We start from the raw sequence: 72,089 nt of genomic DNA on the forward strand, positions 1-72,089 counted from the left end.
GGATGGTACAAATATGTATTCATAATCTGAATAAATAAATACAACAAGGTCGCAAATAGTAAAGTGGCACAAAAACGGTATTGCAATGCTTGAAAATGAGGCCTAGGGTCCGTACTTTCGCTAGTGCAATCTCTCAACAGTGCTAATATAATTGGATCATATAACCAACCCTCAAAGTGCGATGAAGAATCACTCCAAAGTTCGTATCTAGCGGAGAACATAAGAAGAAATCATTTGTAGGGTATGAAAACACCTCAAAGCTATTCTTTTCGATCAATCTATCCTAGAGTTCGTACTAAAATAACACCAAATAATTTCAGATTCATAATACTCAATCCAACACAAAGAACTTCAAAGAGTGCCCCAAGAATTCTACTGGAGAAACAAAAGGCGAGAACGTGCATCAACCCCTATGCATATATTACCCCAATGTCACCTTGTGAATCCACGAGTTGAGTGCCAAAACACATATCAAGTGAATCAATATGATTCCCCATTGTCACCACAAGTATCCATATGCAAGACATATATCAAGTGCTCTCAAATCCATAAAAGTATTCAATCTGATAACAATGAAATCTCAAAAGGAAAAACTCAATTCATCACAACAAAATAGAGAGGGGAAAACTCCATATGATCTGACTATATTAACAAAGCTCGCGATACATCAAGATCATGACATCTCAAGAACACGAGAGAGAGAGAGAGAGATTAAACACATAGCTACTGGTACAAATCCTCAGCCCCGAGGGTGGACTACTCCCTCATCATTGTGGTGGCCGCCGGGATGATGAAGAAGGCCACCGAAGATGATTCCCCCCTCTGGCAGGGTGCTGGAAAGGGGTCTAGATTCGTTTTCGGTGGCTACAGAGGCCTGCGGTGGCGGAACTTCTGATCTAGGTTAACCCCGAGGGATTTTGGAACATTTGGGAATTTATAGGGTAAAGAGGGGGTGTGGGAGGCCACCGAGGTGGGCACAACCCACCTGGGCGTGCCTGGGCCCTAGGCGCGTGCTTGTGGGTTGTGCCCCCCTCAAGGCTCCCCCAGGTGATGCTCTGGCTCATTGGTGGTCTTCTGGTCCATAAATATCCACAAACATTTTCGTGGTGTTTGGACTCCGTTTGATATTGATTTCCTGCGATGTAAAAAACATGCAAAAAAAACAACAACTGACACTTGGCACTATGTCAATAGGTTAGTACCAAAAATGATATAAAATGACTATAAATGATTATAAAACATCCAAGAATGATAATATAACAACATGGAACAATAAAAAATTATAGATACATTGGAGACTTACCAGTCACTTGTGTAATTGTATGCTTAATTTGGTTTTGCAATGTTTTCTTTTTAAGTATATATGTTGATGCTCTGTAGATAGAGAAAATCACATCGCACATAGACTAAACAATGGAACCTGTCGGTGATGATTTCATTAACCGCTGACAATTGTATACCAGCAAATGTTTGCTCACAACACACACAACTTGTTAACAGGAATCGTCTGTGTTGTTATCGGTCTTCCCACACGTTTCTGATTACAAACATGTTTGTCGCGTATCACACACATCTTGTTAAGTTGAACCATTTCTGTTCTCTTGGCTCAACACAAATAGTTCATCCGATTGAACTGTATGCAGTATATCGCACACACCGTGATCTGGCTGACAGTTTCTTTTGTGTTGCCTAATCACAAATAGTTCATCCGAGTGAACCGTATGTTGTATATCGCACACACCTTCATCTGGCTGCCCATTTCTTTTGTTCCTCCTCATCGCAAACAATTAATTGAACTGAACCATATGCCTGATGTTGCTTCAAGCTACGTTGGTATTTCCCCAAAGATGAAGGGATGATGCAGCACAACGGCGGTAGGTATTTCCCTCAGATATGAAACCAAGGTTATCGAACCAGTAGGAGAACTAAGCAACACAACATAAACAGGCCCTGCACACAGATAACAAATCCGCGCAACCCGACATGTTAAAGGGGTAGTCAATCCCTTTCGGGTAACGGTGCCAGAAATTAGTGCGTGACGGGAAAAATGTTATAATGGATTGGATAAATAGATCGCCAATAAAATAAAGTGTAGCAAGATATTTTTGGGGTTTTGGATTAATAATTTGAAAATAAAAGCAAATAAAAATAGATCGCAAAGGCAAATAATACGAGAAAGAAGACCTGGGGGTCGTAGGTTTCACTAGTGGCTTCTCTCGAGAAAAATAGCAAAGCGGTGGGTGAACAAATTACTTTTGGGCAATTGATAGAACTTCAAATAATTATGATGATATCCAGGCAATGATCATTATATAGGCATTACATCCAAGATTAGTAGACCGACTCCTGCATGCATCTACTACTATTACTCCACACATCGACTACTATCCTGCATGCATCTAGTGTATTAAGTTCATGGAGAAATGGAGTAATGCAATAAGAACAATCACATGATGTAGACAAGATCTATCTATGTAGAGATAGACCCCATCGTTTTATCCTTAGTAGAAACGATACATACGTGTTGTTTCCCTTTCTATCACTGGGATGAAGCACTGTAAGATCGAACCCACTACAAAGCACCTCTTCCCATTGCAAGATAAATAGATCAAGTTGGCCAAACAAAACCCAAATATCAGAGAAGAAATATGAGGCTATAAGCAATCATGCATAAAAGAGATCAAAGAAACTCAAATACTTTCATGGATATAAAAAGATAGATCTGATCATAAACTCAAAGTTCATCGGATCCCAACAAACACATCACAAAAGAGTTACATCATATGGATCTCCAAGAGACCATTGCATTGAGAATCAAGAGAGAGAGAGATGAAGCCATCTAGCTACTAACTACGGACCCGAAGGTCTACAAAGAACTAATCACGCATCATCGGAGAGGCACCAGTGGAGGTGGTGAACCCCATCCGAGATGGTGTCTAGATTGGATCTGGTGGTTCTAGACTCTGCGGCGGCTGGATGAATATTTCGTCGACTCCCCTAGGGTTCTGTAAATATTGGGGTATTAATAGAGCAAAGAGGTGGTCCGAGGGGCACCCGAGGTGGGCACAACCCTCCAGGGCGCGCCTGGGCCTCCTGGCACGCCCTAGTGGGTTGTCCCCTCCTTGGGACTCCCATAGGTGCAACCAGGGCACAACATGTTCCTTCTAGTCCATAAAAATCTCCGTAAAGTTTTATGGCATTTGGACTCTGTCTGATATTGATTTTCTGCGATGTAAAAAACACGAAAAAAACAGGAACTGGCACATGGCACTATGTCAATAGGTTAGTACCCAAAAATGATATAAATTGACTATAAAACATCCAATATTGATAATATAATAGCATGGAACAATCAAAAATTATAGATACGTTGGAGACCTATCAATGCCCTACATCGCACACGCAACTAAAATCTGAACCGTGTTTGATGCATCCGTCATCGCAAATGTTTTGCACCTTTTTATGGGTTTTTTACACCACCGTTTGCGATTATTGGATCGCACAAAGTTTCGTCAAAGGGTCTCTAATCATAGTGTCGCGTTAGCAGCATCCTGCAGTAGTGATAGTAATGAATCTAGAAGCTGACAAAGATAAAATTGTTTTATAATGCTTGACTTGTTACAAAAATGTTTTATGATCAAATTATCTATGAATATAGTTTGAGTCTTTTCTAAACTCTTTTATGCATGATTAAGATATCTTTGTATTTCTCTTCGAACTATCGGTTTGGTTTGGCCAACTAGATTGGTTTTTCTTGCAATGGGAGAGGTGCTTAGTTTTGGGTTCAATCTTGCGGTGTCCTCTCCCAGTGACAAAAGGAGCAGTGAGGCACGTATTTTATTTGAAAGTGTGTTATATCGACTAGAGGGGGTGAATAGGCGATTTTTACAAATTCGTCACAGAAGAATTTCTACTTGAGGAATTTGCTAAGTGACGAACTTGTAACGCCCACGATGCGGCTATAACTCCCACGTGTCGAAGCACGACTTAGAGGCATAACCACATTGTAAGCAATGTCGCAAGTGGGGTAATCTTCACACAATCCATGTAATGAATAAGGGAAAAAGATACATAGTTGGCTTACACTCGCCATGTCACACAATAGCATAAATATCATTACATTCATCTAGATACAATCAAGGTCCGACTACGGAACCAAAATAAAGAACAACCCCAAATGCGACCAAGTCCCCAATCACCCCAACTAGGCACCACTACTGATCGTCTGGAAAAGAAACATAGTATCATCCCGAGTCCTCATCGAACTCCCACTTGAGCTCAGTCAAATCTCCTGGAGCGGTATCATCGGTCCCTGCATCTGGTTTTGGCAGTAATCTGTGAGTCACGGGGACTCAGCAATCTCACACCCTCGTGATCAAAACTATTTAAGCTTATAGGTAGGGAAAAAGGTATGAGGTGGAGCTGCAGCAAGCACTAGCATATATGGTGGCTAACATATGCAAATGAGAGCGAGAAGAGAAGGCAAAGGCACGATCGATGAACTATGATCAAAAAGTGATCCTAGAACAACCTACGTTCAAGCATAACACGAGACCGTGTTCTCTTCCCGGACTCCGCCGAAAAGAGACCATCACGGCCACACACTAAGTTGATTCATTTTCATTAAGTTAAGGTTAAGGTTATCTACAACCAGACATTAACAAATTCCCATCTGCCCATAATCGCGGGCACGGCTTTCGAAAGTTCAAATCCCTGCAGGGGTGTCCCAACTTAGCCCATCACAAGCTCTCACGGTCAATGAAGGATATTCCTTCTCCCAAGACGATCCGATCAGACTCGGAATCCCGGTTACAAGACATCTCGACAATGGTAAAACTAAACCAGCAAAGCCAACCGAATGTGCCGACAAATCCCGATAGGATCTGCACATATCTCGTTCTTAGGGCACACCGGATTGTCCAAGGTTCTGGTAGGCCAGCCCAGAGTTGCCCCTGGTGGCCACCGGCAACTGACAGGTTGGACCAACACTCAGAGGAGCACCGGCCTGGGGGTTTAAAATAAAGATGACCCTTGAGTCCGCGGAACCGGAGGGAAAAAGAGGCTAGGTGGCGAATGGTAAAACCAATGTTGGGCATTGCTGGAAGAGTTTTATTCAAGGCAAACTGTCAAGGGGTTCCCATTATAACCCAACCGTGTAAGGAACGCAAAATCAAGGAACATAACACCGGTACGACGGAAACTAGGGCGGCAAGAGTGGAACAAAACACCAGGCATAAGGCCGAGTCTTCCACCCTTTACCAAGTATATAGATGCATTAAAGTAGATCAAGATATAATGATGATATCCCAACAATAAACATGTTCCAATAAGGAACAAACTCCAATCTTCACCTGCAACTAGCAACGCTATAAGAGGGGCTGAGCAAAGCGCTAACATAGCCAAACAATGGTTTGCTAGGACAAGGTGGGTTAGAGGTTTGACATGGTAATTGGGAGGCATTATAAGCAAGTGGTAGGTATCATAGCATAGGCATAGCAATAGAGAGAGCATCTAGCAAGCAAAGATAGAAGTGATTTCGAGGGTATGGTCATCTTGCCTGCAAAGTTCTCCGAGTTGACGTTAGCTTGATCCTCGTAAGCATACTCAACGGGCTCCTCAATCACGTACTCGTCTCCTGGCTCTACCCAAAGCAAGAACACAATCAAAGGGAGTCACAATCAACCACGTGCAATGCACAAGCAACATGATGCAAAACATGTCATGATATGCGGGATGTGATATGCGATGCATATGCATGTTTCGGAAAGGAATGATTGAACCTGGTCTCAACTTGGAAAACCAAGAGTGCCACTAGAAAGATGAGTTGATTTCGGTCGAAATCGATATAAAGATCACCGGAATCGGATGCACGGTTTGCAAATGGCAAGCAAAACAAACATGGCACCGATCTGCGATTAACATCACGAGGCCATCTAAATGCATCAAGAACAACATGCTACAGCACTCTAACATAGAAACAAAATACATGGCAGGGATCCACTCAAGATGCTTGACAAAAGACGAACACTGAGCTACGGCTAATTCACTCAATGGCAGGTTCAAACAAGCATGGCAAAAGTGCAAAAGATATCATGTTACAGACTTAGTGAAAATAACATATCAGGAATTTAACATCAGGAAGCAATGTTTAGAGCAAGATAACAACATGCTACAGGTACATATCATGGAAAAGCAAAGCATGGCATGAAGCTACTCAAAGCATACAACAAAAGTCTCTTACTGACCATAAGCCAAAAGGGATCAGAAAATACAATGGCAACCATGTGAACAAAGCAATTATCGTTAATAGATTCAGTCTTAGAAGAAAACTGGAACATGGCAAAACAGATATCAAGTAGGCATGTTTACGAGCTCGATGCACTCACCATGAGATTGCATCGGATAGATCTTCAAGAACATCGAGGAGAACATGGTATTGAGAATCAAAGAGAGAGAAGAAGCCATCTAGCTAATAGCTATGGGCCCGTAGGTCTGTGGTAAACTACTCATGCTTCATTGTAAGGGCAATAGAGTTGATGTAGATGCCCTTCGTGATTGAGTCCCCCTCCAGCAGGATGCCGAAAAAGGCCCCAAGATGGGATCTTGTAGGAATAGAAGGTTTCGGCAGTGGAAAAGTGTTTTCGTGGATGCCTCTGGTGGTTCTGGAATATATGTGAATATATAGGAGGAAGAGCTAGGTCAGTGGAGTCTCGAGGGGCCCACAAAGTAGCCCCCCCCCCCCCCGAGGGCGTGCCCTCCACCCTTGCCTCCGCCTTGTGGCTCTACTTGCTTGGACTCCAAGTCCCCTGGCTGTCTTCTGGTCCAAGAAAAATCATCATGAAGTTTCATTCTATTTGGAATCCGTTTAGTATTCCTTTCCTATGAATCTCAAAAACAAGCAAAAAACAGAAATTGGCACTAGACTCTAGGTTAATAGGTTAGTCCCAAATATAATATAAAATAGTACATTAATGCATATAAAACATCCAAAACAGACAATATAATAGCACGGAACAATCAAAAATTATAGATACATTGGAGACGTATCAAGCATCCCCAAGCTTAATTCATGCGCGTCCTCGAGTAGGTAAATGATAAAAACTGAATTTTTGATGTGGAATGCTACCTAACATATTTATCCATGTAATTTTCTTTATTGTGGCATGAATGTTCAGATCCATAAGATTCAAAACAAAAGTTTAATATTGACATAAAAATGATAATACTTCAAGCATACTAATAAAGCAATCATGTCTCCTCAAAATAACATGGACAAAGAAAGTTATCCCTACAAAATCATATAGTCTGGCTATGCTCCATCTTCATCACACGAAGTATTCAAATCATGCACAACCCCGATGACAAGCCAAGCAATTGTTTCATACTTTTGATGTTCTCAAACCATTTCAACTTTCACGCAATACATGAGCATGAGCCATGGACATAGCACTATAGGTGGAATAGAATATGGTAGTTGTGGAGATGACAAAAAAGGAGATAGTCTCACATCAACTAGGCATATCAGCAGGCTATGGATATGCCCATCAATAGATATCAATGTGAGTGAGTAGGGATTGCCATGCAACGGATGCACTAGAGCTATAAGTGTATGAAAGCTCAAAAAGAAACTAAGTGGGTGTGCATCCTACTTGCTTGCTCACTAAGACCTAGGGCAATTTTAGGAAGCCCATCATTGGAATATACAAGCCAAGTTCTATAATGAAAAGTTCCCACTGGTCACTACTGCAAGATGCTGCTGACGCGACACTACGATCAGAGACCCTTTGACGAAACTGTGTGCGATGCATTAATCGCAAATGGTGATGTAAAAAACCATCAAAAAAGATGAAAAACATTTGCGATGAATGATACATCAAACACGGTTCATATTTTAGTTGTGTGTGTGATGAGGGGCATCCGGTTGATCTGTACGAACTATTTGCGATGAGACGGAACAACATAAACGGGCGGCAAGATCAAGGTGTGTGCGATATACGGCATATAGTTCACTCCGATAAACCATTTGCGATGGTTGAGGTGAACACAAACGATTCGGCGTAACAAGATGTGTGTGATACCCGGCAAACAGGTAGGTAATCAGAATTGTGTGTGGTCATTATAGACAGCCCATACGGTCTTTTTTGTGAATTGTGTGCTCATCAGGGCACACCGTTCAATAAACCAACCTGTTGGTGATAATGTAGAAGATCTCTATCGAATACATATTACTAACCGCCTGCGATGAGATTGATAGGATAAACAGAGATATATACAGTCTGCTTAATTTAGTCCTTCTTTGGTTGTTGTTGTTGTTGGATGGCCTCGCGACATCGTCTTGGCGAGGACGCTTCTTGCCGCTGACCGTTGGCTTTTCATCGCTGCCACTGTCGTCATCGTCATTGCTGTTGTCGTTGTCCTCCTCCTTGTTCGACCATTCCTCCTCCTCATCATCGTCGTCCTCTTCTTCGTCCTCCGACGGCTCCTTGTCCATCTGGTTGTCCTCTGACGACTCCGGAGGTGGCGTCCCTTCCATGAACCGGATATAATCAGGGTATGTGCTCGACGCCGGACTCATGGAAGACGAGCAGAGTGATTCCGATGTTAACCTATCATCGGGCGCTAGACTGCTGTCCAAACTGCCGTCTTCCCTGTCCCTCGACATGGCTGCAGAGTGTGTGCTAGTGTGTAGCGTGGCCTGCCAGGGACGATGAAGATGGTGGACACTTAAGCGGGGTATGCAGAGAAGAGGAACTGCCAATTGAAGCGGGGATTGATGTATTATCTAACCGCTGATGTAATCAACTGCAATTATTTGTACCCGGTCGCTCCAAATTTCCGGGGTTGCGCAGGACTCCTATTGGCTATTTGGCTAGTTTCCTTTTTCAGGACAAAAACAAGGAACGAGTTTTGGGATTATGCACCGGTATCGGTACCAACGGAGTAGGACAGTTGGCAGGCAATACATTGAGCTCTTCTTATTGATAAAGCCAGTAATAATCAAACTAGAAAGGAAAAGAAAAAAGACAAGGAAAAATATATGCACGAATCTTCACTTAACATCAATGGCATAGGACCTAGATGTGCATTACTTAGAGCACATCTAGATGTACTTTAGCAATATTGTCAAACAAAACCCCTAATCATCATTGCAAATAGTGCATAGAACATGGCTAATGCGACAACCACAACTACACATGCTAGTTCCATCTTGTCTCTTGCTTTCATTTGTTGCCTGTAATTGATTCTTTCTTGCTTCATCATACTAATTGTACATTCCAGATCAGCCAGTTTCTTCTTCAGCTTTACGTTATCTTCTGCGAGCTTGGTGATAACACTCTGAGCCCTGCCATGCCATTCTTCATCCAGCCAGTTAACAAAGGCACAAGCCTCATATCCTTGCCAATGTTAAATATTATTCTGGATGAGCGGTGGCATTAACTGAAGTAAAATGATGAACTTAATTAGCACTAACCTCTAAGGGGCAACTAAGAAACTGCCTACCAATGTCGAATCCCTCCATGCATACACGTCGAGCGGGAGTGTGCCCGTGCACACAACTCAACTTTTGGTACTTCTCGGTGGCGCAAAACTCAGAGTCGAACTCGTGTTGCAGGAGTCTGGAGTCAAGCTCCGGATCCGACGGTAGATTGCTTTCCTTGGGGGGTCATTCAGGACGGATTCAACAAAGAGCTATACTTTGGACATGCTAAAAAGATCGGGATAGATTGGAACCTAACAGGACAATTCGGATCTGTAGTACACCTGCCTTCTGATGACCTTAGGCAAGTGCTCGGCGGCGACCGTCCTCGTGGCGGCGATACGAGCAGGAGCAGCCGCACCGAAACCATCAGCACCACTCGTCCGCATTCCCCAAATGTCAGCGCCACACGAGGGAATTTGGAGGCTATGTAGGGATTGGGGGAACTGGGGAAACTATGGAGATGAGCTAACAATTGGGAACTACTTATGGCACTATATGTTGTATACGGCACACTATTTATACATGTCATTTGTGTTAGGTATTACAACGTCACACATGATTTCTGCACCAAACCGTGTGAGAAGACAACGTAGGTTAGACACGTTTGCCGTTACATAACCGTATGTGATGTACTACCCTATCCATATAATTGAGTTACGATGAGATACCATGTAAACAGCCGCTCTGCGGATATCCATCAAAAAAAGCCGCTCTGCATATAGAGATGGCGGCGGCCTAGGCAGCGGCTACCGGAGAAGAGGTCAATCCCCGGTCAGTGGGCGGTGGCAGCGTCATAGGAGGTCAATCCTCGGTCTGCGGTGGGAGATAGGAGGAGCTCAACCATCAAGGTCGGCAGCGGCATGATTGGAGCACATCCATCATAGTTGATGGCAGGATAGTGGAGGTCGAACTTCAGGAGGCAGCCGCCCTAAGCTTTGCTCCTCGACCCTGCTGTCTCGGCATGCCGTCGCATCACGCTTGTCTGTTTGCTGGGTGGAGGTCGTCGGGTGGCTAATTAATTATGGTATTCTTTTCATGAGTGGCTTAATTAAGGTATTCAATTACTAATTGTGGTGTTGTACTAGTACTCTGCGTGTAAATTAACTGGCCATTAATTTTTGTCATTGCACGTCTAGATAACACCATGAAGCGCTCGCAGTAATTATTAAAATAAAACCTTGTGATTTATGCACGGATCTTTGGGCAACAGTTAATCCATGTATTAATGTTGTTTTGTTTTTAACTACCATTCGTGTGCTGCAGATGGAACGATCTCGATGGATGAAGAATTGGAAAACCGCAGATTTTATCAGTGGCGTGACAGAGTTCATGAATTTGGCTGAAAGTACAAAGAGGAGAATTGGTGATGTGGATTACATCCTGTGTCCATGTACTGATTGTGCCAATATAGAGTCACATGAAGTTGCAGATGTCCAGATGCACTTAGTCTCTAGGGGATTCATGGATGGATATACACGTTGGACCAGACACGGTGAAGAGGAGGCCATGGATGAAGATACCCAGGGGAGCGAGATGCCAAACCCCGATCAGTGTCACATGGATGTTGAACTAACATCGAGGCAGAGGCGTCAAGTTACCAATGGAACACCGGAAAGCTGAAACGCCCACTGGAAAACCAAGACGTCGACGCAGATGACGACGATCTTGATATGCCAGATTTTGCTGCTATGAATGCAGATTTCGAGGGCCCAAAAAAGGATATGATTGGGTACAATGATCTTCCAACCATTGATGCGGACTCCAAGAAAGAATTGTATCCAGGTTGCAAAAAGAAATATTCCAGGTTGAGTGCCACCCTGGCGCTTCTCAGATTTAAAGTAGCAAACGGTCTATCAAACAAGGGCTTCACAGAGATGTTAGGTCTTTTCAAAGAAATTCTTCCGGAAGATAATGTGCTCCCCAGAAGCACAAATGAAGCGAAGAAAATTGTTTGCCCATTGGAACTTGAAGTACAGAAGATACATGCTTGTGTGAATGATTGTATATTGTACCGTGGTGAGTACAAAGATTTGCGTGCATGTCCCACATGCAAGCATGCACGATACAAGCACAGGAGAGCAAAGGACAATTAGAAATTGGACGATGAGATCACGACAGGAATCCCGTTCAAGGTTGTTTGGTAATTGCCTTTAATTCCAAGGTTGAGGCGTTTGTTTGCAAACCCTAGAGAGGCAAAGAGGTTGTGGCGGCATCATGATGAGCGAATTGCGGATAGGTTTATGAGGCACCCAAAAGATGGGGCTCAGTGGGAGTTAATCAACAAAAAGTTTGAAATTTTGCCAAGGATCCTAGAAGTATAAGGCTCGGGGAGTGTACTGACGGGATGAATCCTTTTGGGGATATGAGCACCAATCACAGCACATGGTTGGTGCTTCTGTGCATATATAACCTAGCTCCTTGGTTGTGTATGAAGAAAAAATACATTATGATGTTAATGATTATCCAAGGCCTGAAGCAACCTGGAAATGACATCAACATTTACTTTCAGCTACTAGTAGAAGAACTGCTGACAATGTGGATAGATGCGCCTGCTGTAAAATGTTATGATGCTTACAGAAAGGAGATTTTCAATCTACATGTGATGCTGGTGCACACCATTCAAGATATGCCGGCATTAGGCAACACATCGGGGCAGAAAACAAAGGGAGATGTAGGGTGTGTCACATGCATCGATCGGACAGCTAGCAGAAGACTTCCCAACTCGCGCAAAACAGTGTATTTGCATCATCGTAGGTTCTTACGAAAAAATCACCCATACCGAAAGATGAAAGCTGAATTTGATGGTACGGCAGAGGCGGGTGCAGGCCCAAGACCCTATGATGGGGAGGTGGTCCACAACATGGCTAAAAATAATAATGTTGTGCTTGGCAAGAACCACCCTTTGACGATGAAACAAACACCCAAGGATCAAGTGTTTAAGAAGAAATCGGTGTTCTAGAAATTACCTTACTGGGGGATTCTACGTGTACATCACTACATCGATGTCATGCACGTAGAGAAGAACGTATGTGAAAGCATCCTTAGTAATCTGCTCAAGATTAAAGGTAAAAGAAAGGATGGTGACGGTTCACAGCTCGATATGCTTGCTGATCAATCAAAACGCAAGAGCAAAGTAGAAGATAATGACAAATTCATCAAAGCTCGCCAGAGTTACAATTTCAGTACAAAAGAAGCAACACAGTTCTTCACCTATTTGTTGTCAGTTAAGACACCCTCTTCCTACTGCGCAAACATCAGAAGTCTCATGGATGTGAGCTCAGGTAAAATGAAGTTGGGACACATGAATTCATATGATTGCCACGTAATGTTGACACAAATCCTCCCAGTGGCCATCAGGAATCTGATGGACAAAGATATAAGAAACACACTCATTGACCTCTGTGATTTCTTCAACCAACTATGGCAGAAAGTTGTAAATCCTGAAGAGTTGGATCATATGCAAGATGATATTGCAAGAATATTGTCCAACCTAGAGATATTTTTCCCACCGTCATTCTTTGATGTCATGGTCCATCTCACTGGGCACCTTGTCGATGAGATAAAGTATTGTGTCATGTGTTTCTTTGCAACATGTATCCCTTCAAGTGGTTCATCGGAATACTGAAGCGCTTTTGTCAGAACCGAAACCATCCAGAGACAAGCATCCTACAAGGTTATACCGTAGAGGAGGTGGTTGAGTTTTACAACGAATACATGAAACAAAGACCTATAGGTTTGCCCCTCTCTCGCCACAAGGGGAGGCTGAAAGGTAAGCTGGTCCTTGCTAGCACGCAAATTGCTGCACCCGGAGAATTGGCAGAGAAAGCCCATTTGATGGTACTACTTAACAACCCGGTTTTCATCACTTATGCGGAAGAACACTTGGCAGAGATACACCAAAGCTTCTTACCAATGGTGCCTTCATCAGATGTGGAGATGAAGGAGCACACTAAGAACTACGGCGAATGGCTGAAGAAACGTTTGGCACAAGGATCCATCAATGACATTTCTACGTGGTTGGCACAAAAGCCATCACCTACGACGTTGTCGTACCAAGCATATGACATAAATGGATACACGTTCTTCACTGAGGAACGTGATCAGAAGACCTCGTATCAGAACAGCTCTGTTCGAATAGAATGCATGAATGTAAATGAAGATGATAAAAGTGTATACTATGGAACCATCAAAGAGATTTGGGAGCTTGACTATGTGAAAGTTAAGGTGGCATTATTCAGGTGCACATGGATCCCTCTTGGTCAGGTAAGGATTGATGAGTACAGGAAGACCTGTGTTAACAGGACAACGATGGCATATCACGCGGACCCATTCATTCTTGGCAGCGATGCTACCCAGATTTTCTTTGTGGAAGACCCCTTGCATAAGAAATGCCATTTAGCGATGCATGGGAAGAGAAGGGTACTGGGTGTTGCCGATGAGGCCGAGTATGATGAATATGATGAGTTGCCAGCCAAGGGATCACGCACTCGTGTAATAGAGCAGCGTAAAATCTTCAAAAACCTCAAGTTCATTCGGGGTCATCTTAATGATCCCAGTCCCCCATGTACATGGGAATTAAGCCAAAAGACTAGTCTTTATGCCTACCCTGCAACTTAATTCGTTCAATTTAGAACTGTCGCATGTACTAAATTTGTGAGTTATGCCCGATTTTCTATTGATGTAAGAACCGTTAATATGTTGACCTTGATATGATGTCAGCTCAGGCAATGAATATGAACTATTTTTTGTTATTATTATTATTATATCATAGAGGTAGCACACTCAATTGATCTCACTACAGTATGTGTGAACAAAAATATGCAATCTGGTTTGCGAATAGCACACGGTTCGTTGATGAAAGTCATGTGCCGACAAAACCCCGCCACCCCGCCCATGATCTGAGTCGTGTTTTCTGATTGGCTAGAACCCAAACCCCACGGATCGTACGCCTGCACCATTGGATGCTCCTAGATCGAACAACGATCCTCATCCCTTTCGATAGCACATGCAGTTCCGGTTGTAATTTTATTTTTATGCATGAAATGCACATTAATCTCAAAAAATGTCTTAAATATAGCTAACGATACCTGAAATGCACCAGAAATTCAAACCCATGGTATAATGGTGATTGCGTACCATGGAAATTTTTATGTGGCCAAACAATGAAGTCAACGGCCACAGGAGTTTGAATTGACACGTCCACTTTTGGGAAACCATGATCCTTCGTGTGAGATGCTGCGGTTTGGAAGGAGCGGTCATCAAAACTTGTGCCAAACTTTACCAATTTTTTTCCATGGGTCGTGAGAGCATGCACATCAATTTTGATGATGTCCAAACTCCATCTGAATTTCCTGTAATTAGAATACCAACTAGGCCTACGCCAGTGGCCGCACCTCGCGGCCGAAATGTTTGAAACTTCTCCCCGCTTCTCGAACAAATGGATGAAAACTCACAAAGCAACGCACAAATGATCTGTACACCTTCTTTTGCTAGGATGATAGGGGGTATCATAGCTAGTATCATGCATGCCAACTAGGCAATTTTGATGAGCTGTCATAGAATTAAGTAAATGAAGAAAGAGAGGGTTAAGTATCATATCATGAAACAGTATCATAATAAATGATATGCTACTATGTGTCATGCATGAAAATATAAATAAAGTACTACATATGATACTAGCTACTCTATGATACTATGCATTAGAGCAAGTACAATAGAGTGACATAAGACTAGCCACATTGGGTAGTAACATAGAATGTTACTAGTCTATGTTACTACCTCTATAGTGGGGAGTAACATATGTGTAGTAACATGCAACACTTCCTTTATTAGGCTATAGACTCATCTTTCCTTGAGATGTGTGATGTTACTCATACTACTAGTAACTAACTATGTTACCACTTTCCTCTCTTTCTTCATTTATTGCTTGCCACATCATCTATTTTATCTAGATACGTGTGATGTTACTACCTATATATGTTACTCCCATTGTGGGTAGTCTAAGCAGGCTATAAGGAATAGAACAATATATATGTGATTTAATTGGAGGAAAGAGAAGAGTGGAAAGAAGAGAAGTGGGCTCTTGGTTAGTAGAGCCAGCAGCAACACGAGACCCAAGACACTTTGTGAGGATGTAAGGTGGGCCAACTATTGATAAACTAGTACATATTTAAAACTTATTATTGTACATGCCCGCTAAGAGGTTGGTTGTATATGACATGGCAACATCTTATAGCCGACCCTTGGTTGTATTATTAACCATGCTCTTAGTGAGGTAGCTAGTATATCATAGACTAGCTAGTATTACTCCCTCCTTTCCAGTTTTAGGCTGGTTGTAATGGTAGTATCATAATAGGTATCATGCATGCCAACTAGAATTTCTGGATGATGTGGCACACAATTAAATGAGGAAAGAGAGGATGTGGTATCATATCATGATACCGTGTCATATTAAATGTTGTACTACTTTGTGTGATGCATGACAATTAATAAGGCAACCTAAGATACTAACTTAATTATGATACTATGCATTACGGAAGTAGTATCTTACACTAGTATATATCATATGCATGATACTAGTATATGATACTCCCCATACAACCAACCTTAGGCTACTCATAGTGGGGAGTGTCATATATATGATACTAGTGTATGCATGATACTACCTCCATAGTGCACAGTATCATAAAGTAGTATCATAGATGATCATATTTATTGCCATGCATGACTCAAGTAGCATAGCATTTAACATGATACGGTATCTACCTATGTTACTCTAACCCTCTCTCTTCTTTAATTGTGTGCCACATAAGCATGTTTACTAGTCCCAAGTGCATGTTACCGGTTATGTTACTCCCACTATGGCCAGCCTTATAGGGCTCAATTCAAAAATCTCACCAACACAGGTAGATGGTGAGTGGTGGAATACTTTTTGCAGTTTGCAAAAACACCCAATTAATGCTTTTGTTTTCCTCAAAACATTATGTTTTCCAATGTATTAACTGCAATACATACATGCATGCATAAAGTACATGCATTGGTCAACTTTCTCTTAATAAATACTTGCATGCATGCAATGATCTAATGCACCTTGGAATCTGAACATGTGATGGGGAATAACCAAATTGAGCCTTATAAAATGGAAAAACTAAAATTTTGAGATAAGCCTATAAACCGAAAAGGACGGAGTATATATATGCATGATACTAGTATATGATCGGCAATACCTCTGTAATGCGCGCATGCATAGTATCATAAATTAGTATCTTAGGTTGCCTTATTAATTGCCATGCATGACACAAAGTAGTACAACATTTAATATGATATGGTATCATGATATGATACCACACCCTCTCTTTCCTCATTTAACTTTGTGCCACATCATCCAAAAAGTCTAGTTGGCACGCATCATACCGCTTGATACTCCCATATTACGACCAGCCTTATTAGGGTGGCCATAGTGGGGGTATCATAGCCAGTATCATGCACTCAGGAGTTGGGAATAGAAAATATGATGATGTGGCAAAGAGGCAGTAACATAGGTAGATACCATAACATATATATATATATATATATAACAAATGCTATACTACTTTGTGTCATGCATGGCCATAAATACGGTCATCTATGGTATATATATATATAGTATATGATACTCCCCACTATATAAGGCTGGCCATAGTGGTGGTATCATAGCCGACAATGGCATGCACCCGGAAATAGCGCAAGTATGCTGATGTGGCAAAGAATTAAATATATAGATGGTTAGAGTAACATATAGGTAGATACCGTAGCATGTTAAATGCGATGCTAATTTGTGTCATGCATGGCAATAAATATGATCTATATATGATACTATACTCTCTCTCTATATATATATATTATACTATGCGCTATAATTAATTAAAGTAGTATCATACACTAGTATCACATATACTGTATATTCATGATACTAGTATATGACACACTTCACTATACTCGTGATTTCTTACCATGGAAAAAAATTAGAGGTGAAACGAAAATCATGTTTTCATTTGAACAAAAATATGATGTTAGGTAATGTAAATGTTTTCAAAGAGCACAAGGTTTGTTCACGAAAGCCGTGTGTCCACTAAATCGTGGCCGATGCACTCCCCCCCGCTCTGCCACACGCGCGATCTGAGTCATGCGTTCTGATTGGCCAGAACCCAAACCCCATGGATCGTCCGTCTGCACCATTGGATTCTCCTTGATCGAACGGCGATCCTCATCCCATTCAACAACACATGTAAATGTTTTCAAAAAGCTCCTCCCAAAAAATGTTTTCAAATAGCACACGGTTCACACACGAAAGCCGTGTGCCTACCAAACCGTGGCCGATGCCCCCCTTGGCTGCGGGCACGATCTGAGTCGTGCGTTCTGATTAGCCAGAACCCAAACCCCAGGATTGTACGTCTGCACCGTTGGATGCTCCCAGATCGAACAACAATCCTCATCCCTTTCGACAGGAAATACAGTCCGGCTAGGAATTGATTTATATGCCAACATGCACGGTAAATGCCAAAAAATGTCTTACATATAGCACATGAGAGCTGAAATGCGCCAGCAAATCAAACTCGTGGTAAAATTGTGATTGGTTTACGTGGGAAAATTTTAGAGGCGAAACGATGAACTCACGTCTTCATTTCAAACGAAATTATTCTGTTTGTGCACACGAGTGCTTAGAGGCAACCGTTTGCATAGGCCTTTCCGCGCGTGCGGCGACCGGGGATATTTTTCACCCTTTTCACCTAGGCCGCCAACACCCGGAGTCCCCAACACCCCCACTGTCCGCCCGCGTTTCACTCAGCTAGTCCACCCAATCTCCTTCGCCAGCTCCCCCCTTCCCGAGATCCATGACAGAACCCTCTCCGGCGCCGCCGTGCTCACCCCGGTCGTGTGCCCGCTCTTCGGCGTCAAACCTACATCCACTGTTGTTGCCAACACACGGCACCCCGCGCCTCGCCGTCTTCGTTTGCTCGCCAGCCACCCTTGAGCATATCGATGCAGTAACCTTCACCTCTCCTGTGGTCCGGCCGGGTTTGCATTAAGAAGCCTGCTAGTTACTACTCTCCATCGTGGTGAGGCATATTTCCTCGCAATCCCTCTTCCAATTTTGTTCTGTATGTTCCCAAATTGGCTATAAAATAATGGAGAGCATATATATGTTTATTATCTACCTTCCTTACTACATATAAGTTGTATTTGTTCCAATAAGTTACTGCCTATTTACATATCACGGGCGCTCGAGTCACACAAACTTAACAAATTAGCCGTACATTTTATAAATTATTGCATGGCATGTTTAGAAATCTTGATACCAAGTTGTTAGTTTTATGATTATCCTCCTTTCTTGAATTTTGCATGTGTTCTCTATAGATGTCGAGTAGCAGCGACAGCACTCATTGAGGCCATGTATCTTCATCTGATTCGGACAACCCTAGGTCTTCAACAGATTGTGAGGGAACAAGTAGTTTTAAATGGGATAGAGCTGCAGCAATTACCCTTCCGGTCAAGACACGGAGGAACGCTCCAAAGAAGCCCACACACCAGCCTAAAGGTGTATATGAAGTAATCGAGATTGATTGTCTTGGGCTCCAAATAAACCAGATAAAGCATGCATGAGGTTCAGGAGTGTGTGTGGATTTGTTGGTAGGGCAAGGCTCAACACTAATCTGTCGGGGTTTCGGAAGGCTGACACAGAAACACGGCGAAGGATAGTCTGGGAGATCATGGATCACTTCAACATTCCAGAGCAGTGGAGAATGTAGGTGGAACATGCTGCACTGAAGAAGTCTAGGGATTCTTGGAGAAACTGGAAGCACGTGTTGTACAAGAAGTACTTGAGTGAAGGCAAGGACCCAATCCCCGCATACCCCCAAATTACAAAGGCAGACTGGGCAGAATTCAAAAGGGTCAGGGCAACTAAAGAGTTTGCTAAGAAGAGTTTCAAGCAATCGGAACTTCAGAAGAAGAACATACACCCCCACCGTATGGGTGTGGTAGGATACTACGGCATGAAACTTATATGGGAACAGGACGACAAAGAAGTAGTAGCGCCGGGTGGGAATCCGGCCTTTAGTGAAATCAGGGGCGAACGCGCCAGAGACTACTTGCGGGCACGTGCAAAAAGGCATGATGATGGAACTTATTACTTTGAAAACGCACTACTAGGAAAAGGGCTATAGATGAAATTGACACTAATGACGCACCAGACACGTGGTGCGCCACTACTATATACTAATGGTGCACCATGTGCTGGTGCGCCATTAGTGTGGAAGATAATAATGGTGCACCATGTGCTGGTGCGCCATTAGTGTGGAAGATACTAATGGCGCACCAGACATATGGTGCGCCACTAGTAACAAAAACTTTTTTTTCATTTTTCCAAACATACTAATGGCGCATCCAGGCACAGTGCACCATTACTAGTTAGTAATGGCGCACCAAGAACCAAGTGCGCCACTACTGTATTTTTTTATTCTTTTTTTTGCAAAACTACTAATGGTGCACCGTGGCATAGTGCACCGTTAGTATGTATATATATATATATATATATATATATATATATATATATATATATATATATATATATATATATTTGCAAACCTACTAATGGCGCACCACCAGCAGGTGCGCCATTAGTATGTAGGGTTACTAATGGCGCATGAGTGGGTGGTGCGCCATTAGTAACCTGGGACCAGCTAGATATTTTGGACAACCACACCTACACACTCACTTTCCCCATTTCATTCCCTCCACCTCCTTCTTCAAGCTTGTGACGGCTGCCTCCTCCTCCTCACCTCATTTGCACCATAGATTCATCAAAATTAAGTGGTTAAATTACCTTTTTGATAGGTAAGTAAGGGGAAAGCTATCTTTATGTTGTAGATCTACTTTTTTCTCCCTAGCTCGCTCCAACAACGTGCATATGCACTTTTTGTGGCCTAGCTAGATCTATGTATGTTTGTGGTGTTGCATATGTTTGTGGTGTTGCATATATGTTTGTGTTTGTAGGTACCAGTATTTGAAATGCGATAGTTGCCAATATTTTGTCGGAATGTTGATTCATTTCTGTTTCGGCGAGAATTTTGGCACTATGCATTCTTTTTGGTCCTATTTTTAGCGAAAGTCATGCCAAATTTTTTTCTTGGTTCTAAAATATCGTTTTGCTCTACCCCACAGGTGACCATGGTCCACACGATGACCGAAGGCATCGTGAATAGGTTTTTGAGCTTCGCGAAGGCCAAGATGCTTCAAAAGAACGAGACGGAGATAAGATGTCCGTGTCGAAGATGCAAGGTGAAGAGCCTTATTGCGGACCCGGATTCCGGGCACATGCGGGACCACCTGCTCTTGTGTGGTTTCATGGATGGCTATCGGTGGCAAGGTGATGAAGATGACTATGAAGTCGTCCATGGGGGCCGGGCAAGAAATGAGGAAGGGCAGCAAGACAACCACCGCGGCTCGGGCGGGCGAGAAGACGAAGAATCTCCAGGACATGATCATGACGGTGATGTTGTACACAGTCATCATGTAGAAGATGCCGGACATGATGATGAGGAAGATCAAGACGAAGGGCATGATCATGAAGATGAAGATGCCGGAGCAGACGACGATGGAGGCTGGGTGCAGGACCCTCATATTCAAGAGCTGCTTCTCAAGCAGACGGATAATGCAAGGGCTGCCGCCCGAGAGAAAGCCAAGCTGGATCAACTGGAGATAGACGCGGTTACTCCATTGTATGAATGATGCAGGCCCGAGGATACCCGCCTGAAAGTAACGCTCATGGCTCTGGAGATGAAGGTAAAACACAAAATGACCGACACATGCTTCAACAAGAACATGTCATTCTGGCACAAACGTCTTCCCAAGGGGAACAAGTGCCCGACCAGTTTCGAGGAGGCGAAGAAAATCGTGTGTCCTTTGGATTTACCGCACGTGAAATACCATGTATGATTGAACAATTGCATCATTTATCGGGATGGGCACGCGGAGTCTACCATATGTCCGGTGTGCGGCGTCAGTCGATACAAGAAGAGGAAGAAAGCTGCTCGAAAAGTGGTGTGGTACTTTCCGATCACTCCTCGTCTGCAGCGGTATTTCGCAGACCCTAAGGTAGCAAAGCTCCTGCGTTGGCACGCGGATAGGGAGGAGAAGAAGCAGGAAGATGACGAAAATGATCCGGAGATAAATAAAAAAGACAAGATCCTGAGTCACCCTAAGGATGCGAGCCAATGGCAAGCATTGAACTTCGAAGACCCAGAATTTGGGAACAATCCAAGGAACATCGTGCTGGGCGCGAGCACCGATGGAGTCAATCCGTTTGGCAGCCAGAGAAGCACACATAGCACCTGGCCTGTGTTTGTGTGGATGTACAACCTCCCCCCTGGTTGTGCATGAAGAGGAAGTACATTCACATGAGTATGCTAATTGAAGGGCCGAAACAACCAGGGAACGACATCAATCTGTATCTGGGGCTGCTGAAAGAGGAGCTAGACACGCTGTGGAAAATGCTAGCCAATACGTGGGACGCCGCAGAGAAAGAATATTTCCCTATGAGAGCCGCACTGCTCACGACGGTGCACGACTATCTCAGTTACGGATATCTCGCGGGGCAGGTGGTCCACGGATTTTCTGGATGCGTCAGGTGCATGGATGACACAACGTATCGCCAGCTAGATAGAGATCCCGGGTCTTTGAAAACCGTGTTCATGGGACAACAAAGGTGGCTTCGCGATGATGACCCATGGAGGAAACGCAAGGATCTGTTCGATGGTGAAACCGAACCCCGAAGACGCCCGCGTACGAGGAGCGGCGAGGAAATAGACGAGCTGTTGAAAAATTGGAAAGATTGCCCACTGCCAGGAAAGAAGCAAAAGGCGCCAGAGACGGGAAAGAAGCGAAAGACGCCAGAGCCGCTGCTGAAGGTATGGAAAACGAGGTCTGTTTTCTGGGACTTGCCGTACTGGAAGATCCACCGTGTGCCTCACAGCCTTGATGTCATGCATATCACGAAGAACGTGTGCGAGAGTCTGCTTGGTACCCTGCTCAACATGCCAGAGAGGACCAAAGATGGGCCGAAAGCAAGGGCAGACTTGAAATCAATGGGCATCAGGCAGGAGCTTCACGCTAATGATGATGATGATGAGGCGGAGAAGGACAAAGAAAGTCATCGCAAAGGCAAAAATGCCAAGAAGACCGGAAATGACTACCCTCCCGCGTGCTTCACTCTAAGTCAGGAGGACATCGAGCAGTTTTTCACCTGCCTCATAGGAGTAAAACTTCCTTACGGTTACGCGGGGAAGATAAGTAGATACCTAGATCCAGCGAAGCAGAAGTTCAGCGGGATGAAGTCTCATGACTGTCATGTGCTGATGACGCAGATACTTCCAGTTGCAATCCATGGGATCATGGACGCGCACGTCCGTGAAACGCTATTTGGCCTATGCAACTTTTTCGACGTCATCTCTCGGAAGTCGGTTGGCGTGAGGCAACTCAGAAGGCCACAGGAAGAGATCGTGGTGATACTATGCGAGCTTGAGATGTACTTCCCGCCCGCATTCTTCGACGTTATGGTGCATCTGTAGGTCCATATCGTGGAGGATATCATCCAACTCGGGCCGACGTTCCTGCACAGCATGATGCCATTCGAAAGGATGAATGGTGTCATCAAAGGATACATTCGCAACATGTCACGTCCAGAGGGAAGCATAGCCAGGGGCTTTCTGACCGAAGAGTGCATCTCCTACTGCACGAATTATCTAGGCATCGAGAACCCCGTTGGTCTGCCCGTCAACAGGCACCTCGGCAGGCTCGCTGGATGGGGTCACCATGAGGGTCTCCGCGAAATGCATGTCGACTTCGAGGGTCAACTCGCTGACTTTGAAAGAGCAAACCTAGTCGCGCTACAACACATAGACGTGGTCGATCCTTGGGTGGTAGAGCACAAAACCTTTATTGAGAAGACGTACAATGACCGAGGCCAACAGAGGACGGACGGAGATATAAGGGCAAGAAGATTGTGAACAGATAGCTAGCTAAGATCGACTGTATTTAAATCGCAGTCTTCATTTCTCGATTGTATTACATGGACACTTTTTGAACTCATGAATATTTTTAAATTTCATGGGCACTTTTTGAATTCATGAATATTTTTTCAAATTTGATGATATTTTTTCATATTCAATATGAAAAAAATTGAATATTCGTGAGGACACTCGATCTCGATCCCCCTCCAGCTCGATCGCTATCCCCCTCCATCTCGATCGCTATCCCCCCCCCCACGCACCGTCCCCCGCTATCTCCACCGTCGCCGACGACCCACCGCACCCTCCCCCGCTCGACCGCCGACCCACCGCACCCTCTCCGGCCCGCTCCACCGCCGCCGAGCACCCCCCGCACCCTCCCCTGCTCCACCGCCGACGACGACCCACCGCACCCCTCCCCCGCTCCACCGCCGCCGCCGACCCCCCGCACACTCCCCCGCTCCACCACCGCCTCCGACCCACCGCACCCTCCCCGCTCCACCATCACAAATGAATGCGTCTAAAAATCCAAAAAACAAATTTGATTATATTTTCAAATAACAAATTTGATGATATTTTCAAATAATAAATTTGATGTTATTTTTTCATATTCATAAATATTTTCAAATAACAAATTTGATGATATTTTTAAAAAAATTATTACTGTTTTTATAAAAAATTATTACTGTTTCATATTCATATTCATTTTCTTAAAAAATATTAGAATCGACAAATAATAATAATAATAATTACTTATGGCGCACCTCTGGCTGGTGCGCCATTGCTATATAAAAAAAGATTACTAATGGCGCACCTCCTGCAGGTGCGCCATTGCTATAGAAAAAAAGATTACTAATGGCGCACCTCCTGCTGGTGCGCCATTGCTATATAAAAAAAGATTGCTAATGGCGCACCGACGGGGGTGCGCCATTAGTAAGCTTCCCCCTAGCTAATTCCTCCCTCTCCCTCACCTGATCCCCTTCGTCCCTCTCTCCCTCGCCAGATCCACCCGCGCGCTGCCCCGACCCACGCTGCCGCCGCCCCGACCCCCGCCGGACTCCACCCCACCCGCCCCCGCGCCCCCCACCCCCACCGCCCCGACCCCCGCGCCCCACCCCCGCCGCCCCGACCCCCGCCGGCCTCCCTCGCGCTCTGCGGCTTCCTCATCTTCCTCAACGTCTTCGCCTTCCTCCTCGCCATCGGCGCCGAGTAGCGACGCAGCACCGTACGCCCCCGACCCTCCCACCCCTCCTCCTCCCCTTGCCCCCCGCCTGCGCCGGGGCTGACGACCCCTTCTCTATCTCGCAGGGCAAGGTGGTGCCGGACGAGTACGACGAGCGCTCCTCTTGCCTCTACGACACCGACGCCTCCACCGTCCAAGGCGTCTGCGCCTTCTTCGTGCTCCTCCTCGCGCAGCTGCTGGTCTCTGGCGTCACCCGCTGCCTCTGCTTCGTCGTCTTCGCCGTCTCCTGGTGAGCCTCGCTCAAACCCTAGATCGATCTCGTTCAATCTCAAGAGCACATTTGATCTGTCCAGTCTGATTCATTACTAGGTTTTGTTCCTACGCTTCTCTGCATCATCAGTTCATTAGTAAATTCAGTACTAGGTTTTAATTGTCACCTGGAAACAAAATTCATTAGTAATGTATGGATGTTTTGTTAGTACTAGGTGATTGAATTTCTCTAGAGATGATTCATGACATCTTCAATGACAATGGCCATGTATCATTAGAATATGAAAGCTGAGAGTTGCCACAGGAACCATAACAAATATGTTAAAAAAGCTTCCCAAAATGTTCTTTTCTCTGAATAACTCGATACTGATTATCGCTACCAACTATAATCTCTGGTGGTATTTGATATAGTTGGTCCATCTTACAACACTGGGACAACATATTTTTTTGAAGTAGACAACTCCATTTTTTTCTTTTTAATTGGATCTTATTTGGTGGATACCTTGGGCTACAAAAAAGAAAAGAGAGATGTGCATGGGTAAAAACAGGGCATAATCATGGGCTAGTATCATTAGCTAGCTGGCTGGGTGGCCAGTTTAATTTGAGAGGCCCATTGATTGTGTGTGTCAATGGAGCCAACCATAGCCAACCATCTCTGCATCATCAGCAGCACTTTTTTCCTGCCCTGCTTCCGCCTTTCAGTATTAGGTTTTGGAGGCACATGTCATCATCAGAACAAAGCTGCTGCAAATGCATACCTTTTTTTACAAGTGCATCTGCACCTTCTGATCCATTCAGAGTTATCATAAATATATTTCCAAGGTTTTTTTTCATTTCCCTGTAGAGTCTTTGCTTCTGGACTCAATGCACATGCTCCATGAAAGTAAATTGCCATGGTCCAAGTTGAGCTGATTTTTGTCCATATGAAAGCAGAGGACCATATGGTCTGTGGCCTTTTCATCCATATGAAAGTAGAGGCACATTGTGGTGCTAGTTTGCTGGGTTTTGTCTCCGACCTTCGTGTCGTGATGATTTTGCAGGTACCCCGAGAGGCCCTTGAGTTTGCTGGAATGTCGATTAACTTCCATTCCGGCAAATTTGGGTACTCCATATGTCCTATTTTCAGCAAAGGTCATGCTGAAATTTTCCTTGAATTTTAGCATGACTTTGCTAAAAATCGGACATATGGGGTACTTGCTACTAATGCATGGGTCGGGGTATCTTAGTACTTAATTAAGTAGGATCAACTGCCCCTTTATTCTTGCTGCATTAAACCATAGGTTGCAATAGAGCCAAATGATTAGGCCCAACTTAGAGTCGACAAACCCTAAATGATGAAACCTTCGCTTTTAGGGTGCCTCAGTGTCGCGATGAGAACCTAAATGATGTACGCTTAGGCTTTTAGGGTGCCTCGGCGTCGAAAAACCTTCGCTTTTAGGGTGCCTCAGTGTCGCAATGAGAACCTAAATGATGTACGCTTAGGCTTTTAGGGTGCCTCACCGCTATGAGGACGTCGCGGAAGACACCGATCCTGACTACACAACCCCTAGCGGCGTCGGGGATGACACCACTAATGATGGCGTCGCGGATGCCACCACTGATGATGGTGGCGCACGCACAGATGGCAGCCAACCAAAGAGGCAACGGAAGGACCGGCGCTCGAGCATGCTCGGCACCGTCAGGGAGGAATTTACTGAAGTGAACTCCGACGAGCATCCGACGGCGCCCAAACACGTAGTCAAGGGGTACTCGGTTCAGCTCGGGTGCATTCTCTGGAGCATCGTCTCGATCAACACCGAGAACCTAAGGCATAAGGACCGAGGGAATTTGCGCAGCCTCCTCTTCACGAAGCTGCACGAACGATACAAGTTCCCCGCTGAGTTTGCAAACACACGCCTCTCAGGGAATAAAGTGAACGGTGCCACCCTCACGAGGATGAGCACGGCCCTGTCTACTTGGAAAAGCACAGTGAAGGAAATGATTGAAAAAGGTGATAGTTATGAGAAGATTAAGGAGAAATATCCTTTGATGGGCGAAGAAGACTACAAGGAGTTCAAGATCAAGTGCGAGAGCAGCGCAACCTCCGAATCAAGTCAGTGGGGGAAAGAAATGCAGAAGTTGAACTTAGGGGTTCACCAACTCGGTCCTGGCGGTTACAGAGTGGCGGAGCCTATATGGGACAAGGAGGACGCGGAGCGTGCCGAGCAAGGCCTACCGCCCGGCTTCGAGAAATACCGTGACAAGCAGACCATGAACTTTCTCAGGGCCTGGTACAAGGAGGACCCGGTAACAAAGGAGCTTACCACAGATCCGAAGACCAGGGTGGTTGAGCTTGTTCTGGTAAGGAATACATCCACCGCATTTTAATTAGCTCCATATGGTTGCATTCTAATTAATCCCCAATATTTCTAAATGGTTCTCATTCCTTCCGCAGGACAATGAAAGCAGTAGCGCGGGGTCGTCTCAGAGCTCCCCTTTCGACACCCCTTTAAATAGGGCGTTGAACGTAATGAAAAACAAGGATAAGCTCAGTAAGCCGACGTTAGCTGGGCGTGGCCGGCAAAGGCTTGTCCACAAAATGGTCGTCATACTATACTGCTGGTGGGCGAAAGGAGAAAAAGACCAGCTCAGAAAGCCAGTCGCGCGAGGTTGAAGCACTCAAGGCACAAGTGGCGCGGATTCCAGAGATTGTCCAAGAGCAAGTGCAACAACAACTGGGAACGACGCTCAACGCCATGGTGCCTACGTTGATTCATGGGCGGACGACGTGGATTGCGGGCGTCCAACAGGGGCCTCCCCGGTTCCCAGCTTCATGGCCTGCAACTCGCACAACGCACATGCGGCGCCATTGGCGTCTCTGGCGGCGCCATTGGTGTCTCCGGCGGAGGCGGTATTCGTGTCTCCAGCGCCGGCACGGGCATTGGAGCTTAATGCACCCGGGTGTACGCCAGCCGGCACCTCGCCAGCAAGCGGCCCCTCCGTCAGTTGCACGCCCGCCGTTGGCGGTGCCTCGACATTAGCCAAGCTCGACGGCATCACGGTAACTAAGCCTCTCGGCCGATGACTTCATCTCCTTGCCTTTGACTGGGCATCCCTGATGCCCTACATGTTTTCGCAGGGCGCCGCCGATGTTCCTTGCACTCTCCTGCACTTCGTGGGCGGCGAGTTGGTCAATGTCGCCAAGGGCAGAATCGTTCAACCAGGCAACCCCGTGTTCCACGGTAATCCGATGCCACCCACAATGTATAGGGTTGAAGTGGTTCGGGTGCTGCTAGGCTGCGACGAGCTGTTACCTCTGATTCGACCCGCTGGGGTCGACGAAGAAGATGAGATGACCCTCGGCACCTGCGTAAGCTGGCCCTTGCTTTGGCCGAAGAGCCAGATTCGTTTGGGGATGGGGGACACCACCCCACAAACAAGACCGCCAGTCGTGCCGGCGCCAAGCCATGGCAAGAACGCCGCAACGCTACCGGACATGTCGGACATCCCTATGGCACAGGATCCGAACATGCATATGGCACAGGATCCGGACGATGACAACAACGACGATGGTACACTTACCAACGTCGATAAGTACTTTGCCGAACATGGGTACGGTGACGAGTTCTGCGGGCCTCCTTCTCAAGAACCCAACCAAGACGATCGCGATCTAGCTGGTACAGCGGAGAAACCCAATTGCAATAGGCGTCTGGCGTTCAGTTCTCTGGAGACGCCTCCAGCTGCCGCCTTCACCGAGCCTCAGATAGCTGAGGTGCGAAATATTATCAGCCCCAACACGCTCAAGAAAGCGGTCTATGAGCAGAACTCGGTCCCATTACAGCAGATCAAGAAGAAGGGACGGAAACGAAAGGCTAAAAAGGGCGCCGGTGCGAGCCAGCCGGCACCGAGTACGATCCGTGCTCAGGACGGGCCACCTTCACCTAAGGATATCTCGAGGAGGGTGCATGTGGCGGGTAGGGCGATGCTACCAACAAATATGCTCAATGCTGCAACTTGTGCTATGCGGAGTCTGCATGACAGTGTTCTTTCTTTGGAGAAGCGGAATCTCAGAGAGAATGATGTGGCATACCCGGTTTTCATGGCCAAGGTGCCAGAGGGCAAGGGATTTGTGGATGGCGCCATCGGGGGTACGATCATCCTGCGGTTCGATGACATCTTTGCTATGTTTAACCTTCATTCGCTGCACTACACCTTCGTTCGGCTATTTTCACTGAGTATGGAGATGCGGATCATTAGAGACAAGACCCCGGACATCGTGATAGTCGACCCCTTCTACATGTGTGCCAAGCTCTTGGGCAGCGCTGGGGACCGCCAAGTCGCGAGTTCACACCTCGAAGGTGTCATTCTGGCAAACCAAGATAAGGATAACTTCCTCGTGTCTTACTTTCCCGAGTAAGTCATCCCTTAACCGCCCCGTAACATATGATTTCTTAGATTTCCATTGTTTTTTTTCTAACATTCTGTGTTCTGTGCAGTGACACACATTGCACACTCATCCTCTTAAGCCCGAAATATTCCATGGCCACGTATTTTGACCCGAACCGTGACTCCAAGATAGACTACACAAATATCAAGAAAGTTCTTGATGATGTTCTCCCCGGCTACGCCAAATCTGGAGGTGCCTTCACCAGGCCAGTTCATAGGTACGGCAGGCACGTGTTCGCCCACAATACTAAGTTCTGTTGCGTCAAGCAGCCACCTGGCGGTCAGAAGGATGCCTACTACGCCCTCCATCACATGCGGGCGATCGTACGGGACCATCATCACCTTCTGCTACTAGATAATCTCAAAGATTGGGCCGCGAGCTTGTTGGCAATCCAGGGCGCAAACATCAGACAAGAATTCTTTCGCATCCAGTCGGAGTTTGCGGAAATCATCCATCAAGATGTTCTTCATACCTCGGGGCAGTTCTACCTCAGATATCAACCGTCCAACAATGAGATAGACACAACGCTACAAATGCAGGCTGACAATGCCCGTGATTTCATGACCATCACGACAGATGCCAGCTTCATCCACGCTCCGGTCCCATGAGTCGAGTCGAAAGTAGTGATGCTATGTGTAGTTCTGAAACACTGATTGGCTCATGTTGTAATTAAACTTTAATGAATTGTATGTCTCTTTGGTTTGGACAGTCGTTCAACTTAGATGTAATTGATGCTATTTATTAGTAGGACCATGAATCGTGCTATTAATGTCTTGCTTTTCTCTTTCGATCCTTTTGTTGCATACTTATATATTGCTCATGTATTGTCTGTTGTTTGGCTTGTGCATAGAGATGCCGTCGTATGTCGTGTACAAGGGTAAGGTTCCTGGAGTCTACGACGACTGGGAGGAGCGTCGAAGACAGGTTCACCGTTTCAGCAGTAACAGTTACAAAGGGTACACCACTAGGGCGGGGGCGGAATCTAGATACGCCCGCTATCTAGCGGGAGAGAGGAGGGAGCGTTGGAGGAACCGGATGAAGACCAGTTTCATCGCGATGATGCTCATCGTGATGACCGCAGCTCTCTTCTATGTGATGGTAGTTTAGATGATCGATATCGACTTGTAATGTGAAGACAAACTCGCTACTCACGGTCTCGAGACTTGTAATGTTCTATCTTTGTTCGGTCTTTTGAATTCGGAGACTAATATAATGAATTGTATTCAGAGACTAATCTTCTATTGTATTTGATGAATCTGCTGTTGTTGTGTGGTGCTGTCTATATTCTGTCCAATAATATGTTTTGTAACCTGTGCAAAAATCAGAAAAGTAAAGAAAAATAAAACCTAATATTCATACTAATAGCGCATCATCTCAAAGTGCGCCATTAGTATGCCGAAGGATACTAATGGTGCATCACTACACAGTGCGCCATTAGTATGCCAAAGCACATGGGTAAATATGGCCCCCTGGGAGGCATACTAATGGCGCATGTTCGTCTACACTAATGGCTCATGGCGTGGTGCGCCATTAGTATACCAGATACTAATGGCGCACCCGTGGTGCGCCATTAGTATATAATACTAGTGGCGTGGTACTAGTGGCGCACCAGTAGTGCGCCATTAGTAGGCAAAACTGGTGCGCCACTAGTAGGCCTTTTCCTAGTAGTGACGCACGTGACACCAAACTGTATGAAGTGATGTTAGAGGCTTCCAAGATCCCTAGAAGGTTCTACAGGAACTCAGGGCCATGTGACATTCTTTCAATTGCTCTGGAAACAAAAGAGCACCCTGGCCGTGCAAGGGGTATAGGTGTCAATGTCCCGCACAAGAGGGCTTTCACACTCAGCAAAGAAGAGAGGCTCGGCATGAAAAAAGTGAGGAGTGAAATGAAGCAGAATGCATTGTATGAAAAGTTGAGGAAGGAGATTTATCCGGCTGTTCGAAAGGATGTTGAGGAGTTAATGATAATGCAGAAGACTCTAACACTGGCAGATAGCCAACAGATGGGAGGGGAGGCAGGCATGGAGGATGTTGCTTATTGCGCGACAAAACTGCACAAGAGTAGTTGTGCATCAACTGACCCCAGCGACATTGAGACAACAGCTGCTCGTGATGATTCTATATTTGGTCTATCTAGAATGAAAGACAGACTGAAGGGCGTGCTTACACATTAAGAAAGTACATTAAAATGTGCAACAGCCTGGGTTTGCCCGCCCTTCTTGGAAGATGTCCTCTTCTTGGACAATGTGCCATTGAAGCCGGGCTGTGTGAAGTGCTATGTGACTGAAGTAAAGCCTGGATTCAATGAATTTTCCCTGAAGAATGTCCTAGGAGACTTCGATGAGCAAAGGACCTTGGGAGAAACACTGTTACATCACATCCAGTGGCCACGAAAGGAAATAGAGTTCATCGATGAGATCCCTGAAGCCCCGCCAAGTGCAACCACTGTCGCCCCTCAACCGGTGACGCTCTCCTTGCCACAGTAGCTCTCACAGGCTGATGCATCAACCTGTGATCAGCCAATCCGACTTTGTGGCATATAGGTCGTGTCATCCTCTGCCCCAAAGCAGCCAGTGGCAAGGCCTACAACTGCTGAAGACGCACCACCGGTTTAGATGCATGTCGCTGAAGCAGCGGGGGGAGACCCAGCTGCAGCACATGCTCAGCAGACCAACGTAGTGGAACAGATTGCTAAGCAGTCTGATGCTTAGGAACCGCCTGCTAAGAAGTCTATAGGTCCAGAACCGACTGCTCATCAGTCCATCGGTCCGCAGTCGTGTGATCAACATACCAATGCGTCAGCACTTCCTTCTCAGCAAACCAACATGTTGGCATGGCCTTCTCAGCACACCGACAAATTGGCACCACCTGCGCCGAAACCCGACATAGCTTCAACCTATGGTCAGCAGTCCGATGCCTCTGCTCCTATAGCCCAGCAGTCTGATGCCTCTACTCCTACAACCCAGCAGTCCGTCACAGTTGCACCGCCAGCTTAGCGGTCCGGCATAGATAAACTGCCTGCTAAGTCCGTCCAAGCTTCACCGTCTGCTCGACAGTCTACCTTGCAGGCAACCAGACGTTCTGCCAGAAATGCTTCAAGTACCAAGAAGGAAGTGGCCAAAAAGGCTACACCCATGACCATGAGGAAGCACAGCGGGAGAGTGAAGAGGAAAGAGAACGATTGTCTCTTACTTAAAGCACTCATCGCCCAGAACCAAATTAACAACAGCTTGTTCGAATCAGGGAGTAATATTATTTTTGATGCAATGGATGATGAAGTACGTTTGTTGCTTGCTAAAAGTAAAGCAGACTTACTTGAAGCACGCAATTACGTCCATGGCCAGCCATTTCTTGTTGGAGAATACTTTGATGAGTGCAGCTCTAGTTCCCGTGAGTTACATGAATATTGCATGGATCAAATGTCAGCAGGTCATCATGCTTTGCTAGTCCACTATAATAGAGATCATTTCCGACACGATGCTGGTTCCATCAATGTGAGTTTTGAGGACTTACATATCTTCTTCAACTTCAACGTGCTCGATGCCACTCTTGTTAGATGCCTGATTTTGTAAGAACTTAACAAACTCTCATCAACTTCTCCATACAAGGTTGTAAATGATAAAGAGCTAACTGCATTTTATTCCTCTCAAGGGATTGAACGCGTAGAGAAGAAAAATGGAGGGTGTATATTTCATAGATCCTGAATTAGCAAATGGCACAACAATACATGGTAAGGACCTACGGGACTAGGCCGTTAACACGGTCGTCTGTCTCTTCGAAAACACGTCCCATATAGAATCATCTGTCTAGCCATATCATGATCGGTAAGTCAAGTAAACAACCACGCACACACTGATTGTCTTTCAGATTTCGACATAATTCGTAAGTTCATGGCTTTATTAATATGTAGCGATCATTAGATATTGGTATTCATTATTCCAAACAAGAACACAGTTTACTACATCGATTCTCTCAGAGAGTCAACAAACGCTCAGGATCTGACGCATCTTCAGCAATTCATGGATAGGTATTGAATTCTATGATGTTGAAATTAATTTGCATTCATATCTGGTTCAATAATTGATGTTGTCAAACTTCATCATCATTTGCAGTGTGCTCGCATTGTGGAAAACTAAACCAGGGAACCTATTCAAGAGGAAACTACCTCTGCAGCACGAGATCGTTTCTCCGGTAACACACCGAAATTCGTTATTTTCGTAGTGTTACTCCAACAGTCTGCAAATACCTTTCCTTACGCTAGTCAAATGTTCAAGCTTCTAAATAAACCTCTTTCTATTTTTTCCAAATAAAAAATAATACATCTAACACCAGTTAGGTTGTTCCTAACGGGACAAATACATGACTAATTCTGTACAAAAAAATCAGTTTCCTCAACAAGAAGCAGGGACCAACCTTTGTGGATACTATGTTTGCAGACACATGATCTCCATCTGAAAATCTGCTGATAGTTGTGATGATCCTCGCAAATTAGGACCACTAAGTCTATCTTAATTAATATCTTCTACTCCACTCATATGGCACATGCTGGTCTTAACAATACTGCAGCTCATCTTAAAACTGAGGACCCCTGGACCGCTCCCGGCTGGTGAATTGCTGATGGTTCGGAGATTTATCAGTGACTTCTTCCTGGATTACTACATCAATCCCACTGGTAGTAATGAATATTTCAGCATGCATTCTCCTGAAACATTGAGTAAGAGTTAGCCGCTAAACATATAACGCGTGGATCCATTGTTTTCCATCTGATGAGGTCTTCGTATTTCGTACACCATGATTAATTATGTAATGCATGTATGTGTGGACAAATCATTGGAATTTAGCTACCATATGTTCAATTGCAATTGTTGCGAAATCTGATGAATGTTCTTCTTGTGGACATTATTTGTTCAATTGAATATTGTGGTGAATTTGCTTTTTGTGTGCAGACTCAAAATGGGATATTTTTGTTTATTTGTTCAATTGAATATTGTGGCGAATTTGCTTTTTGCATGCCGATTCAAAATATAATATTTTTGTTTATTTCTTCAATTGAATATTGTGCCGAATTTGCTTTTTGCATGCCGATTCAAAATGGGAAATTTTTGTTTTAACCTGGCAATTGCTCCGCACACGGTTCAACTAAATGAGTGTGTGCGATCCACATCGGAAAGCATACGTCAATCATAGCGGAACCGTCGGTGATACACAACAGATCGCAAATGATTTTCTATGCTACTACGTGTGTGTAGGGTCTTAGGAACCGTTTGTTATATCACGTTATCGCACACAAGAACTGGGAGTAAACCGTGCCCAATGTAAAATACAATCCCAGTCATAATTTTTTCAGGAAACGTGTGGGATCCCAAACGAAAAGCGCACGTCACTCTTGCGGTAACCGTCAGTGATACCCAACAAATCACAAACGGTCTGCAACACTTGTATGTGTGCAAAGGGGCTACTGGAACTTTTGTGATAGAACATTATCACAGATGGTAATTGTTGGCAAACATGTGCGATGGAGTCTAGCATGGCAGATGGGTTAGGCAGAAAACTCGTGTGCGATGGGGCACAAATCGCACACAGCTCATGTGTTGGCCAGTGTGCCTTACATATTGTTTCCCAAACGGTTCATTACGACAGACCGTATGGTTTCACTTCGTCATTGGAAACGCTTAATCACCGATACCACACGTGCAAAAGAATTTAGTGTGTGTTGCAGAGCACACGATTAAATTTTGGAAGGCCTCTGGATCACTGCTCCATATCCCAGATGGTTTCTCGGTCGTGTGGGAAGGACACCCTATCACGCACACTCACTTGGCGACAGTCCAAATGCCGTCGCGGAAAGGGATTAAAAACCGTTTGTGTAGGACCGATGCATACCAGCGAGTATATGAAAGTGACAACATAGGAGACTCTCTATCATGAACATCACGGTGCTACTTTAAAGCACAAGTGTGGAAAAATGATAGTAACATTGCCCCATCTCTCTTTTCTCTCTTTTTTTGTTAGGTTCTTTGGCCTCTTTTACTTATCCTCACATGGGGCAATGTTGTAATAATGAAGATCATCAAACTTTTATTTACTTACAACTCAAGAGTTACAACTCGATACTAGAACAAAATATGACTCTATATGAATTCCTCCGGCAGTGTACTGGGATGTGCAATGACTCAAGAGTGACATGTATAAAAATATGAAAGGTGGCTTTTCCACAAATACGATGTCAACTACATGATCATGCAAAACAATATGACAATGATGGAGTGTGTCATAATAAAACGGAATGGTTGAAGTTGCATGGCAATATATCTCGGAATGGCTATGGAAATGCCATAATAGATAGGTATGGTGGCTGTTTCAAGGAAGGTAAATGGTGGGTGTATGGTACCGGCAAAAGTTGCGCGGTACTAGAGAGGCTAGCAATGGTGGAAGGGTGAGAGTGTGTATGATCCATGGACTCAACATTAATCATAAAGAACTCACATACTTATTGCAAAAATCTATTAGTCATCGAAATAAATTACTACGCGCATGCTCCTAGGGGGATAGATTAGTAGGAAAAGACCATCGCTCGTCCTCGACCGCCACTAATAAGGAAGACAATCAATAAATAAATTATGCTCCAACTTGTTGACATAACGGTTCACCATACGTGCATGCTACGGGAATCACAAAGTTTAACACAAGTATTTCTACAATCCACAATTACTCACTAGCATGACTCGAATATCACTATCTTTACATCTCAAAACAATAATAAGGAATCAAACTTCTCATAGTATTCAATGCACTTTATATGAAAGTTTTTATTATATCCCTCTTGGATGCCCATCATATTAGGACTAAAGTCATAACCAAAGCAAATTACCACGCTGTTTAGAGAGACTCTCAAAATAATATAAGTGAAGCATGAGAGTTCAATAATTTCTGAAAAATAAAGCCACCGCCATGCTCTAAAATGATATAACTGAAGCACTAGAGCAAAATTGCCTAGCTCAAAAGATATAAGTGAAGCTCATAGAGTATTCTAATAAATCACGATTCATGCGTGTCCCTCTCAAAAGGTGTGTACAGAAAGGATGATTGTGGAAAACTAAAAAGTAAAGATTCATATCATACAAGACGCTCCAAGCAAAACACATACCATGTAGTGAATAAAAATATAGCCTCAAGTAAATTTACCGATAGACGAAGACGAAAGAGGGGATGCCATCCGGGGCATCCCCAAGCTTAGGCTCTTGGTTGTCCTTAAATATTACCTTGGGGTGCCTTGGGTATCCCCAGGCTTAGGATCTTGCCACTCCTTATTCCATAGTCCATCAAATCTTTACCCAAAACATAAAAACTTCACAACACAAAACTCAACAGAAAATCTCATGAGATACGTTAGTGTAAGAAAATAAATCACCACTTTTTGGTACGGTTGTGAAATCATTCTTTATTTATATTGGTGTAATATCTAATGTATTCTAACTTCTCCATGGTTCATACCCCCGATACTACACATAGATTCATCAAAATAAGCAAACAACACATAGAAAACAGAATCTGTCAAAAAACAGAATAGTCTGAAGTAATCTCGAAATCTCGAATACTTATGTAACTCCAAAAATTCTGAAAACTTAGGACAACCTGGGAAATTTATATATGAATCTTCTGGAAAAAATCATTATTTTATCATGGTTCTGTTAAAAATGAAATTATTTTTCTGGGCACAAAAGTTTCTATTTTTCAGCAAGATCAAATCAATTATCACCATAAGCCATCCCAAAGGCCTTACTTGGCACAAACACTAATTAAAACACAAAAATACATTTAATACAGAGGTAATAATGCATATTTTATTCAAGAACAGTAGCAAAACAAAAAACTCAAAAAAAAATTGGTTGCCTCCCAACAAGCGCTATTGTTTAACGCCCTTAGTTAGGCATATTGCAATAGACCTAGGTATTTTCATCTTTGGTATGCAATCCATAAGTAGATCTCATAATAGATTCATATGGCAACTTAATTTTCTTTCTAGGAAAGTGTTTCATGCCTTTCCTTGGCGGAAATTGAAATCTAATGTTTTGCTTCTTTCATATCAATAACTAGCAGGTGTACCCGCGCATTTGCGCGGCTAAGTTTTTTCCGTATAATTCCTAGAGAATTGTGATCACTATTATTTAACATGTCACGTACTGTTGTTTTTAGGGATGATAATGTTAAAAATATGATGTTAGACTTTTAACCATGAGAATTTAAACGTTTTCTATGGAATTATGTTATAGCGACAACTTAATTTGCCATAAAAGATGTTGAATTTTCCATGCTAAAAAATCAGACAGGAGCGAAATCCTAGATCTATTTTCTTTCTCGGAAACAAATTTCTTTTGACATTCTATAGATTATAAAATACTCCCTTTGTTTTTAAATATAAGTCTTTTTAGAGATTTCAATAGAGACTACATATTTTGAAATGTACATTCCAAAATATGTTTATATATATCAGTATGTGGTCCGTATTGAAATGTAAAAGGACTTATATTTAGAGACGAAGGGAGTACTCATTTATAGGCATCAAATATGCTTGGTACGGTCATAGGTATTCTCATCATTTCCTTCTAGTACGTGTAGTTTGCTCAACCATCCATTTTTGCCACTTGATACATGCTCCTGGTCGTGTTAAAAAAAGATACATGCTGCTGGTCGCACCAGATCAAATATCTCGCAAACTGACGGTTCAATGTAACAGTATGAATGGAAAACTCTGGACTATACTGGCCACCGTTGTACCCGAAGCACCCAGACATGGAAAAAAATCCCCTTTCTCTTACTGCTCTTTGGATCGAGGTCTGGCCGAGGCAGGGATGGCGCAAAGCTTCTGGCCGCGGATCTAGCGCTGCTCACCTTCCCATGATGCGGCATCTCATCTCTGCTGAACTGGAGAGGCAGATGTCAGGTCAGAGAGCTGGGTCGTCGCGTTTGACGACCATCTCCTCCACAGTTTTCCTCGTCGATCTCGTATTCTCCAATCACCCGGGTCTGGCTTTAGCATGTCTGTTAATTTTCGCCATTTTACTTTCATTTTTAAATTGCCAATAATATATTTTTCTTTTTCATACGGGATGTGATATATTTCAATTATTGGATCTGCGACACAGGATAGAGGTCAGCATGCCTGGTATGGTCGATGCGCCACATCTATGCATCGTTCCTACTTCCTCCATAATGCCCAATTCTTCACAGGTTTGTTTCCCCTTCTAATTTAATTAAAAAGTATATAATTTTGTATTTGCTGAAACAACATATTAGCAAGTTATATAACTCATATGTTTATTGTTTATTTAAGACAAAGTAAAAACTCTTGCATGTTTTAACTAAAATTTGCTTCATATGCTTTAATTAACATGCACCCAATTCTCAATTGGCTTAATGGGTGTAGGTCATACTTGTGATGCCTCTAGGTGAATCGACACATAAATACCTAATGTCGGTCTTTGCTTCTAGTGGAAAATTTGGCCTGTAGAGTTATTTGTACGAATTAGCACTGTGTGAGTTATTGTTCCGTGTGCATTCATAGGATCTTTGCTTATTCTTGCAGCCTCCCTCACAAGGGTAGTAGTCATGATTCTCACACTCACTGATATACATCCGTATGTAGTCCATATTGAAATCTCTAAAAGGACTTGTATTTAGGAACGGAGCAAGTATAATAGAAACATTCCTGTTCGAATTAGTAGATTTCTCAAATCAATGAACACATAGTCCTAAAAATTACCAAGAAAATCAAAGTTCACATTTTGAAGAAATTGTTAGACATATATAAGTCAAGTAAGAATGTAAGATGATGTTATAACATATATGACTAAATTGTGACTACCTGATCTATCTATTTTTTTTGCCTCATCTAAGGAAGTTCTTGTAACGCCCTTCCGTAAAACATTTGCTCTTCTAGTGTGCGTTGTAGTACTTCTATCAATATCGATCATTTTTGGTAAAGATTCTTCCGCTGGGTGCCTATATATATGGAGTGACATTTAGTCATAGTTAATTAGTCAATAAATCAGAATAGCTGGTGTTTCATACCAGTTAAGAAGTTCCCGAGGTTTGGGTATATCGAGATCGGTATATACTCATGTGGCACTGCTTGACTATAGGCACAAATGTATCAAGTAGAAATCTGTTAAATATTTTATTTTTGTAAATAACATATCAGGTTTTAAAATTGTTGAACTTACCATTGTTGAGGTCACACAGACACTTTGGTTATCGATGAATATGTATAACATAAACCTGCTCATCCATATAGATCACATCAAGGCTAATAAGTTCATCGATTGGAGGATTATTGTATCCCATGTTCCCATTAGTTTCACTTAAACATCCCAGTTTTGGTATCTTGTTGAAGTCTCTTAGTTTCTTGTATTCCCATTGCTTCAAAAGGATTGAAAATGTACTTGTCAATTGATAATGTTCATATGAAGATTTTTGCTGAAGAAATTGAGTTCATAGTAATAATACTTACTAACCTTGTTGATTCAGGTGAGAAGGAAACTTGGATGGTTGGGTGTGACTTATGTAGAAAGGAGTTGCATGCCACTTCATAATTTGGGCCGCCTTTGATATTGCCTGAGCACCAAGTCTGAAGATCTCGCATCATAGAGAGTTCGCTTCAATTGTCCTGGTGGTGGGATCGTCGAGTCTCGGCGTCGTACAGTTGGTTGGCTTCAATTTTCCTAGTCATGGTGCTGAGTCGTGAGTTGCTGGGTGTCTTAGATTTCCAGGCGGATGGTGGGCGTGTGCTGGGTGCTGGGTGCGGCCAGCTGTGTATTTTGATGTATGAGTTCTGGCTGTGCCCTTATGGAGTCCTTGTATGCTTATTATTTTTCTTCCAATTAAAGCCTATATGTGACAATAGGTTGATGGATGCGGCCAATTTTGTATTTTTATGGGGACTCTGTCCGTAAGCACTCTTTGTATGTGTTTACGTGTCCTTGGCTTACCGAGTGTCCGAGTTATGTATGTGTCCTTTAGAGTCCCGATTAGGAATTGCACGTGACAATAGTTGGACATGTAACGCCTTTATATAATATATTAGTGGAAGAGATAATTATTTTGTGTTGTGTTTTTTGGCTTCCTTCTACGATTATGTTGACGAGCCTTATGTGTGCGTCTATGTTGATGAGCCTTATGTGTGCGTCTCCATATAGACGTGACAGTTCAATTTGCTGATCCGTACATATTAACTTATTACGTAAACTCTTTTAATCTCAGCCATTGTTTTTATGATCAAACGGTGGTAATAATATTAGTCTGTGTGGATTAACATGGTGTATTATTTGTCTTCTATTTTAATTATATAATAGATTGCACTAATCATAAGGAAAGGTCTACCAAGAATAATTGGACATGTAGGATTGTAATCTATATCATGGACAATGAAATCTACGGGCACATAATTACTATTTACAACAATAAGAACATCATTAATTCTCCCCGTAGGTTTCTTAATAGTGGAATCCGCAAGATGCAAATTTAAAGAACAATTATCAAATTCACGAAAACCTAACACATCACATAAAGTTTTTGAAATCGTGAAAACGCTAGAAAATCACACAAAGCATGGTGCTTATAATCTTTAATCTTAATCTTAATAGTAGGTTCCCACTCATCATGAAGTTTTATAGGGATAGAAACTTCCAATTCAAGCTTTTCTTCAAAAGATTTCATCATAGCTTCAATGATATGTTTAGTAAAAGCTTTATTTTGATTATAAGAATGAGGAGAATTCAACATGGATTGCAACAAGGAAATACAATCTATCAAAGAAAAATTATCATAATTAATATCCTTGAAATCCAAAAGAGTGGGTTCATCGCTACCTAAAGTTTTGACCTCTCCAATCCCACTTTTTATCAATTTTTGCATCAGGATCTATAAACTCCAAATTATTGCGACGCCTTTTAACTAAAGTTGACTCATCTCCAGTACCATCCTTATCAAGATTTATATTGGAAAACAAATATTCAATAGGAGTCACATCAATCACTTTAAGATCTTCATCATTATTTTCACAAAAACTAGAAGAACACGCTTTTACAAACCAATCTCGCTTAGCATGCATCTTAGCGGTTCTTTCTTTGAACTCATCAATGGAAATTCTCATAGATTTTAGAGATTCATTAATATCATGCTTGGGTGTAATAGATCTAATTTTCGAAGAATCAATCTGAAGAGAAATTCGATTAACGTTCCTAGCCAAATTATCAATCTTAAGCAAATTTTCTTCAACCAAAGCATTGAAATTCTTTTGCGAACTCATAAATTCTTTAATACTATTCTCAAGATCAGAGGGCGTATTATTATAATTTTTATAAGAATTGTTGTAGGAATTACCATAATTATTAGAGGAATTACTAGGGAATGGCCTGGGATTAAAATTACCTCTATACGCGTTATTACCAAAATTGTTCCTACCAACAAAATTAACATCCATAGATTCATTATTATTCTTAATCAAAGTGGACAAAGGAATATCATTAGGATCAATAGAAGCAATCTTGCTAGCAAATAATTTCATAAGTTCATCCATCTTTCCACTCAAAACATTAATCTCTTCAATCGCATGCACTTTTTAACTAGTGGAAGATCTTTCGGTGTGCCATTGAGAATAATTAACCATAATATCATCTAGGAGCTTAGTAGCTTCTCCTAAAGTAATTTCCATAAAATTACCTCCCGCGGCCAAATCTAAAAGATTTCTAGAAGCAAAGTTCAATCCGGCAAAAACAATTGTATAATCATCCATATATTTAAACCATGAGCAGGGCAATTTCGTATCATCAATTTCATCCTATCACATGATTGTGCAACATGTTCATGATCAAGTTGCTCAAAATTCATAATATCGTTTCTAAGGGAGATGATTTTAGTGGGAGAAAAATACTTGGAAATAAAAGCATTTTTACACTTATTCCATGAATCAATACTATTTTTAAGCAAAGATGAAAACCAAGTTTTAGCAGGATCTCGTAGTGAGAATGGAAATTGCTTCAATTTAACAATATCATTATCCACATCTTTATTTTTTTGGATATCACACAACTCAACGAAATTATTTAGATTGGATGCGTCATCTTCACTAGGAAGGCCGAAAAATTGATCTTTAATAACAAGATTCAGCAAAGCGGCATTAATCTATACTACTATATAGTGTACGAGTTTTTCAATTTTGAATCCTAAGCCTAAGAAGCAATTTTGGCCGTTGATGACGCCAATCCTATGGTCCAAAGTGAAAGGATTCGCACCTACAGTGCTCACTGCACAAACACACTTCACTCTAGAGAAATCTCGACACTGCGGAATTGTTTATTGTTGGATGCTTCGACATTTTCTGTACGTGCAGCAGAAGTTGGCAGCCACTCCAATGTCCTGTGCTCCCATCTCCGATTTTCTCTTTCTTGGCATCATAGGATTTTCTGTGGCTACACACGATTAGTAGGGGATGGTGCAACTGTGGCCAGTTATTGCTTTTCACGTGTGCACAATGCATCACAGGATTGGATTATATGTGTCCAAACTTTGTACCCTAGAATATTGTGTTTCTTAGAGAATATTATAACAGATTTGTTATACATTAGCTAAGTCACCTTGTGATTAGAGTATAACACGGTACAAATATCTGAGACTGATAATTTTTTGGCATGTGCATTTTCTTCTAAGTTTTGCAACTATAAAATACTATTCCTCCAAGCACAAATGTAATTATAAGATAATTCCTATTTACTGTATGCATCATTAACAAATTTTTATTATGTTTGCACCAGAACCACCCACTGTAGGAGTGATAAGTGATAACTACCATAATAGCTTTACGTACAAACAAAACACAACGGTTGATTCGTTAGAATTTCCAAGATCCGTGTGTTTGATTTTCTTCTTTTGGAAAATTTGTATCCATGAATTGAACATTTCACGTGATGTGCACGTACCCGCGTACTAGTTTCATAAGATTCCGTGCTAGTGGCGTGAGCAATCGGAGTACTAATAAAATTAGTATTGGAAAAGTCACACAATTTGGTATTCCCTCGAGTCATCGTGACAAAGCAAGCAGTCCAACACTCAAGCAAACAAAAAGCAAGCGAAAAGATGAATGGAAGAAGGGCGAATAAAAAGGCAAATCTTTTAAAAAATCGCTTTAGAAGTGGGGGAGAGGAAAGCGAGAGGCAAATGGCGAATAATATAATGCAAGAGATGAGAGTTTATGATGGGTATTTGGTAGGCTTGATGTAGATCTCCCCGGCAATGGTGCCAGAAATTCTTCCTGCTACTTCTTGACCTTGCGTTGGTTTTTCCCTTGAAGAGGAAAGGGTGATGTAGTATAGTAGAGATAAGTGTTTCCCTCGGTTAAGAACCAAGGTATCAATCCAGTAGGAGAAACACGCAAGTCCCCAATAGATGCACCTGCACAAACAATCAAACACTTGAACCCAACGCGATAAAGGGGTTGTCAATCCCTTCACGATCACTTGCAAATGTGAGATCTGATAGAGATAGATAGAACTAAACAAAAGATAAAATATTTTTGGGTTTTTTGGTTTATAGATCTGAACATAAATTATTGCAAGTAGTAGATCAGAAACTAATATGATAGAAAATACTCGGGGGGCATAGGTTTCACTAGAGGCTTCTCTCATGAAGGCAAATAATACGGTGGGTGAACAAATTACTGTCGAGCAATTGATAGAAAAGCGCAAAGTTATGACGATATCCAAGGCAATGATTATGCAATATAGGAATCACGTTCGTGTCAAGTAGACCGACTCCTGCCTGCATCTACTACTATTACTCCACACATTGACCGCTATCCAGCATGCATCTAGAGTATTAAGTTCACAAAGAACGGAGTAACGCCTTAAGTAATATGACATGATGTAGAGGAATAAAATAGAGCGATATGATGAAAACACCATCTTTTTATCCTCAATGGCAACAATTAAATATGTGTCTCGCTACCCCTACTTTGTGACTAGGTGAAATCACGCAAGATTGAACCCAAAGTTAAGCACCTCTCCCATTGCAAGAAAAACCAATCTAGTTGGCCAAACCAAACCGATGGTTTGAAGATAAATACAAAGATATCAAATTATGCATATAAGAATTCTGAGAAAATTCAAATAATATTCATAGATAAGTTGATCATAAATCCACAATTCATCGGGTCTCGACAAACACACTGCAAAAGAAGATTACATTGGATAAATCTCCAAGAACATCGAGGAGAACATGGTATTGAGAATCAAAGAGAGAGAAGAAGTCATCTAGCTACTAGCTATGGACCCGTAGGTCTGTGGTAAACTACACATGCTTCATCGGAAGGGCAATAGAGTTGATGTAGATGCCCTCCGTGATCGAATCCCCCTCCAGCAGGATGCCAGAAAAGTCCCCAAGATGGGATCTCATGAGAACAGAAGGTTGCAGCAGTGGAAAAGTGTTTTCATGGACGCCTTTGGTGGTTCTGGAATATATGTGAATATATAAGAGGAAGAGCTAGGTGAGGGGAGTCCAGAGGGGCCCACAAGGTAGCCCCCCCCCCTAGGGCGCACCCTCCACCCTTGCCACCGCCTCGTGCCTCTTATGTCTTGGACTCCAAGTCTCGTGGGTGTCTTCTAGTCCAAGAACAACCATCGTGAAGTTTTGTTTCGTTTGGACTCCGTTTAGTATTCCTTTTCTGCAAATCTCAAAAACAAGGAAAAAATAGAAACCGGCACTCGGCTCTAGGTTAATAGGTTAGTCCAAAATAATAATATAAAATAGCATATTAATGCATATAAAACATCCAAAATAGATAATATAATAGCGTGGAACAATCAAAAATTATAGATGCATTGGAGACATATTAGACCCCCTTTAACAATACGGTGGTTCCTATGACTCAAGAAAGGAAAATGAAACTACGAAAAAAAAGTCTTCACGCTTCATAATCCTCACATCAATATCAATATTTTCAAGGTCACACCAATTTCCTCATTTTCAAAGTCTTCAACAAAACCAAAGTCTTCAATTGAAGACATTCATTTTTAGGGGTCAACTTTCTTTGAGTATATCAAACTCCTCAGAGACTTTTAGACATGTGTACACTCACAAACATATTAGTCCCTTAACCAATAAGTCTTCAATACACCAAAATCACTAAGTGGCATCTCCCACCTTTTTTGGTGATTGATGACAAATAGGTTAAGTTTTCAACGGGGATAAACAGATGAAGTGTAAATATTGATATTGGGGAATTTGATCACAAGATATAGAACTCCCCCTGAAGATGTGCATATTTGAGGAATTTAATTTGGATTGCAAATGCACATTGTAGAATAAAATTATGGATATCTCCCCCTATATCTTGTAATTCATACAAGCATTTAACATATGATATGAAGAATTTGAAATGCATGATGAAATATGGTATCTGGCAAAATTCAGCATGCCATTAAGGTACTTAAGGAAATAAGCATGCAGAAAGTAGCTCAAAAGTATCAGACCACCATCATACTTAAGTTTACAACTCATCAAACAAACACTTCAGAAGAGCGAGTGTTGTAACTTAAAGAAAAAACATCCCATACATAGAGACTCGCTTGAAGACTAACTCAAATTTGCCCCCCTTTGTCATCAAATGACCAAAAGGGATGAAAAATGACGACTAACGCCCCTGAAGAATATCGTCATGAGGTTGATGGAGGAGCACGCGCGTTGTTGGGGTCGCTTGTTGAATTAGGGCCTATCGCAGTGTCTTCGAGATCCTCAGCTTCATCCGTATCATGCGATGAAGAAAATGAACTTGTGACCAACTAAGGAACTTTGACCTTCTTGAATTTCTTCGAGGGGGGATTTGACCACTCAAAGTTCTGTTGAAAGTCCATCTACTTGAGGTCTTCATCACTGTAAAGATGAGAAAGTATGGCCCAAGTGCGATTAAGATTTCATGCGGATAGTAATGATTCTTCTTCATAGTGTTCTAAGTAATAGTCATGTTATGGAGAATCGAGCCAAATAGACGCTTGACCCACTTGTGATTGTGATCGACCTTATGGAGAAGACTTAGAAGAAGCTCGCGATCAGTCATCACTCGTGGGGTAGTGGCTTGAGGATTTTGCACATTGGCTTTAGAAGCAAAATCTTGAGTTACAGAGTCATCATTGGTGGAATAAGATGCAGTCGTATGAAACTGACCATCCAATGGACGAGTGCCTTCATCAATAACAACATCCCTAGAGTAATGCTTGTAATTAGTGGCATTGCATCCATGCATCATGTCTAAATTCTAAAAGTTGAACTGAGGAAATTTGAAGGCCTCAAAATTTTAATTAGAAAGAACAGCAAGAACCCTAAGAATTTCATTCAATGAAACCAAAATGTTCATCTTTGATGTTTGATATTTTTGGCAAGGGTTTTGATCCAAGCTAGATATAATGAACACTTTTGAAGATTATTTTGGGCTTTGGATTGAAATCAATACTATATTTGAATTTGAATTTGTATTCTTCATATATGGAATATAAATTCAAATGTCTCTAATATATTTTGTGAGCTTGTGGAGAAGTCCTTTGAGGAACATAAAATATGGGCATGAGTTTGAATCCTATTTTCAATTTAAACAATGGCAAATAAATAAATAAAAGAAAACCAAACAGAAAAGTAAAACAAAGCAAAAACTACCTGGACGTACCTGGCTGGCCAGCCCACCTGGCGGCGCAGCCAACCGACCCAGCCCACCAGGGGCAGAGGCGTCTTCCACCTCGCGTCAGTCGGGTGCAAAGCGCATGCCCGATGCGCGCGCGCCTGTAGCTCGCCGCCTCCTTCTTTCCGACGAGCCCCTGGACGCATGGCCGACTTCCTCGGTGTCATCCGAATTCCTCTGGCTCGCTCACTCTTCCCCCTACTCTCTCCCTCGCCGTTCCCCACATCACCAAACACGCCCGCCTCCGCCGACGAGCACCACAACGACCATCGCCTCTCCCTCGTCCCCTCGAGCAGTCCAGAAGCTCCGCATCATCGCCATCGTCCTCTCCGCCGAGCCACGCGGCACCGGACACCTCGAACACCGCAGTCATCTTCTACCTCCGGCAACTGAGATCGTCGGCGCCGTTTGTCGTCCATGGTGCCTCTCGGAGCCCGCTGAGTCCTCCATTGGAATCCCACTGAGCTCCTCCGTCTTCCCCTTCACTCCCCGTGCTCTAATTTGTGCGCTAGCCACCACCCCGCGAGCACCTGAAGCCGTTGTCCGCCATTGCTGACGAGCTCGACGCTCTCGAGCTTCTCTGCTCGAACGCGTTGCACCACCGTGCTCCTCGTGACACGAGGAGGCCGTAGAGCCTACGCACACAAGCAGTCGAGCACCCTAGCTTCGTTTTCGTTGATGTTGTAGCTCTGGCCACCACATTCATCGTTGTTGCCATCACTAGGGGGCCTCCCCTCGCCTAGCCCGCCTGCTCTATTGGACGCGACGCACTCCCAGCGTCCCATAGCCACAAGCCGCACTCAAAACCGAGCCCCGTAGCGGTTTCCTGACGAGCTTCCGCCACGGATTTGGTCGTCGTCGGCCGAGCTCCGGCGAGTGCCGATGTGGCACTATCATTAGGCGCTAACCCCACTATTTAAACCCCCCTCACACACAACCACTGACAGCGGGCCCTACCACTGGTCAAACCCCAGTCAGCGCTAGGTTTGACTAGGATTAGTCCTTGTGTCACTGATGTGTGGACCCCACATGTTAGGTTTGACCTAGGCAGCCCCGTTGACTTGCTGATGTCCGCATGGGTCATGCTGACACGGTATATATTTTCTGGGATTTAAAATAAATCAAAAATGCTTCATTTATTTTGAAAAAATATCCAAAACTTCAAAAATTCATATAAATTCAACCGTAACTCCAAATGAAATAATTTATATATGAAAATTATTAGAAAAATCTAATCTATCCATTCGTACTAGTTTCATGCATGACAAAGAACTTAACCTTACTATATAGATAAAAATAAGTTAATGCACTTTGTAAATTCATAACTTGAGTTTGATTTTGAACCTTTGGTTCAAATTAACTCAAACCCTTCCATTGGTAGCTACATTAGCTCAAATCACAGCATATTGACATGTCACATTCATACATCATATTGTTGCGTTGCATTGATTCTGCTCCTTCTTTGTTTGCTTGTGTTGCTCCCTCTCAGTGGACGTTGTTCCGACGTCGTGATCATTGACACCGATGAAGAACTATACTATCTTCAGAGTGCCAGGCAAGCAAGCCCCCTTTGAGCATTCCGATACAATCCCACTCTCTCACTCCTGCTCTCATTTACTTCATTAGGACAATAACGATTCAACTGTTACATGCTGCGGTAGTTGAACCCTTTCCTCTGCATGACCTGTCTTTGCCATAGTAAATAGTTGAAAAGACCACTAGCATGAGTAGGAGTTGTTTGAGCCATGATGTGCCTACTCATTCATGCTTGCTTGTTATGCCTGCTATGCTTAGAGTTGTGTCAGGTATGATTCATTTGGGATGGATTGGGATGGAGATGAACATGTCCTACTGATGAGAGATAAGTGTGTGAACATGATTCGGTAAAGGTAGCGATGAGAGGCCAGGTAGGAGTACAAGGTGGGTTGTCTCATTGAAGCCATCCTCAGGAACTAAGTTCCGTGTTTGTGATCAAAGAACAGCTACTACCACACGTTGGGCCCTGAAATATGACCCCGCTCGACTTATTAACCCCCTTGTCCTCCGTCCAGGAGTTGCAAGTAGTCTGTAGTGTTTATAGTATGCTGGAGGTTGTGCGTAGCGCTGACCCTAGGGGTGGGCTATGATGTGGTAGGCAAGTGGCACGGTATACCGAGGCACCCATTTGGTGGGCTCGAGAACCCTGCACACATCGTTTAGGGCCGTAGTGGAAAACCTCGGCTGGTCTTCCTTGCGGATGGAACTCAAATAGGCAATAAACCTGGACTAGAAACTTGTGTGGTTAGTCAGGTCGTGGTTTACACCCACGTTGGCTTTCGCTTGAAGTCTGCCGAGCACATGTCATGTGCAAACGCTAAGTGGTGGAAACATGTGTGAAGAAGTACCCCCCTACAGGGTTATATATGATCTATTCGAATAGCTGCGTCCGTGGATGTGGACTACTTGGAATGCTTACATTGTTCATAGATAACTGGAAGTGCATACTCTAAAATGCGAAAGATAAGCGTGAGTGCTATCAATGGCCTTATCATAGGGAGATGGGAGCGGGTCCATAGTGATGTATTGATTTGGTGAATATGTGGACTCGTGTGCGCCACCTCAAAGAAAGTACTCGTAGTACACGATAGCCACTGAGTCAAAGATGGCTTGTTGCAGTTAAACTCCACCACCCCTTTGTTGATACTGATGCATATGTAGATAGTTCTGATGTAAGTCTTGCTGGGTACATTTGTACTCATGTTTGCTTAATTTATGTTTTTGCAGAGAGACCTCATTCTCGCTAGTAGTTTCACGTGGGCTTATGAGCTTGGGAATCCCAGAGAGAGGTCTGGTTCCTTTAGAGGGTCTTGTAGATAGATAGGCTTCTTAGCCTTCTTTATTTTAGATGTCTATACTCAGACATGTTTATGCATCTGCTTGGCTTGTATGACTTTGTGTGAAGGGTCATGAGACTCGCTGCTTGTAATAAATGCTATGATGGCTCTTGTGGGCCTTTATCTATATGAGTTGTTGAGTTATGTTGTGATGCCTTGTTGTACAACGCATACTTGCATGTTATGCATACGTGTAACATGTATTGCTATGTGTGGGATCCAACAACCTAGTCGTTTATTCTTGGTAGTCTCTCTTACGGGGAAATGTCTCCTAGTGCTTCCACTGAGCCATGGTAGCTTGCTACTGCTCCAGAACACATGGGATGATCGGCATGTGTCCTTCTTTGCTCTTTTGTTCGTCCCTCCGGGGAAATGTCATGCGTTGCTTACCAGAGTCCTGATTGCTTGCTATAGGCTAGATTCACTCGCTGCTGACCGACACATGCATTCCTGGGTCATGTATGCCTATCCCAGTAAGTGAGTGCCACCTTGGGTTTATGACTAGTCATGTCGACCCGCGGTATTTGTCATATGGATGGTACCGACACTATCATATACGTGAGCCAAAAGGCGCAAACGGTCCCGAGCCAGGTAAGGTAGCACCCGTGGGGATACCGTGTGTGAGGCCGCAAAGTGATACGATGTGTTACATGCTAGATCGGTGTGACTTAGGGTCAGGGTCCTGACAATAGGGCTTCAATTGAAATGGCGAAAGTGCAACATTTGCCAAAGTCCTCATGAAGAAATCATGATAGTTAATGGGAATACCATGTATAATGTTGAATAGCAAATTTTGAATGATGCCAACAACTTCTTCTTCTTCAGAGTTGTGGCCTTTGATCGGACTGAGGGAATCCTTCACTAGGAAGGTGGTTCTAGGAGCTTGGCCTGGCTGCAAAGGCTTCATCAACACTTGCATGAGGTGATTTTCAAGTTCAGGTTCTTCATACATGAGCCTTGCGCCTTTTGTAGGAGGACTGACTGGGATGGCATGAAGTAATTCAGAGGCTGGAGCTTTATAATGAGTGTTTTCAGTCATCCAGTCTAGAACCCATGAATTGATATCAACCACATTGCCAGTGAGATGCAGGGTTGCATAGAACTGAAGAATTAGCTCTTCCTTCCAGTCACAGATATCAACACAGAAATTGAGGAGTCCATCTTCGTGAAGAACATTGAGAACTGGTTGAAAGCATGGAATGGACTCCATATCCACATGAGGAATTTGGCGGTGCTGGAAGACTTTGTCCTTATCAAACAGAAGATATGCATAGAAATTCATCTGGCTCGCAGTCCCAAACCTCTTGCACCTTAGTCTTGCTGAGTCATATGGATTTGCATCAGTGGAGAAATGATGCTCAGTGAAGAAATCATCATTCTTGAATTTTGGCCTCTTTGCATGAGGATTTTGAGGCTTGGGCTAAAGATTTGTAGCAGAAGGCCTCACAATCTCTTGAGACACAACTTCAGGTAATTCAAATTGAGGAATTTCAGTGGCAGTTTCATTGGCAGTAGTTTGGTTCTCCATTTCTTTAGTTATTACAGCTAGAACATCTTCAGGTATGGATTGGAGTGAAGCTTGACGTCCTGCAGATCGAGATGGACCTAGAGGGGGCTCGTGAATAGCTACAATTACAAAATTTAATTATTACTTAGCAATTTTAGGCAATAATGTGGAATATGAAAGTGAGCCTAACAATTGCAATTGTGATGCTAAGAGCTAAGCAAGATAAACAAGTAACACAAGTAAGCAAGCGCAATATGATATAAGTAAGAGCTAATAGACAAGTAACCACAAGTAGAGAGTTAGGGTTAGGAATAACCGCAACTCTGGGAGATGAGGATGTATGCCGATGTTCACTTCCTTGGAGGGAAGCTACGTCACCGTTAGAGAGGTGGATGTTACCACGAAGGCACACCAACGCCACGAAGGCTCACCCTATTCTCCCTTTGAGACAACAGCACGGAGGCGTTTCTCAACCACTAGTGGTAGACCTTGGGATGGTCTCCAAACCCTCACAAACTTTTCTGGGGGTAATCACAATGGTGAATTCCTCTCCGAAAGATTCCTACCACCTAGGAGTCTCCAACCTCCAAGAGTAACAAGAACGATGGGAAAAGCTCAAGACTTGCTCAAATCACGAATTCCTTTGGTGCAAAGAAGGGGAAGGAGTGGATCTATCACTTGATAAGACAACTTGTCTCAAATGCTGTCAAATCCGTTAGGGATCTAAGATTTGGTGTGGAGGTAGTGAGAGAGAGAGTGTGTGAAAAGTGTTCTAGGGTTTTGCTCAAAGTGAATGGTCAACCCTCTCCCGTGGGGAAGAAAGGCTATATATAGTGTGAGAACAAATATGGCCGTTGTAGTGCAAGTGAAAGGGCAGGCCGGACATCCGGGCTAGGGGCCGGACATCTAGCCTAGCAAGCCACTCGAAGAACAAGGTAGAAACAGGGCAGAAAACAGAGGGGCCGGACATCTGGGGGCCAAGCTCGGACATCCGGCAAGTCAGGAAACCCCGGACATCCGGCACATGGCCGGACATCTGGCAAGTTTACCAAATCAGAAATGCCCTCTGGATAGCACATGCCGGACGTCCGGCAGGCAAGCCCAGAAATCCTAAGTGCACTGGGATCCCGGACATTCGGCATAGAGGGCCGAACATCCGGCAAGCCGCACAGCACAAAAGTGCTCTCTGGATAGCTAGGCCCGGATATCCGGTGACCAGGCCGGATATCTGGCGTGAGGCCCGGACATCCGGCTTGAAGCCCGGACATCTGGCAGCCCAGAGACAAAAGCATGAAGATGGAGCATGTGCATATATGGAAAGGAGGTTTGTGGCAAGATCAAGCCTTTAACTAACCCTATCGATCCCCTCTTAATAGTGTGGGATCCTATACTCAAGAAAACAAATATGTAGTCAATTTTTATGCTTCATCCTTGAGTAAAATCACTTCATATGCTCTTGATCCACACACTTCGATGAACCTGGGGCTAACACATGATATTTACTTGACAACCATTGTTAGACCCCTACATGTATATTTTCATCAACATCAAAACATGATGTAAGGGCATGATTGCTCTTTCCATCCCCCCCCCCCTTTTGTTTGTTGATGACAATCTTACATGTAGTATCATAGGTGCAATAAATAATCTTAGTATTGACAAACATGAGAGAAAAAGTACAAAATATGTTGATGTTTCTATTTGCTTTTAGCTCCCCCTCATTGTGTGCATGAGATGAATATGTTAGGATGTACAACACAATCTTCGTATGGTAGCATATGTAGCTCAAAGAGATATAAATGTGAGAGACATGCACATATGAGACCACCATAACACATGGACTAAAAACATTTCATAGCCACAAGATAATATCATGTCTCAAACGATCAAGTACCATAGGTAGCAACATAATAACATAGTCGCACATGATCAAGTACCATAGGTAGAATAATACTCCCTCCGTTCCTAAATACTTGTCTTTCTAGGCATTTCAACAAGTGACTACATACGGAGCAAAATGAGTGAATCTACACTCTAAAATATGTCTACATACATCCGTATGTAGTAGTCATTTGAAATGTCTAGAAAGACAAATATTTAGGAACAAAGGGAGTAGTAGCTAACACAAATAGCAAACACATCATAGCATGACCATACTAAGATACTACTTCTCCCCCTTTGACAGCAACAAGTAAAAAGGGGCGAAGAACTAAACAGACACAGTCACTCCTGGCAGATGTCTCAGCAACAAAGAACTCGGAGTACTCGTCATGAGATGGGAAACCGAAGGTGGAAGTGGACGGAGCCGCAGGAAGAGGATCATCATCACTCATGGGACTCCCATGGTCACGGAGGCGCTGCTTGAGTTGATTCTTCAAAATGATGAGGTGCTTCTGCACATCATGATTTTGCTCACAGTTGAACGTGATTGCCTTTATAATAGCAGACTGAGCGTTTCCCAAGAATGAGGCAAGACGGCCACGAGGATCTATCAAGGAAGAAGGCATGGAAGAACTAGTGGGTTGAGACCCACCAGTAGTCTTCCTAGGTGGTCGAGGTGCAGTAGCCGGTCCAGGAGCAGCCATGCACATGTGGACGGGTGGCTTCCAAATGGAATGCCCAATGGTCTTAGCAACCTAAAACGGAGCAGTGTGATCAATGATGGCCGGAATGAATGGAGCATGTAGGAATTGACATGTCTGAATGAAGCTGGAGAGATGAATCTCATGCCAAATATAGTGAGTGGTGTCAAGAGGCTCAGTAGGTGCATCATGCATACGTACCAATAGATCAATACAGTAGTTGTGAGCCCTTGAGTGATCTCCCTTCTTTGGATAGAGAGTGTGAAGCACACACTAACAGAGAATGTAGTAGGGAGACCGAAAAATAGATGACTCATTGGGTGGATATGCACGTTCCTCTTCAGTGAGATGAGAGGGGGCTTAAGAAGAGCCATGCACGCATCAATCCCTTTGGGCTTATAGCAAGGATCCATACTATGAATGTGATGACCAACACCGGAGAAGCCCAAAATCTGAACAAAGCGGTCACAGGTGATGCTTAGCACAGTGTCATCAGTCATCCATGTGAGAGTGTGGTCTGGCCCAAAGAAGCAGGTGGCATAGAACTGAAGGATGGCAGCTTCATTCCAATCACACTTGTAGGTCATGGCTTGACCTAGAGTCATAGCATCAATGATCTTGACGGTGTTGTCAGGAAACATGGTAGGATGATCACGCAAGAACTGAAGATCCAGGTATTTGTGAGGGGCAAACCCACGGCCATGGACAAAACTTGAGTACAGATCTTTCTGCATGCGAGTACGGAACCGAGGATCCTCGACATCAACCACCATCTCATATTGGTTGGTATCCCGTCGGAACTCAAGGTATGGACCAGCCTCCGCGGTGGTGAAGTCGTGTAGAAGGCGGTCGCCGCTGTCGGGAAGCTCCATGGAGATGCGACGACCATGGACCATGGGCATGGCAGTACCACGGACTGGAGGCACCGGTGCCCTTTGAGTGCCTGGTTTTGACTGGCCAACAGAGTGTCTTGGATCAAACTCATCCTCTTCCTCCCCAACATAGTCCTCATCATCCGAATCCAAGGCCGACGGACTTGTGGATGGAGCCCGCTTCTTCTTATTGGTGGTGGTCTTCTTCTTCTTAGGCCGAGCATGCTCATTAGAGTTGGTTGAGCCTTGCCGGCGATCGACTAAAATGGATAATGATAGGTCCCGATGAGATGGAGCCAACAAGTATGAACAAAGGGTAAAACAAATTAAACAGTGGGAGGAACATTTTTTGATCATGACCGTAGAACAAGTCCAGTGATAAGTCAAAAAAATTAGACATGCCCATGATTAAGTTCATTAGCCGAGTACATAGAGAGATTTTTAGGCTTAGGCAAGAGACACCAAAAATCTAGAGAGAGATATGTGCCAAGATATACATGAGAGATAATGAAGCCCTAAGATGATTTGGTCACAACAAGAGTAGAATGCAAGAGAGATAGCATCCATACCCCGGGAAGAAGGCACGGGGTGCACGGGGCCGCAGTTCTTGGTACGCGCCATGAGGAACTCCGTGGGTGGATCCCACAATACAGCGGTCCCTCCCAAGAGATTCTCACCACAACCCAAGGAATGGATTGGATAGAGCTGTAGATCGGGAGGAGGAGAATTCGTGGGCAGGAGATCGGGACCGGAGGATGGAGGAGAAGGCCGGAGCAGTGCCGGAGCACAGCCAGGCGGCGGCGGCTGTTTGAGGAGATGAGGAGAGCAACGGGGAGAGAATGGGGAAACTGCCCCGAAATCTCGAGCCCCGCCCCTGTTATGTGTGGCTGCGGGCGACAGACCGGATATCCGGGGTCCTGGCCCAGATATCCGGTGTGTGGAGGTCAAAGAGCAGTAAAAACTAGGACAACGGGCCGGACATCTGGGGACAAGCTCGGATATCCGGCGTGGATTCAGGGCCCGGATGTCCGGCTGAGGAGCTGGATGTCAGGGCAGTGGACAGAAAAACCAGGCAAAGGAAAATATTTGTAAGGGGCCAACAAATATAATTGATATAGACTCCGCTAAGGAGTTTTTAGAGATTTAGGGGGTGAAAACCTGAGTATTCTGATACGTCCATTTTGTATCATGCTTTTATATCAATATTTATTGCATTATGGGCTGTTATTACACATTATGTCACAATACTTATGCCTATTCTCTCTTATTTTACAAGGTTTACATAAAGAGGGAGAATGCCAGCAAGTGGGATTCTGGCTGGAAAAGGAGCAAATATTAGAGACCTATTCTGCACAACTCCAAAAGTCCTGAAACTTCATGGATGATGTTTTCCAAATATATAAACAAACATTGAGCTCAAGAACTTTACCAAGGGGGCCACACCCTGTCCACGAGGGTGGGGGCGCGCCCTACCCCCCTGGGTGCGCCCCCCTACCTCGTGGGCCCCCTGGTGGCCCTCCGGTGACCATTTTCTGCTATATGGGCTCTTTCGATGGGAAAAAAATCATAAGCCATCTTCTCGGACGAAACTCCGCTGCCACGAGGTGGAACCTTGGCGGAACCAATCTAGGGTTCTGGCGGGGCTGTTCTGCCGGGGAAACTTCCCTCCCGGAGGGGGAAATCATCACCATCGTCATCACCAATGCTCCTCTTATCGGGAGAGGGCAATCTCCACCAACATCTTCATCAGCACCATCTCATCTCCAAACTCTAGTTCATCTCTTGTATCCAATTCTTGTCTCCAAGTTCGGGATTAGTGCTAGTAGGTTGCTAGTAGTGTTAATTACTCCTTGTAGTTGATGCTATTTGGCTTAATTGGTGGAAGATCATATGTTTAGATCCTATATGCACATTAATACCCCTCTAATTATGAACATGTTTATGATTTGTGAGTAGTTACTTTTGTTCTTGAGGACATGGGAGAAGTCTTGCTATTAGTAGTCATGTGAATTTGGTATTCGTTCGATATTTTGATGAGATGTATGTTGTCTCTCCTCTAGTGGTGTTATGTGAACGTCGACTACATGACACTTCACCATTGTTTGGGCTTAGAGGAAGGCATTGGGAAGTAATAAGTAGATGATGGGTTGCTAGAGTGACAGAAGCTTAAACCCTAGTTTATGTGTTGCTTTATAAGGGGCTGATTTGGATCCATATGTTTCATGCTATGGTTAGGTTTACCTTAATACTTTTGTTGTATTTGCGTATGCTTGCAATAGAGGTTAATCATAAGTGGGATGTATGTCCAAGTAAGGGCAGCACCCAAGCACCGGTCCACCCACATACCAAATTATCAAAGTACCGAACGTGAATCATATGAGCATGATGAAAACTAGCTTGACGATATTCCCATGTGTCCTCGGGAGCGCTTTACATCATATAAGAGTTTGTCCAGGCTTGTCCTTTGCTACAAAAAGGATTGGGCCACCTTCCTGCACTTTATTTACTTTTGTTACTTGTTGCTCGTTACAAATTATCCTATCACAAAACTATCTGTTACCACTTATTTCAGTACTTGCAGAGAATACCTTGCTGGAAACCGCTTATCATTTCCTTCTGCTCCTCGTTGGGTTCGACACTCTTACTTATCAAAAGTACTACTATAAATCCCCTATACTTGTGGGTCATCAAGACTCTTTTCTGGCGCCGTTGCCGGGGAGTGAAGCGCCTTTGGTAGGTGGAATTTGGTAAGGAAAAATTTATATAGTGTGCTGAAATTTACGGTCACTTGTTACTATGGAAAGTAAACCTCTGAGGGTCTTGTTCGGGGTATCTTCACCCCGACGAGTAGAGCAAAGAGTTGCTCCTCAACCTACTGAACCTACTGAAAATGAAAATGCTTGCTTCGAAATTCCTTTGGGTGTGGTAGAAAAACTTCTAGCTAATCCTTTTTTGGGAGATGGAATAAAACATCCTGATGAGCATCTAATATATGTGGATGAAGTTTGTGGATTATTTAAGCTTGCAGGTGTACCCGGAGATGTTGTTAAGAAGAAGGTCTTCCCTTTATCTTTGAGGGGAGATGCGTTGACATGGTACATGCTATGTGATGATATGGAGTCTTGGAATTACAAACGATTGAAATTGGAATTTCATCAAAAGTTTTATCCTATGCATCTTGTTCATCATGATTGCAATTATATATATAATTTTTGGCCTCGCGAAGGAGAAAGCATCGCTCAAGCTTGGGGGAGTCTTAAATCAATGTTATATTCATGCCCCAATCATGAGCTCTCAAGAGAAATGATTATTCAAAAATTTTATGCTCGGCTTTCTGATAACAATCACACCATGCTTGATACTTCTTGTGCTGGCTCTTTTATGATGAAGACTATTGAATTCAAATGGGATTTATTGGAAATAATTAAACGCAACTCCGAATATTGGGACCTCGACAATGCTAAGGAGTCAGGTATGACACCTAGTTTTGATTGTGTTAAATCTTTTATGGATACCGATATTTTTCGTAAATTTAGCACTAAATATGGACTTGACTCTGAGATAGTAGCTTCTTTCTGTGAATCTTTTGCTGCTTATGTTGATCTCCCCAAGGAAAAGTGGTTTAAATATCATCCTCCCATAGAAGTAAAAGTAGTTGTACCTATTAAAGTTGAAGAAAAGACTATCACTTATAATGATCCTATTGTTCCTACTTCTTATGTTGAGAAACCACCTTTCCCTGTTAGGATAAAGGACCATGCTATGGCTTCAACTGTGGTTTGTAAAAGAAATATTAAAACATATACACCTCCTGAGAAAGTTAAAGTTGAACCTAGTATTACTATTGTTAAAGATCTCTTGTCTGATAATATAGATGGGCATGTTATTTATTTCTGTGATGAAACTGCTAGAATTGCTAAACCCCGTGATATAGATAAACCTAGGCCTATTGTAGGTATGCCTATTATTTCTGTTAAAATAGGCGATCATTGTTATCATGGCTTATGTGATATGGGTGCTAGTTCTAGTGCAATACCTATTGACTTATACAAATAAATTATGCATGACATTGCACCTGTTGAGTTAGAAGATATTGATGTCACAATTAAACTTGCTAATAGAGATACTATTTCACCAGTGGGAATTGTTAGAGATGTTGAAGTCTTGTGTGGGAAAACTAAATATCCTGCTGATTTTCTTGTTCTTGGTTCCCCACAAGATAGCTTCTGTCCCATTATATTTGGTAGACCCTTCTTAAATACTGTTAATGATACCATAGATTGCAAAAGGGATGTTGTTACTGTCAGTTTAGATGATATGACTCATGAATTTAATTTTTCTAAATTTAGTAGACAACACCGTGAAGAAGAATTACCTAGTAAATATGAAATTATTGGTCTTGCTTCTATTGCCATACCTCCTAGTGATCCTTTTGAACAATATTTGCTAGACCATGAAAATGATATGTTTATGAAAGAAAGAAGGGAATTAGATGAAGTATTCTTTAAACAGGAACCTATTCTGAAACACAATTTACCTATTGAAATCCTAGGGGATCCTCCTCCACCCAAGGGTGATCCCGTGTTTGAGCTTAAACTGTTATCGGATACTCTTAAATATGCTTATCTTGATGAGAAAAAGATATATCTTGTTATTATTAGTGCTAACCTTTCAGAACATGAAGAAGAGAGATTATTGAAAATTCTGAAGAAGCACTATGCTGCTATTGGGTATACTCTTGATGATCTTAAGGGCATTAGTCCCACTCTATGCCAACATAAAATTAATTTGGAAGAAGATGCTAAACCAATTCGTGATCATCAACGCCGACTGAATCCTAAAATGAAAGAAGTGGTAAGAAAGGAGATACTAAAGCTCCTTGAGGCAGGTATAATTTACCCCGTTGCTAATAGTCAGTGGGTAAGTCCTGTCCATTGTGTCCCTAAGAAGGGAGGTATTACTGTTGTTCCTAATGATAAAGATGAATTGATTCCTCAAAGAATTATTACTGGTTATAGGATGGTAATTGATTTCCGCAAATTAAATAAGGCTACTAAAAAGGATCATTACCCCTTACCTTTTATCAATCAAATGCTAGAAAGATTATCCAAACATACACATTTTGCTTTCTAGATGGTTATTCTGGTTTCTCTCAAATACATGTGCCAGCCAAAGATCAACCAAAGACTACTTTTACATGCCCTTTTGGTACTTTTTCTTATAGACGTATGCCTTTTGGTTTATGTAATGCACCTGCTACCTTTCAAAGATGCATGATGGTTATATTCTCAGACTTCTGTGAAAAGATTTGTGAGGTTTTCATGGATGACTTTTCCGTCTATGGATCTTCTTTTGATGATTGCTTGAGCAACCTTGATCGAGTTTTGTAGAGATATGAAGAAACTAATCTTGTCCTGAATTGGGAAAAGTGCCACTTTATGGTTAATGAAGGTATTGTCTTGGGGCATAAAGTTTCTGAAAGAGGTATTGAAGTTGATAAAGCCAAGGTTGATACTATTGAAAAGATGCCATGTCCCAAGGACATCAAAGGTATAAGAAGTTTCCTTGGTCATGCCAGTTTTTATAGGAGGTTCAATAAGGACTTCTCAAAAATCTCTCGGCCTCTGACTAATTTATTACAAAAAGATATATCATTTGTCTTTGATGATGATTATGTAGAAGCATTTGAAATAATTAAGAAAGCATTAATCTCTGCACCTATTGTTCAGCCACCTGATTGGAATTTACCCTTTGAAATTATGTGAGATGCTAGTGATTATGCCGTAGGTGCTGTTCTAGGACAAAGAGTTGATAAGAAACTAAATGTTATTCAATATGCTAGTAAAACTCTAGACAATGCTCAAAGAAATTATGCTACTATTGAAAAACAATTCTTAGCAGTTGTATTTGCTTGTGATAAGTTTAGACCTTATATTGTTGATTCTAAAGTAACTATTCACACTGATCATGCTGCTATTAAATATCGTATGGAAAAGAAAGATGCTAAACCTAGACTTATTAGATGGGTTCTCTTGCTTCAAGAATTTGATTTACATATTGTTGATAGAAAAGGAGCCGAGAACCCCGTTGCAGACAACTTGTCTAGGTTAGAAAATGTGCTTGATGACCCACTACCTATTGATGATAGCTTTCCTGATGAGCAACTAAATGTCATAAATGCTTCTCATACTGCTCCATGGTATGCTGATTATGCTAATTACATTGTTGCTAAGTTTATACTACCTAGTTTCACATACCAGCAAAAGAAAAAGTTCTTCTATGATTTGAGGCATTACTTTTGGGATGACCCACATCTTTATAAAGAAGGAGTAGTATTAGACGTTGTGTACCTGAGCATGAACAGGAATAGATCATACGCAAGTGTCACTTCGAAGCTTATGGAGAGCACCATGCTGGAGATAGAACTGCATATAAGGTACTACAATCTGGTTTTTATTGGCCTACTCTCTTCAAGGATGCATGTAAGTTTGTCTTATCTTGTGATGAATGTCAAAGAATTGGTAATATTAGTAGACGTCAAGAAATGCCTATGCATTATTCACTTGTTATTGAACCATTTGATGTTTGGGGCTTTGAATATATGGGACCTTTTCCTTCCTCTAATGGTTATACATATATTTTAGTTGCTGTTGATTACGTTACTAAGTGGGTAGAAGCTATTCCAACTAGTAGTGCTGATCATAACACTTTTATTAAAATGCTTAAAGAAGTTATCTTTCCAAGGTTTGGAGTCCTTAGATATTTAATGACTGATGGTGGTTCACATTTTATTCATGATGCTTTCCGTAAAATGCTTGCTAAATATGATGTTAATCGATCATAGAATTGCATCCCCTTGTCACCCTCAGTCTAGTGGGCAAGTAGAATTGAGTAATAGAGAACTTAAATTAATTTTGCAAAAGACTGTTAATATGTCTAGAAAGAATTGGTCCAAGAAACTTGATGATGCATTATGGGCCTATAGAACTGCATATAAAAATCCTATGGGTATGTCTCCGTATAAAATGGTCTATGGAAAAGCATGTCACTTACCTCTTGAACTAGAACACAAGGCTTATTGGGCTATTAAGGAACTTAATTATGATTTTAAACTTGCCGGTGAGAAGAGGTTATTTGATATTAGCTCACTTGATGAATGGAGAACCCAAGCCTACGAAAATGCCAAGTTGTTTAAAGAGAAAGTCAAAAGGTGGCATGATAAAAGAATACAAAAGCGTGAGTTTAATGTAGGTGATTATGTATTGCTACACAACTCTCGTTTAAGATTTTTTGCAGGAAAACTTCTCTCTAAATGGGAAGGTCCCTACGTTATCGAGGAGGTCTACCGTTCTGGTGCCATAAAAATCAACAACTTCAAAGGCACAAATCCGAAGGTGGTAAATGGTCAAAGAATCAAACATTATATCTCAGGTAATCCCATAAATGTTGAAACCAATGTTATTGAAACTGTAACCCCGGAGGAATACATAAGGGACACTTTCCGGAATGTTTCAGACTCCGAAAAGGAATAGGTATGTGGTACGGTAAGTAAACAGACTCCAAAATAGTTTTTAAGGCAATATTTCTCTGTTTTGGAATATTTAGAAAAATAGAAAAATAAGCAGCAGTCCAGAAAGGACACGAGGGCTCCACGAGGGTGGAGGGCGCGCCCTACCCCCGTGGGCGCACCCCCTGCCTCGTGGGCACCTCGTGTGCTCTCCGGACTCCGTTTTCTTACCGGAAATGTATTTTGGTTGGTAAAAATTCATTATATAACCTCCTGGGGGTTTTGACTCCCGTATCACGCAAAAATCTCTTGTCTTTGTTTCGAGCTATTTTTCTGACAGATCTAAATTATCATGACATCTCCAAGTGCACCCAAGGACAAGTTCTTCGAGATGGTCATCAACCCTTACCTCGCGGAGGTGTAGCGACACCCTCAAACCATTGAGATGCGTGATGGGTTGCTGCACATCCGTGATGCGGAGGGACCGAAGGGGACCGGAAGCGTGGAGACGAGGCTCGAAGCAATAGAGCAACAAGTTTTTAAGTGTCAGGGGATGTTGGAGCGTGGACTCAACTCCAACTACATGATGATCGCAGAGTTCACCAACAAACACAAGCTGGATGCCGACAACATCGGGGAGACCATCTTCAAGCTTCACGAGAAAATTGAGCACCTTCAAGCTCAAATCTATGACCTGCAAAACCAAAACTGTGAGTATGAATATAGATTCAAAAGGATGAGTTTGGCTACAGATTTGAGGATCCCGGAGACTCGGTCATCTTTCTATGATGGTGAGCCTATGCCTTGGAAGAAGGACGACAAGCCTACGCCATCAACAAAATCACCACCATCTCCACCAACAAAGAAGAATTGAGTACCTGGTATGGGCACTCCACTTGGCAACTGCCAAGCTTGGGGGAGTGCTCCGGTATCGTATTACCATCACTTTTATCTTTACCGTTTTTCTTAGTTCGATCCTTTTGGTAATATTTTGATCTAGTAGAATAAAAGTTCTTAGTATGATCTAGTCGTGAGTTTTTCTTTATTATCCTTCTATGTAATCGAGTCCGTGAGCTATATAATAAATATTAGTGTTGAGTCAAGGGCTTGATTATTTTGCCATGATCGTAAGTGAATAAAAGAAAAGAGAAAGAAATAAAAAGAAACAAAGAGATCATATGACTCTTATGGAGAGTAATGATCTCACATAGAAAGAGTATGATGAATAAAAGTTATTGAGGGTTGACAAACATAGTTTTGGTCATCGTTGCAATTAATAGGAAGTAATAAAGAAAGAGAGGTCTTCACATATAAATATACTATCTTGGACATCTTTTATGATTGTGAGCACTCATTAAAATATGACATGCTAAAGAGTTGACATTGGACAAGGAAGACAACGTAATGGGTTGTGTTTTCTTACATCTGAGATAAATTATATTGTCTTGGATCCTCCAACATGTTGAGCTTGCCTTTCTCCCTCATGCTAGCCAAATTCATTGCACCAAGTAGAGATACTACTTGTGCTTCCAAATACCCTTAAACCAGTTTTTCCATGAGAGTCCACTATACCTACCTTTGGATTGAGTAAGATCCATCAAGTAAGTTGTCATCGGTGCAAGCAATAAAAATATTGCTCTCTAAATATGTATGATTGATTGGTGTGGAAGAAATAAGCTTTATACGATTGTGTGATATGGAAGTAATAAAAGCGACAGACTGCATAATAAAGGTCCATATCACAAGTGGCAATATAAAGTGATGTTCTTTCACAATAGGATTTTGTGCATCCAACCATAAAAGCGCATGACAACCTCTGCTTCCCTCTGCGAAGGGCCTATCTTTTACTTTTATCTCCTACATTGCATAAGAGTCATGGTGATCTTCACCCTTCCTTTTTACATTTTATCCTTTGGCAAGCACAATATGTTGGAAAGGTCCTGGTATATATGGCTAATTGGATGTGGGTTTTCATGAACTATTACTGTTGACATTACCCTTGAGGTAAAACGTTGGGAGGCAAAAACTATAAGACCCTATCTTTCTCTGTGTCTGATTAAAACTCCATACCCATAAGTATTGTGTGAGTGTCAGCAATTGTGAAAGATTATATGATATTTGAGTATGTGGACTTGCTGAAAAGCTCTTATACATTGACTCTTTCCTATGTTATGATAAATTGCAATTGCTTCAATGACTGAGATTATAATTTGTTAGTTTTCAATGAAGTTTACGATTCATACTTGATATTGTGACTGAATTATTACTCTAGCATAAGAAATCATATGACAAGAATTATATAAGTTGCTGTTCTAAGAATGATCATGATGCCCTCATGTCCGTATTTTATTTTTAACGACACCTTCATCTCTAGACATGTGGACATATTTTTCGATTTCGGCTTTTCGCTTGAGGACAAGCGAGGTCTAAGCTTGGGGGAGTTGATACGTCCATTTTGCATCATGCTTTTATATCAATATTTATTGTATTATGGGCTGTTATTACACATTATGTCACAATAATTATGCCTATTCTCTCTTATTTTACAAGGTTTACATAAAGAGGGAGAATGCCGGCAGCTGGGATTCTGGCTGGAAAAGGAGCAAATATTAGAGACCTATTCTGCACAGCTCCAAAAGTCATGAAACTTCACGGATGATGTTTTCCAAATATATAAAAAAACATTGAGCTCAAGAACTTCACCAGGGGGGCCACACCCTGCCCACGAGGGTGGGGGCGCGCTCTACCCCCTGGGCGCGCCCCCTACCTCGTGGGCCCCCTCGTGGCCCTCCGGTGACCATCTTCTGCTATATGGACTCTTTCGATGGGGAAAAATCATAAGCCATCTTCTCGGACGAAACTCCACCGCCACGAGGTGGAACCTTGGCGGAACCAATCTAGGGTTCTGGCGGGGCTGTTCTGCCGGGGAAACTTCCCTCCCGGAGGGGGAAATCATCACCATTGTCGTCACCAATGCTCCTCTCATCGGGAGAGGGAAATCTCCATCAACATCTTCATCAGCACCATCTCATCTCAAAACCCTAGTTCATCTCTTGTATCCAATTCTTGTCTCTAAGTCCGGGATTAGTGCTAGTAGGTTGCTAGTAGTGTTAATTACTCCTTGTAGTTGATGCTAGTTGGTTTAGTTGGTGGAAGATCATATGTTCAGATCCTATATGCACATTAATACCCCTCTAATTATGAACATGTTTATGATTTGTGAGTAGTTACTTTTGTTCTTGAGGACATGGGAGAAGTCTTGCTATTAGTAGTCATGTGAATTTGGTATTCGTTCGATATTTTGATGAGATGTATGTTGTCTCTCCTCTAGTGGTGTTATGTGAACGTCGACTACATGACACTTCACCATTGTTTGGGCCTAGAGGAAGGCATTGGGGAGTAATAAGTAGATGATGCGTTGCTAGAGTGGCAGAAGCTTAAACCCTAGTTTATGTGTTGCTTCGTAAGGGGCTGATTTGGATCCATATGTTTCATGCTATGGTTAGGTTTACCTTAATACTTTTGTTGTATTTGCGGATGCTTGAAATAGAGGTTAATCATAAGTGGGATGTTTGTCCAAGTAAGGGCAGCACCCAAGCACCGGTCCAGCCACATACCAAATTATCAAAGTACCGAACGCGAATCATATGAGCATTGTGGCGCCCCCGATTCAATCGTACACTAATCATACACGCAAATGTGTACGATCAAGATCAGGGACTCACGGGAAGATATCACAACACAACTCTACAAATAAAATAAGTCATACAAGCATCATATTACAAGCCAGGGGCCTCGAAGGCTCGAATACAAGAGCTCGATCATAGACGAGTCAGCGGAAGCAACAATATCTGAGTACAGACATAAGTTAAACAAGTTTGCCTTAAGAAGGCTAGCACAAACTGGGATACAGATCGAAAGAGGCGCAGGCCTCCTGCATGGGATCCTCCTAAACTACTCCTGGTCGTCGTCAGCAGACTGCACGTAGTAGTAGGCACCTCCCGAGTAGTAGTAGTCGTCATCGACAATGGCGTCTGGCTCCTAGACTCCATCGTCTGGTCGCAGCAATGGGGTATAGGAAGGGGTAAAAGGGGGAGCAAAGCAACCATGAGTACGCATCCAAAGTACTCGCAAGCAAGGAGCTACACTACATATGTATGCATTGGTATCAAATGGAATAAGGGTATCATATGTGGACTGAACTGCAGAATGGTGGAATAAGAGGGGGATAGCTAGTCCTGTCGAAGACTATGCTTCTGGTAACTTCCATCTTGCAGCAGAAGAAGAGAGTAGACGGTAAGTTCACCAAGTAGCATCGTGTAGCATAATCCTACCCGGCGGTCCTCTCCTCGTCGCCCTATTAGAGGGCGACCATCGGGTTATATCTTGCACTTGGAAGGGTGTGTTTTATTAAGTATCCGGTTCTAGTTGACATAAGGTCAAGGTACAACTCCAAGTCGTCCTGTTACCGAAGATCACGGCTATTCGAATAGATTAACTTCCCTGCAGGGGTGCACCACATTTCCCAACACGCTCGATCCCCTTTGTCCGAACACACTTTTCTGGGTCATGCCCGACCTAGGAAGATCAACACATCGCAGCCCTACCTAGGCACAACAGAGAGGTCAGCACGCCGGTCTAGATCCTATGGCGCAGGGGTCTGGGCCCATCGCCCTTTGCACACCTGCATGTTGCGAACGCGGCCGGAAGCAGAACTAGCCCCCTTAATACAAGAGCAGGCTTACGGTCCAATCCGGCGTGCGCCGCTCAGTCACTGACGTCACGAAGGATTCGGCTGATACCACGACGTCGAGTGCCCATAACTGTCCCCGCGTAGATGGTTAGTGCATATAGGCTAGTAGCCAGACTCAGATCAAATACCAAGATCTCATTAAGCGTTTTATCTTGAAGTAACCGCGAACTCCGACCAGGGCCAGGCCCACCTCTCTCCTAGGTTGTCTCAACCTGCCTTGTCGCTCTGCCTCAAAGTACCAGTCTGGGGCTATCGGGAACTCAGGCTCACCACTACGTGGATGGAGCCACCTGCCCCTTCAGCCCCCACATCAGAATCACTTGCGGGTACTCAACGAGCTGACCCGACTTTAGTCACCACCTGTATAGCATGTATATATGTATAAGTATATACCCATGATCACCTCCCTAGTGATCACGGCCTGATAGTATAGCATGCAGACGGACAAGAATGTAGCGCCACTGATGATAAACTAGCATCCTATACTAAGCATTAGGATTGTAGGTAAAGGTAACAACAGTAGTAGCAAGGACAGGCTACGCATCGGGATAGGATTAACGGAAGTAGTAACATGCTACACCACTCTAATGCAAGCAGTATAGAGAAGAGTAGGTGATATCTGGCGATCAAGGGGGGGCTTGCCTGGTTGCTCTGGCAAGATAGAGGGGTCGTCAACTCCGTAGTCGTATTGGGTAGCAGCGGTGTCGGTCTCGGTGTCTAGTGAGATAAGAGGGGGAAGAAACAATAAATATAATGCAAACAAATGCATGACGATGCATGACATGACAAAACGTGATGCTAGGTGTGCCCTAACGCAGTACGAGGTGGTACCGGTGTAGGGGGAAAACATCCGGGAAAGTATTCCCGGTGTTTCGCGTTTTCGGACAGATGAACCGGAGGGGGAAAGTTGCGTGTTCGCTATGCTAGGAATGCGTGGCGGACGAACGGGCTGCGTATCCGGGTTCGTCTCGTCGTTCTGAGAAACTTTCATGTACAATGTTTTTTCATCCGTGCTACGGTTTATTTTATATGATTTTCAAAGTTTTAAGCAATATTCTAAAATTTACTAAAATTACTTTAATTAATAAAAAAACAAATAGGCAGAAATGGCTTGGTGCACCCAGTGTAGTGCACCAGGGATGCACTGTGTGGTTGTCAGGTGGGGCCAGTCAACTACTGACTCAGCAGTTGACTGGTCAAAGGTTGAATGGTCAACGGGTCCAATGGGACCTGCATGTTAGTGACTAGAACCTACAACTAACAGTTTAATTATTTTAAACTAGCTAATTAGTCAGTGGGGGCCACATGTCATAGAGTGCAACTAAAACTAAACCTAAACATAAAGTTAAACTAACAGAGGGGCCTTGGCTTAAGTGGGGATTAGTCCCCTAATCTAAGCAATGGCCAGTCTCAAAGGCCGGGCACGCATGCGCCCTCACAGAGGAGGGCCGACGGCCATGGCGGGAAGCCCCGACGGTGGGGCCCCCTCCACGGCGAGCGGGGCGGTTGGCGGCAGCGGGCGGCGAGGGCGCATCAGCGGGCTGCGGCTCGCGTGCGGGTGACACCATAGCGCGGGCGAAACACTGCGGCCGCAGCGGGACGGCCGAGCGATATGGGAGCTCCGGCGAGAGCGGGCGCGCGGCGGCAAGCGCGAGTGGTGCAGGAGCGTGGGTGACCGCAGGAGCAGAGCTCCATGTCGAAGGTGAGGTCGAGGTGGTCGGGGACGGGCTGAAGATGAGGCAATCGACGATGACGGCCGGTGAAGTACGTGGTGAAAATGAGCTCGATGGCAAGCCTACCGGGCGGCTCCACTCGATTAGATGCTCAGGATGGACGAAGTCTATGGCGGCGGTTCTCCCAGACACGGTCTCAGGGCTTGGCGAGGCCGGTGGCCGCGACGATGACGATGGCCATGGCGGATACAGCTCAGGAAGCCTCGAACAGACGAACGGGAGTGAGAGGAGGGAAGAAACAGGGCTAGGGTTACTAGGGGAGAGAGGGGGGACTCAGGGCTTGCTCTTATACATCTCCTCGACCGTGGGATGATCGACAGCGGCGCCACCAGCGACCATGGTGGTTGGATGTGTGCCACGACCTCTGTCTCGTACAGGGAAAAGGGATGACCCCATTGGGCTGGGCCAGTGCATAGTAGCAGTTGGGCCAAAGTGAAAGAGAAACTTTTCTTATTTCTGTTTTGTATTTTCTCATATGTTTTGCATTTTATTTAAATTCAAAAGAAATTTTTTGCACATGAAAATTTTCACATAAATACCTTGCAATGCTTTGGGATCTAACCACAAAGTTTAGGGGCATTTTGTAGTGCATACATAATTCTTTATTTTGAAAAGACCAATTTATTTGCTGTTGGAACACTTATTAATTTCCTAGGGATTTATCTATGAGTCAAATGAAGTTGGTTTCCACATGAAAATGATCTCGGTAATTTATAGAACTATTCGAACGTTTTAGTTTTATAGTTCGAGGAAAAATAATTTGACTCGTCTTTTAAAAATTGAATTTAATGTCGATTTGGAACAAAGTGAAGATTAGCAAAATTTAATTATGATGGCGTGGCACCATTAACATGAGTTTACTGTAGCATGACACCCGCAGTCTTACAAATCTCCTCCACTACAAGAAATCTCGTCCCGAGATTTAAGAGATGGAGTAAGGGGGAAGTTCTAGTTACGAAATTCTAACGGATCTTCTCGGTCTTATTTGCTCTTCTCAACGAGGTCGGTCCACCACGTTGATGTCTTCATTCCTCTGTTTCGAGCCATTATGATGAAGTCGTCATCCTGTCTTCGGAAACTCCATCGTACTTACGAAAGAAAAAAAGGGGGAGCATTCCGGGAGAACGGAACTCTACAAGGTGGCTATCTTGGTTTATAACTCAGGGAATGTGGTAGAAAGTAACTCTCGAACGGAAACTTAGGACAATATCGAGAGCAAAGTAAGTAGGTACCATGAGAAGTTTCGAGCGGGTAGGTAATCATTCGATGCCTGAAACAAAGTGTGAAAGGGGTCTAGAGCAACGAGAATAAGTATTGCGTTTGATACCAGAATGGATCACTTGGCAGGTGGCCCGTGAATTACATAAGAAGTCAAGCGCGAGAATAACTTTGACATCAGGGTGTACAAGAGAGTCAGGTTTCGGTCCTAGGACCTATGGGTTATGGGCCCACCATGTGGGTTAAAAGTAGGAAGAGAGAGGACGTCTTGCACGATCATGTAAGCAAGGTATGTCAGAGGATAGCCTATTAGTTATGTCGGCAACAACATCAGTACCAAGGGCGAGGGACTAAGAGAACCATCTTCCTGCTCGTTTGAACGAGGCGAACCAATAGGCAAAGTTATCGTCCGTCGGTGGTTAGTAGAATGTCAACAACAATAGTAACAGGGTCTTACTGACAGAGTTGTACACTGAGGTGCTTATAAAAGCAGTGGCATATTACTGCTTAGATCGTATAAACCTCAAGAAGGTTAAACAGAACAATGGAAAGGAAAATGTGATTATCAGATTAAACAGAACAATGGAAAGGAAAATGTGTTTAAACACATATTTCAGGGGTATATCCTTCCCAAGAACAAGCAGATTATGATATCCAAGACCGGATAGAAGGTAGAAAACCACTTAAGTAAGGGGGAGGAAGCTCATGATATTACCCATACAACGGTGTTTGGATAATTGAGCAGGAAACATTTAGCATTAGCTTCAATGTTCTTGTTGAAAATCGGAATACCATAGACATGCTTCGAGATAGCATTGACATGGTCAACAGGTGAAGATTAGACTCTGGAGACACAAAGGATCCATCAGGAATAACTTGAAGAATAGGTCTTACAATTCCCTCATGGAAGAAGGGATAACCCTGCTCAAAAGGAATCTATAACAACAAGTCCTCCAGCCAGGTGTGATAGGCATGACCTCACCTTACCGATATATAAGGACCAATGTAATATCTCTTGGAAATATGTCCCAACCATGATATCTGACCTAGATTCAGATCTGATGGTGTCAAAATACCTCAAACTCAGGAGGCCTAAGAAGGAAAGGTGCAACATAAATTCATGAGATGACAATGTAAAGTTCTCGGGAAATAATGTATGAAAGCAAGGCTCCGAAACAAGAGTTCATTATTAAACCAAGGAGAGGATGAGGAGGTGGTTGATGGACTCAATGATAATTCAACGAGGTATCCAAAACGATGGATCTCCACAATTATGTGGATAAGGAGATAGCATTTGTCAGATCAAATGATATAATGAAGTGTGCTCGAGGAAAACATACACAATTAAACATTGGTTGAAAGGTGCGCCCGAACTATGGGTTGGGTTGCACGACCAATGTCAGAATGGTGATTCAATAATCAATAGTCTAAAAATGAACGGCCGACCATTAACTTCAAAGCAATAGGGTTGCTAGAAGGAAAGAATCCAAACAACAACCGTTCACTTGTTGGAATCAATACGGGGACCAAGAAAGAATGGTGATGGTGAGAAGTATCACTATACCAAGAATTCTTAAGAGGTGGAGTAATCCTCATGACATTCTTGACATAAAAGATGGGAATACTCCAAGGTAAAGAAGAACAAATGTTGGATAGCAAGGAATTCAAGGTATAACACAAGACACGAACAAGTTTGTGTTGGAGGGAAGGCAATAAAGTGGTCGATGACAACACAAATCATCGAGGCAAGGATGGTATTTATCATCATGAATTCAATTGATATCCTGGAAGAGCTCTAAATGCTGATGATGATCACGACACATTTGTTGAGAGATTTCATGAAGATGTAATCGATCGGTGATAACATCAGGTTAAAGGAATGATGAAGCGAAAGGTTATTCGAAACAAGGGTACG

The 72,089-nt window shown here is 43.2% G+C and overlaps 1 protein-coding gene across 4 annotated transcripts; it reads left to right on the forward strand.

The window, feature by feature from the left end:
- Nucleotides 1-38,105: 38,105 nt before the first annotated feature.
- Nucleotides 38,106-40,505, forward strand: LOC123086078 (uncharacterized). Of its 4 annotated transcripts, none has more exons than XR_006440381.1 (3): nt 38,106-38,432; nt 38,554-38,638; nt 39,935-40,505. XR_006440381.1 is itself a non-coding variant. In XM_044507785.1 (3 exons), the coding sequence occupies exons 1-3, from the start codon at nt 38,150-38,152 to the stop codon at nt 40,013-40,015; spliced, it is 444 nt and encodes a 147-aa protein (XP_044363720.1). In that variant the 5' UTR covers nt 38,108-38,149; the 3' UTR covers nt 40,016-40,505. The 4 variants fall into 4 exon arrangements, 2 of the variants coding, with proteins under 2 accessions (XP_044363720.1, XP_044363721.1); XR_006440382.1 differs by having other exon boundaries at nt 38,106-38,351; XM_044507785.1 differs by having other exon boundaries at nt 38,108-38,432; nt 38,559-38,638.
- The last annotated feature ends 31,584 nt before the right edge of the window (nt 40,506-72,089 follow it).

Source organism: Triticum aestivum, chromosome 4A (genome assembly GCF_018294505.1).
Source record: "Triticum aestivum cultivar Chinese Spring chromosome 4A, IWGSC CS RefSeq v2.1, whole genome shotgun sequence".
Classification (NCBI taxonomy): Eukaryota; Viridiplantae; Streptophyta; class Magnoliopsida; order Poales; family Poaceae; genus Triticum; species Triticum aestivum.

What these genes read in the sequence shown, in the direction of transcription:
- LOC123086078 (XM_044507785.1), top strand. Translation starts at nt 38,150, where the DNA reads ATGGAAAACTCTGGACTATACTGGCCACCGTTGTACCCGAAGCACCCA. An exon ending in CGTATTCTCCAATCACCCGG is followed by an intron (nt 38,433 to 38,558) that starts GTCTGGCTTTAG and finishes GACACAGGATAG; the next exon opens with AGGTCAGCATGCCTGGTATG. An exon ending in TAATGCCCAATTCTTCACAG is followed by an intron (nt 38,639 to 39,934) that starts GTTTGTTTCCCC and finishes TTGTTGATTCAG; the next exon opens with GTGAGAAGGAAACTTGGATG.